This window comes from Anomaloglossus baeobatrachus, chromosome 4 (assembly GCF_048569485.1).
Source record: "Anomaloglossus baeobatrachus isolate aAnoBae1 chromosome 4, aAnoBae1.hap1, whole genome shotgun sequence".
Taxonomy (NCBI): Eukaryota; Metazoa; Chordata; class Amphibia; order Anura; family Aromobatidae; genus Anomaloglossus; species Anomaloglossus baeobatrachus.
In genome coordinates, this window is record NC_134356.1 from 282836716 (window position 1) to 282908804 (window position 72089).

The window sequence follows — 72089 nt, forward strand, 5'->3', positions numbered from 1 at the left end:
TGTAGTCGGAGGATGTCCCTTCCAATCAGAATCAGTATTTTTGCACTATGATCAAGAGGTGGGATCTTGCTGGCGATAGTTCTCAGGTGAGGGTGGTGAAGAGCTGCCTCAGGTGTCAGAATCTCTTCCTGGTTAGCTGGTATCTGATTGCACTCGACGAGTGTCGGTAGAGGTATCTCTACGGTATTTTCAAGAGATGTTACCACGAGACCACTGGCTCTTCTTCCGCAAGCTTCTGAGATGCCGCTGCAAGTACCTAGTGTGTAAGGGTAGGCATTTCCTTTTAAGCCGAACAAGTCGAAGAGTTCAGACCTGGCGAGTGACCTCTTGCTCTGGTCATCCAGGATGCTGTACACCTTCACGGCCCTTTCTGGGTGACCTTTGGGATATACCCTTACTAGGCATATTTTTGCACAAGACTTGTCCCAGAGATCTTCTCCGCAGACTTCAGTGCACGAGGAGGATACTGTGAGGTGGTTTGCAGCTTGGCCTGTACTCTCCCCACCATGACTTGTGGTAGGAGAGGGTGTAGGTGCAGGATCAGGCTGAGATGGGTGCAGCGCTTGTACGTGATCTGTGCCGTCATACTCCATGCACTTAATTGTAACCTTACAGTCCTTGGCAAGGTGTTCTGTAGAGGCACAACACCTGAAACATACCCCAAACCTTTTCAAGAGTTCCTTTCGTTCTTGAAGGGGTTTCTTTCTGAAGCCAATGCACTTCTTCAGGGGGTGTGGCAGTTTGTGAATAGGACATTGGCGGTTCAGATTTTTCATCTTCCCACCTTCATTGCCCTTGTCTGGTGCTGACGTTGGTGTAGGTGGTAGAACATCGGTCTTTTTGACTGATACTGGGCCCCTACATTTTCTGTCATTTTGATTAATGCTCTCATACCTGGGAGCTGGTGAAGTGGAGTCGGTGGGTTCTCCACAGGTGAAGCTGGGGTCTGCCTTACGTTCCGCGCTGCCGTTGATGAACTCGCAGAAGTAGGAGAATGGAGGGAAGGACACTTGGTGCTCCTTTTTATAGTTTGTTCCTACCGTGGTCCACCTTTCCTGCACGTTGTAAGGTAACTTGGCGACTATGGGTTTCACCCCACGAGCGGTGTCCAGGTAGCTGAGGCCAGGTAGGTGTGTGTCTGTTTTAGCCAGCTGGAGCTCGGACAGCAGGTCGCTGAGCTCCTGGTACTTTGAAGCATCCTTGCCAGATATTTTGGGAAGGTCGTATAGTTGTTTCAGCAATGCATCTTCAATTGCTTCAGGACTGCCGAAGCCTTTCTCTAGTCTGTCCCATGCGGTTGCGAGACCAGTTGTTGGGTCGCTGATGTAGACGGATCTGAGTCTGTTGATTCTCTCAGTAGACTGTGGCCCTAGCCACCTGATTAGCAAGTCCAGCTCTTCAGCAGCTGTAATGCCAGGGTGTGGCTGTGCATTGGAATATGAAGCTGGTTCAGGCTTGAAAGTCTGAGGTGCATTGGACTGACCTGGAAGGCTGGAAGCTGTAGGTGGATCAGTGTCTTGAGGCTCTGGAGAAGTGTTAGCACTGATGGGAATTTTGATGGTAGTTGGCACCTCGTCGGCTTGGCTCAGCACATAATCTCTTGTACGCTTAAGTGAGTCTTCCGTGTCGAGATCACACAAACTGGCGCTGCCTTCTTGGCTCCCACCCAGAGCTTGCTCAAAGACTTTTAGCCTTGCCATGGCCGCCACGTGTTCACATTCCTTCTGTAGGGCTTCAATTTCTGCTTCCTTGCGTGCAGATTCTGCTTTAATCTCTTCTTCTCTCTGGGCGAAGATGGCTTGTACTTTCGTTGTTTCTGCTTCGGCGCACGCCTTTATGAGCTGGTCGCTGAGGGTTGAGTACCTTGATGAGCCTGATTTGAGTGAGTGCCTTGAGCTCTTAATGGACCTGGGTTTGTAAGATGCCGCTCCTGACATTTGCGCCATTTTTACTTCAGTCTCGCTCACAATGTCGCGCACGGTGCGGCCTCGTTCAGCATTAAGCTGTTGAAAGTCCTGTAGTTCTTTTTGAGACTCAGACGTATTTGATCTCAGCAGGGTAGAGGAATATTTTTTACAAATCTCTTTGTAGGACTGGTATGCTGAGTAGAGTTGTTCAAGGACTCCCTCTGGTGGTAGCTCATGAGCACCGGGCGCAGATAAAACAGTCACTTGTTTTTGCACTCTTTGCCACAATAATGCTGTCTGGGTAAACAGTTCACGTCTGGCTGTTTCTAGGTTCTCTTTAACCTTCCATGTTGGTTTGATCGACCGCTTAGATCTTTCACTGTAATGTAAGTGTGAGTCCCTGTCTTCCTCTTGTTGCTTTAAAGCAGGTAGTGAGAGAGTTCTCTTTGACTCCATCAGGAAGGGTGAATGCTGCTCTGCACTGGTTGTCAGGGAAACAATACAATGTTGCAATCTCTGCAGCCAGCAGTCTGTGTTTGCAGAATGTATTTGCAGAGTCTCTGGCTGCAATTTACAATTAGCTTATGGGTGATTCTAGGTTTATAGCTGCACACAGTTCTGATAACAGGTTAATACTTTACAGGGCACTTTGTCAGAAGCTGCTATAAAGTTTTATGCTGTGGCTTGTTATCAGCCCCTTGGGGTAATCCTTTCTCTGGATTGTATGCACTATAGCACTCCTGGAAACAGGTTCTTTACTGATTTATGTATACTAATCCCGGTCACAGCTAGTCCTTTTCACTATTCTGTCTCTTCCTGGTAGCAATGAATCCAACCGCTCTAATTATCAGTCCCTTAGATAACTGTATGATTTTACTCACTCTACCGGCTTCCACAGATAGTGTTAACTCAGCCCAAACGATGACTTGTAGGAAGACAAGGAGAAACTCTGTAGTTTTCTTCCAGAATCTTGTATTAAGTACAAAGTAAAGGCAGGTGAAAAGGAATAATCTGTACAGGGTTGCAGACATGTCTCTTCAGTAATGGTTCCTCTAGACTAAACTGAAGGAGAAGGGAGGAGCGTGCTATACAGAAGCCAACTAAGGGAGGTACATAGGGACAAACTTCATACAGTCTAATCTACCTAGTAACAATAAAGGAATTTCCTGATAGGAGGAAAAATATGCAATGCAAGAATTATATACAACACGTTGTTCCCATTCATGGGACACAACAGTGTCTCTATATATAGCAATGGTGACTGCATGCTGTGACTGCTATGGGTTTTGTCATGAGGAAGGGGCCAGATTGCCTTGAAACTCATAGACAAATAAACCATTTTCAATTCAATTCATTTGAAGTCCTTCTCTTTCATTGAGGCAGCGCAGAGGAACCGTAATTTATCCTGATCGTCTCCTATTTTGGTATGCATCACCCCCAGATCTGCAGCAGCTTGAAACACATGCATCAGTAGTTGTGTCACACACAACTATCCCAAGTGAAGAGACAAGAATCTCATCTCTACCCCTATTATAGCCAGTTAAGAAGACCCTATGGCCCTTTTTCTCTGTCTTTTTGCCTAAATAGGTCTTGGTACTTTTCAGTGCCTGCTCCAAATTACGCAGTGAACCAAATTTCTAGGTATTGTTAATTAGTAATGCCTGCTCTAAATTTGTTAGTGAACTACTTAAATAGATCTTGGCACTTTTCAGTGCCTGCTACAAATTAGGCATTGAAACGCATTTGTATGTATTGTTACTTAGTATTGCCTGCTCTAAATTTGATAGTGAACTAGCTAAATAAGTCTTGGCACTTTTCAGTGCCTGCTTCAAATTGCACAGTGAACCACATTTTTAGTTATTGGTACTTTTCAATGCCTTCACAATATTGCTATGTCAGGCAGGAAATAAAGAATTTATATTTTGTGACAGGTGTCTGACAGGTGTGGGTGTAGGTTTGTGAAACATCTGTTTGAAATGGGAAGGGTACATCAACCATGAGTGGTAAATCATGACGAGATTGTGGTGGAAGGGTGAATAGACAGGGTGTTCGAGGTGTATGTGTGGGACATTCTAATGTTAGTCAAAACTCTACTGGGCAAACACCTGCTCATCCTATCCCAAGAGAAATGAGAACAACTTCTGTTACTGGATAGCCTACTACACAAGATTTCTTTAGCAGCCACACATCACTTCCACTTTGAAATGAGAGTGATAAACAGCATGTGTTAAAGAGGATGTCAAGCGCTACATCAAGTGGCTTCTCCTTTTCCTGCACCTCTACATCCTACACAGTTCATTCCTTAGAGGTGCCACTCCATTTACACTTGTTTCTCCCCACGTCACAAATCTCGAACCGGCAAACTGACTATGGGGAACCATACATGGGAGAGTCTACAGAGCTGTTCACAAATTTTATTTCATGGGCATCAAACGTCTGCTCCAAAGATTCCCAGACATATGAGGAGGAAAGCATCTGTACCAATGCCCAAAATCTGTGTCAGTTGGATCCTTGCCCGGACAAAGTAGGGTCCGAGCAGGATCGCGACCCTCGTAAACTGACGGTAACCCCTGGGGGGGAGGTGATGATGATGAGACTCAGATACCTGAGGTGCACATGTACTGTTCTGTAATGTCAGGTCAGGAAGAGAAAGAGTGGGACAATTTAGAGCCTGATGATGAAATTATACATAAAACTTGGTGTGACCCCAGAGGCACACAGCTAAGTAGCGCAGTAGATGAGGAGGAGGAAGATAAGGTTACATTGCCAATTTCCCCACAAACATCTACTGATGCAACCATGAGAAGCACTGCACCCTCGGCAACGACTTTGGCTGAGGTCAGCAACGGTTGCGGGTCTGTAGTTTGTAGGAAGGGTTGTCAAGCCTGGGCTTTTTTTGACACCGCAAAGGATAGCCCAACTTTTGTTATCTGCCAATGTTGTAAACAACAACTCAGTAGAGGCAAAATTTTAAATAATTTGACTACTACATGCATTAATCGGCACATGTGCAATCAACATGCATTACTGTGGGAAGCTTACTGCGCTAAAATGCGGACGACCAGGCCTACCCAACCACTGGCTGACAAATCAATCACATCTGCTGCTTCTTCTTCCTCCTGCTTCACTGTCAAAACTATTCTCACACAGGTCTCCAACAGCAGAACCTCCACTTGCTTACCCTCTACAGTCGGGGTGAGTGAGAGCCTGTCATGTTACAGAAGTGACCATGCCTGGTGTTTTGGACCCATGTGAGACATCGTGCACAACCCATGGTTCTCAATCCAGTATTACATCTCCACCTACACCTCCCTCAGAGTCCAGCGGTTGGTCATGTACAGCTTACTCCAACCTCTCTTAGCACAGCAGCCAGCTCTCAATCTCGAAGTTTTGGTCACATAAAAGATAATTTCCTCCCACACATGCCATAGCAAAGAGCTTGAACTTAACCATATCTAAACTGTTGGCCACAGAAATACTGCCTTTCCGCCTGGTGGCTTCCGGGACAAACCTCTGGATCTATCTCTTCCTCCTCTGCTTCTGCTTCCGCCACCTCTTCAACAGCCTCCACCTGTGCGCACAACTTCTCCCTTAGTGTAACACGCGTTCCAAGAGTGAAGAGAGAATCCTCCTTACCTCCACACAGCTCAGCCAGGGCTCAATGCAATCAAGCAGTGCTGAAGTTAATATGCATTGGAGAACTCATTCTCACAGCAGAAGAGTTGTGGACTGCTATCCAGGCCGTCTTTCATCAATGGCTGTCTCCACTGAACCTGGAGCCAAGTAATGCCGTGTACGATAATGCGGCAAACCTGGTGGCGGATCTACACCTGGCGAACATCACACATGTGCCTTGTATGGCTTATGTCCTCGTGCTGGTTGAAGAACAATTTCTAGCAGACTATCCTGGCCTGTATGCACTGCTGCAGAAAGCATTGTCGCTGTGTACTTACTTCTGCCGTTCACATCCTGTGGCTAATCGACATGCAATGCTACAAAGGTATTTTGTCCTAGCGGTTAACTAGTTGATATGCAATGTGCCGACAGAGCAAAATTCCACTCTGCACATGTTGCAGCAAGTGTGACAGCACAAGCAAGCCCTGGTGCACTATGCCATGAGGCATAGCCTGTGACAATGCAGTCCAGATGTGGGGCAAATTACGATTACGGGGTGGGCACAGATAAAAGACATCTGCCCCCTTCAACACAGTTTTGAGATGGTTAGTGATGACGATGACATCATCAGCATCACTATTCCGCTCATCTACATGTTGGAGCACAATTTCAATAGTCTGTGGAGATACCATTTCTTGTAAGGTCCATACAGTCATCAAACAGGCGGATGTCACAGGAGGGAGTCCATCGATCGAGGTGGACTCATGGTAACAGACAAACTGGTAGTGGAGGTGCAGGAGCCAAAGCGCAAATGGAGGAGGAAGAGGTGATGGGTACAGAAAACTCTGGAGATGAAGAAGATATTGATCTCATCTGTGTTTTCTGTGGTTGGTGAGAGGGGATAGAGGAGGCAAGCTTAAGCGTTACCCCGCCACCAAGACAACATGAACTTTGACCTCATGGAAGCTTCTGACACACAAACGTCTTCTTGCAACATGATGAACATATTGCTAGGATTAGAAATAGTGCTGACTACTGGGTTGCCACTCTGTTATATCCATGGTACAAGAGTAAATTTAGCAAGATGATTTCCAGCCCGGAAAGTGACACGCAGATGCTGGAGTAATGAAACAAGCTTGTAGACAATTTTAACAGTAGTTATTCACAGCAGTGATGCACACATCTTGCCAGTCACGCCTTGGACGTTTTGGCCTGCCCAGCAATAAGCGTTCTCTCAGAATATGTCTTTAGCGCTGCTGGCAGTGTATTGATAGATAAGCATATTCGGCTGTCCCCTGAAAGTGTAGACCACCTAACTTTCATAAAGATGAACAAGTCATGAATGGCCAATGATTTTGCCACCCCATCCCGCACTGTGCAAACTAGGTGATGGTGTAGTGCCAGGGGCCTAGAAGCACCAGCCCTACACCTGTCTGTTATCTTGCTGGCTCTGATGAAGGGAGAAATGCTGCTTCTGCCTTGTTTAGGGGCCGGTTCAACGCATCCAATTTGTGGCATTCAACTATTTAAAAAAAACATAAAAACTATTTGTAGTCTGTGCCAATTGTTGCCACTTTTCCTGTTGTCTGACATTAATTTTTGAAAATGTGGAGACTCCAAGTAGGGTCTCAAAATTGTGTCTTCTCTATGGTGGCAGGGGTGTGGGAGCAAAACACCTAATCTTGTCACTCATTCCCTTTTGATTTTTAAAACTGAAATGCCAGGCCACATCCTGTGTGTTAAGTGTACCATATCTCCCTTCTATGCAAAGACACTATGGGAAAATGGGGGGGGGGAGCAATTGATGCCATTGTCCTACTGTCTGCCTGCTATGTATTTAAAAATCATGACTTCAAGATGGGTCTCCAAGTTGTGGCTTGTCTCTACTGGAAAATACCTCTCTGCTATGCAAAGATATTATGGGGAAATGGGGGTAAGGGGGCAATTGATGCCTCTGTGTCTGCCTGAAATCTTTTAAAATATCAAGACTCCAAGATGGGTCTCCTAGTTGTGTCTTGTCTGTACTGGCAGGGGTATGGGAGCACCAGCCCTACACATGTCTCTCATTCACCTCTATATTTCTTATGTCAATAGTCTAGGAAGCTAATGGCTATGCAAAACAGTGGTGCTGCTCTGTAAAATGTATTTTTGCTGTTTTTTAAAGCTTTTTAACCCCCTTAAAGGTTTTTTTCTCTGCCTTACATTTGGCCTTCCATTGAATCTGGCAAACGAATTATTTGTTCGGTAAGGCTCGATGAACTGGACATTGAAAGGTTCGCTCATCTCTAGTTTTGAATGATGTCAGATTCATTTCTTCTCCTCTAGCCACTTGGAAAAGGGTGTCTTTAAACTTTACTCGGTAGTCAAGTGTTACAAAGTGTAACTGCTTACTTATGGGCTCTCGGAGACCTCAGGCAAAGGATTGTACCCAAGTTTGTACATGGGTCTGTTCTCTACTGCTGAATCCTAGATCCACAAACATTTGGTTGAGTCGGTGATAGAACATTTCCACTGACTTTCCTTTTTCCTGGACCATGTCCTGCAGTGAGACAAACTGGTGTGTTTGTTGCTCCTTTGCACTCTCATATAGTCACCCACAGAACTGCACCTCTTACTCACAGGTTCACAAATACTCCCTGGTTGCCTCGTTCGGTAGTTGCAAACCTGGTTCCATTACAGGCCAGAAGGAATCTCCTGCTTTAATCTGTGAGAGCCTGTACAAATACTCATAAGTGGTAGAATGCGTTTTCTGTATTTGACACATTTTACTTTAAAAAGACATGGGCTGCAGGTCTGGTAAGCTATTCACCAGAACCGCAGCCTCTTGTGGCTTCCATGTAACATGTTTGGGAGGGCCTTGTTCGGGGTGCTCAGGAGTATCAAGTAGATCAGAGCTACGAATGGCCAGGTGATGTAGAGTGGGAGGAGAGAGCCTGGGATTGTACCATGGGATCGTCTGAGGGGATCTGACTGGGATGTCTATAGGGATTGTTGCTATTTTCTGTGTGGACGCTACTTCATTTGTCGTTCCCCCTGCAACAACATCCTCCTCAGATGTACCATCTCCGGCATTGAAAAGGCCAGCTGAAGGGGCTACAATGGCTGCGAAAAGGGAAGTAGCAACATAGGGAGTGTCATCTAAATTCAGGATTGGGAATAGGAGTGTTGGTTTACATGGGTGCAGGGCTCCACAGACAGTACAAGTCTCATGCCAAGCTGCATTTTGTGTCACACATACTACACAAGTGCAACCCTTAGAGACAGGTTATAAGGTGGCGGTGATGCTTGCGTTTGGGTCTTAGAGTGGCAACTTCTACCAGAACCATTTTCTCAGACGGCGAACTATACATATATTCATCAGATGCAGAATCACATTCCTCATTCCATCTTAATCTTTTAACTACCTTTGATATTTGATACAATACCTCAGAGTCTTGAAGGACATTTGTGTCCCACAGAAGTCCCTCATGCTCAATATCACATATTTTGATTCCTTCCCAGGATTGTGTACCCTGTTAGTGTGCAGGTCCAAATTAATTGGCCCCTCAAAGTGGTGCTAGGATGAGACGTCCAGATGACAGCAACTGTGACATCGCATCCTTTTCCCAAACAGACCCCACGAGAGAGGAGATTGCGCAATTCTATCAAAAGAGTTAAGAAAATATCACTCGCTCGCGGCCATCTTGCACCTGTGCTAGTGTTGTGGACATGATTATATGAAGAAACTCAAAATACAGGAGAAGGTGGTACTTGCACCCATATTTGCATTTGTCGCGGGCGGAGGAGGGGACGCTGCGCTCTCCCACTGCTCGGGTCCGGCCGCTGCTGCTGCGGCTGCCGCTGCTCGGTGGTGGCTCGAGCGGTGGGCCGGATCCCGGGGACTCGAGCGGCGCTCCTCGCCCGTGAGTGAAAAGGGTGGGGATTTGATTGTGGGGGATTTGAGTATTGTCCGTGATGCCACCCACGGTTGTGGTGATATTGGTGACACCACCGCTGCTCTAGACGGGGATCCCGGGAGCGGTGACAGGGAGCAGCTTTGTTGTTAGTTCTCCCCTCCGTGGGTAGGGGGTTGGTTGTCCCGGGGCCCGGTGATGGGGTAGGGATGGATGGCAGGCAGGTTACGGGGCCTGGTGAGGTGCAGGATCGCGGGGGCAGCGCTGTGCCGCACGGCACGGTGGTACTAACTCAGCCAATGATGAGGACACAGTTCTCGGTAAAACACACGGCTGGATGGACGGGTCCCACAGACGGCTGCGGTGTTGTTTCTCCCGGCAGGTTGATGGTGACTGCCTTTCCCTGCACCTATGTACGGTAAACGGTTCCAATGGGTTCCCACCGGTAACCCGCTCCCCAGCTTGGATATGGGCCGGAGGAGCCCCTTTTGCCCGCAGGCTCTGGCCCTGGGAACGGTAGCCTTGGCGGTGGCTGTGTTTCCCTCTCACGGTTGGATTGTTGCCTTCTGTCGGGACTTGGCTGCTGGGAAACCCAGAAGGTTCCCTTCGCTGACGGATTTGGCAAATTCACGGCGACTCCTAGCCTTGCCGGGGTCCGTAAGCCCCTGCCAGATGGTGCTGACTTCTCTTTGTGTACCAGTCCGGTACCGCCGGGCCACCGCCCGTCCACGGCCCTTACGGTAGACTCCGATAGGCCACTCCCGCAGACGGTCACCACCGTCTGCCAACCTTGCTGTACTGCCCGGGCCACACACCCAGACGCTGTCAGATAGTTGCTCCACTACCACTTTCCTTCCTTCCACTTTCACCTCCAAAACTAATCTGTCTGCTTTTCCCACCCCCAGAACTGTGAACTCCTCGGTGGGTGGGACCAACCGCCTGGCCCACCCCCTGGTGTGAACATCAGCCCCTGGAGGAAGGCAACAAGGGTTTTGTGTCTGACTTCGGTGTGCCTGACCGGGAGTGTGGGGTGTGTGGGTGTTGTTCTCTGTGGCCCCTGGCTTGTCTAGGGCGCCACATTCCCCCTTAGTAAAATGCAGACCGTCCGCGGGCTGCCCGTCTATCTCCCGGTTTTATTTTCACAACTGAAAAAGATAGAAAAACGGTAAAACAGGGATTACAATTAAAATAACATCTTCCCACATCGGGAGGTACTCTTACTTAAAACATTGCGTAACGGTTATGGCTTCCGCTCTCTCCCACCCAAGCAACCTGGCCCTGATGCTGCCCCTAAGCAAACAGGCAGCACCCCTTGACCCCAGTCCAGCACAAGTTGCCCGAGCGGGTTCTGTCCTTTTCAGGGGACCCACGTCCATGGGGAACCCCTGAACCCCCAGAGGATCGCCACCGGTTCCGGTGGTGGCTTGGCCCCAGCCTGCTCCACTGCGGGCCCTTCCTCCAATCTGCCTCTCCGGAGGCGGTAACGGTGAAAGCCTTAAAACATTTTTATTTACCTGCTAGTTCTCGGGCCTGTTCGTAGTAGTTTCTACGCATAATTTGAAAAGGGGGTCCCAACGAGGACCAGTTGCCGGCAACGACCGGTTCAAATCCAGCTGCAAATCAAGGCTTCAATCAGGTGACTCTCAGTTAATTATTTTTATCATTCTCTTAAACGGTACTCTGGTGGTCCCAACGGGGACAACTGCAACGGGACTCCGCTGCCATTATTCCGATTCTTCGGTGTCGGCTGGGGGAGGGGACGCGGTGGACACCCGGGTCTCCTGGCTGCCCCTCAGCTTGGCATCCAGCGCAAACCACCCCCTCTCCCCACAGGGCCGGGTTTCCAGAACTAGGTCGCCCGGCATCAGGTTGCGGCCTGGGTGCTCCTCCGGCAGGTGGGCATTAACATCCCGCCGGGCTATGAAGACTTCGGCCTCCAGGCCCGGTTCGTATATAAAGCCATAGCCCCGGCGGACATCAAACCGTCTCACCTGCCCTTCATACAGGGGGCCCCGAACACGGAAGGTCGCTTGGCGGAGGCTCTCCTTGATCGTACGGGCCACCAACTCTGTCCTCTTCCTTTCCGCGATCTCCGGGCCCAGCGGTGTCGGCTCCCTGTCCCAATATGGTGCTGCTGCGAGCTCCGGCGCACGGGTCGGGCCCCGCAAGACCTTCTGGACACTGCCCACCACTGGCAATCTGGGTGGAAGGTCCCGCGGTGACTTGGCCTGGGGTGCTGCTTTGCAGCGGCAACCCGGCGCAACCTCAGCCGAGGTGTGGGGGACGGGCACAGGGGTTTTCCTCCGCTGGGCCTTCTGCACGGAGCGGCCTGTCGGCTCCGGCTCGGGGGGAGTCTCTGTAAATGCCTCCGGCTCGGGCTTCTGTACTTTCCAGGGCAGCACTTCCGGTCGGTCACGGGCTCCGGCTACAGGTCGATCCGCCTGGGCAGACATGCAGGGTACCGCTACCGGTTGCGGGGGTAGCGGGCCTAGTGGCGGGGTCACGGCAGCCGATACGGGTAGCGAGGGAGGTAGCAGGGCGAGAGGGTTCAGACCGAGTCCCGCAGCCGCAATGAATGGCCCACTAGGGGTACCGGGGCGTGTGTCACTCACCCTCCCTTCCGAAGCTCCCTCCTCTTCGCGTCTCCGTATGGTCGCTATAACCTCCGCCATGTAAGCCTCCCACCCCTCCAAGAGGAGCTGCATCTTGACCTGCAGCCGTTGTTGGAGCCGCGCGGTCCGGATCTCCACCCACGCCGCGGTTCCAGGCGCGGAGGCTACGGTGCTATGGGACGGCATATACATCTTGCTGGCGGCCTCTCCCAGGAACAAGATGGCCGCAGGGTCCTGGCGTCCCTGCTTTTATAGCCGCGGGCTACATGCGGCCAGACGTCATCAGTCCCCCTTAGTCTCTTTCCGGCTCCTCCTCTACAGGGGCGGGGTTTTGGCCTTCGCGCCTCCACTTCTTGAGGAGACGCTCGAACGGGAATTCTTCGCGCCCAAGATGGCGGCTTCACAAATTTTCTGGCCGGACACCTCTGGCGGTCACACAAGGCGCACTTCCACCAATTGGTAGAACGGTAGGATCCTGTTCGTGACGCCAAGTTGTCGCGGGCGGAGGAGGGGATGCTGCGCTCTCCCACTGCTCGGGTCCGGCCACTGTGGCTGCCGATGCTCGGTGTTGGCTCGAGCGGTGGGCCAGATCCCGGGGACTCGAGCGGCACTCCTCGTCCGTGAGTGAAAAGGGTGGGGATTTGATTGTGGGGGATTTGAGTATTGTCCGTGACGCCACCCATGGTTGTGGTGATATTGGTGACACCACCGCTGCTCTAGACGGGGATCCCGGGAGCAGTGACAGGGAGCAGCTTTGTTGTTAGTTCTCCCTTCCGTGGGTAGGGGTTGGTTGTCCCGGGGCCCGGTGATGGGATAGGGATGGATGGCAGGCGGGTTACGGGGCCTAGTGAGGTGCAGGGTCGCGGGGGCAGCGCTGTGCCGCACGGCACGGTGGTACTAACTCAGCCAATGATGAGGACACAGTTCTCGGTAAAACACACGGCTGGATGGACGGGTCCCACAGACGGCTGCGGTGTTGTTTCTCCCGGCACCTATGTACGGTAAACGGTTCCAATGGGTTCCCACCGGTTACCCGCTCCCCAGCTTCAATATGGGCTGGAGGAGGCCCTTTTGCCCGCAGGCTCTGGCCCTGGGAACGGTAGCTGTGGCGGTGGCTGTGTTTCCCTCTCACGGTTGGACTGTTGCCTTCTGTCGGGACTTGGCTGCTGGGAAACCCAGAAGGTTCCCTTCGCTGACGGATTTGGCAAATTCACGGCGACTCCTAGCTTTGCCGGGGTCCGTAAGCCCCTGCCAGATGGTGCTGACTAGAGTTGAGCGCGGTTCGCGGTTCGAGGTTCTCCAGTTCTAGGCTCAAGTGATTTTGGGGCCTGTTCTAGATCGAGCTAGAACTTGAGCTTTTTGCAAAAGCTCGATAGTTCTAGAAACGTTCGAGAATGGTTCTAGCAGCAAAAAAACAGCTAATTCCTAGCTTGGTTTCCGCTGTAATAGTGTAAGTCACTCTGTGAATCAAACTGTTATGACATTTCAGTGTATAGTGTGCGGGAACAGCGCCTTCAGATCACTGCTGTTTCTATAATGGCGATCGAAACGTGGCTATTGGACTTTTGTGTAGTCAAACTAGTGGAAAGATATTTGCCGCACGTCTGCCTGCATTGCACACTCAAACTTTTTTTAACTAAGCCATTATACTAGCAAACAGTCAGTGTACCTAGTGGCATCCTAAACGTGGCTATTGGACTTTTGTGTAGTCAAACTAGTGCAAAGATATTTGCAGCACCTCTGACTGCATTGCACACTCGAACTTTTTTTAACTAAGCCATTATACTAGCAAACAGTCAGTGTACCTAGTGGCATCCTAAACGTGGCTATTGTACTTTTGTCTAGTCACACTATTGCAAAGATATTTGCAGCACCTCGGCCTGCATTGCACACTCCAACTCTTTTTAACTAAGCCATTATACTAGCAAACAGTCAGTGTACCTAGTGGCATCCTAAACGTGGCTATTGTACTTTTGTCTAGTCACACTTTTGCAAAGATATTTGCAGCACCTCTGCCTGCATTGCACACTCCAACTCTTTTTAACTAAGTCATTATACTAGCAAACAGTCAGTGTACCTAGTGGCATCCTAAACGTGGCTCTGGACTTTTGTGTAGTCAAACTAGTGGAAAGATATTTGCAGCACGTCTGCCTGCATTGCACACTCCAACTTTTTTTAACTAAGCCATTATACTAGCAAACAGTCAGTGTACCTAGTGGCATCCTAAACGTGGCTATTGTACTTTTGTGTAGTCACACTAGTGGAAAGATATTTGCAGCACCTCTACCTGCATTGCACACTCAAACTCTTTTTAACTAAGCCATTATACTAGCAAACAGTCAGTGTACCTAGTGGCATCCTAAACGTGGCTATTGTACTTTTGTCTAGTCACACTAGTGCAAAGATATTTGCAGCACCTCTGCCTGCATTGCACACTCCAACTCTTTTTAACTAAGCCATTATACTAGCAAACAGTCAGTGTACCTAGTGGCATCCTAAACGTGGCTATTGTACTTTTGTGTAGTCACACTAGTGGAAAGATATTTGCAGCACCTCTGCCTGCATTGCACACTCAAACTCTTTTTAACTAAGCCATTATACTAGCAAACAGTCAGTGTACCTAGTGGCATCCTAAACGTGGCTATTGTACTTTTGTCTAGTCACACTATTGCAAAGATATTTGCAGCACCTCTGCCTGCAATTGCACACTCAAACTCTTTTTAACTAAGCCATTATACTAGCAAACAGTCAGTGTACCTAGTGGCATCCTAAACGTGGCTATTGTACTTTTGTGTAGTCACACTAGTGGAAAGATATTTGCAGCACCTCTGCCTGCATTGCACACTCAAACTCTTTTTAACTAAGCCATTATACTAGCAAACAGTCAGTGTACCTAGTGGCATCCTAAACGTGGCTATTGGACTTTTGTGTAGTCACACTAGTGGAAGATATTTGCAGCACCTCTGCCTGCATTGCACATTCAAACTCTTTTTAACTAAGCCATTATACTAGCAAACAGTCAGTGTACCTAGTGGCATCCTAAACGTGGCTATTGGACTTTTGTGTAGTCACACTAGTGGAAAGATATTTGCAGCACGTCTGCCTACATTGCACACTCCAACTTTTTTTTTTTTTTTAAACTTTGAATTTTTATTGAGATTTTCAATTTACGTTTTTCATACATAAAATAAAACATAAAATTCACAATTCTTATCGAACCTAGACAAACAATGACAGGACAGGTGAGGAGGGTTAGGAGGGGAGAGGAGAAATAGGAGGGAAGAGGGAAGGGTTTCAAGAGTCCATGCTCCTTCCATAGGACCCATAGGCCTCAGTCTCACAGATCCTCCTGTCCCGCAAAGTAGTCCCATGGTGCCCACACGGCCTGGAAGCGGTCAACTGTGTCATGCAATAGTGCCGTGAGATGTTCCATGCGTCTAACGTCCAGTAATCTATACTTGAGGCTCTGGAGTGAGGGTGTCCCTGGCTGCCTCCAATTCTTTGTGTGGCGCCCCTGACCTGGTCAGGCACCACTGAGTACTGCACCCATGCTGGGGACAGTACAATACAGGTAATCCAGAAGGCTGACCGAGGTGTGACTACACAGGCGCATAGTGATCAGGTCTCACACATGTACCTATGAGAGGACCCCTGGGGATCCCAGGAGGGGGAAAAGCCTTCACCTCCACTGGAATAGTGGAGGGGGCCAAAAGCCTCCATCTCCTCTCAAGGGGTGTGGTAAGAGAATCTGGTTGCTAGGTGGCGTAGGCAGGCACAAAAGGGAAAAGAGAAGGAGGAGTAAACAGTCTGCAGCAGAGTGTGGAGGAGTGAGGAGCAGGAAAGTGAAGCTCTGACAGGAGCAGGAGTGAAGGTCCCAGATGTGAGCCGGTTCAGAGCAGAGTCCAGGGAGCTCCGAGGAGAGCTGACTCCTTCCCCTGGGCTGCTGTAGTCTGACAGCGTCCGCGCAGTGGCTACCGACGGGGGAGAACGGTCACCTAGGAGGGCTACCCGAAACCCATCACCAGCTAGAGAGAGAGCACAGAGTGGGAAGTAAGGAGACTGCTAGGGAGAACCAGGCCCAAACGGGCGGCAGATCCCGGAGCGGGGTTAGATCCACCTTTCCTCGCTAAACCTGCCGGTGTGGGGCCCTCAAAGCCCACACCACAACACCACAAAAGCCGCAGCCACGTAGCCACAGTTAGGGCCCATAGTTCACAGGAGGCAAGCAGCTGGAGTGAGCTGGTCCAGGCCACAAGCAAACGGCAAACGAAGGGGAGTGAGGCTTCAGCAACTTCCCTGGGTGACCCCCATAGGGACTAAAAGTCGGGGTCACCCCAAACCACCAAGGGCTAAGGAAGGCGAGTTGGTAGTCACCATCAGAAGTCAGCCTGAAGGATACCTGGTTCCCGCCTGGTTCATCCCAGCTACGCCCGGGTTACTCACCCTGCCACCTGAAGTGAGTAAAAACCCTGAAAGACATTCTGCCTGTGTGGAGTTATTCTGCGCCTTGTGGTTCTACGCACCTACACAGGGCCCTGGGGCTTGCCTCACTCTCAGGAGGCTATTCCAACTAACTGCACTCACCATCAGCCCCAGGCGTCCCTCAACCTGCAGTGGCGGTCCCTACTGGCCGCAATACTGAGAGTGGCGTCACGACAAGAAGAAGATCTCCTACCTGTGACAGGATCCAGCCGAGTGGAGTCCCTGAAGGTAATGCACCGACACTACACCTGTGGGGCTTCACATTTGCAATTAAGCATCTGGCCGCCGTAAGGATGTGGGACAAAAGCTTAGAGGCCGTTTTTCCCAATCCCCCATTCCCAAGACCCAGAACATAGATCAGGGGATCAAGATCAACCTCTATATATAGTACTTTATGGATCAACCCTCTAACCCGCTCCCAGAAGGGGACTATCCCTGGACAGGACCAGAATATGTGCAGAATGGTGCCCCTGCCTCCCCCGCATCTCCAGCAACAAGCCGGTATGGAGGGGTCTATGCCATGAAGGAAATCTGGAGTGTGGTACCAAAATAGCAAAATTTTATAGATATTTTCCTTATATAGTGTGCATATTGACGTCTTGGCGGCGTTTCCCCAGATTGCTGCCCATTCCTGAGGAAGTATCCGCCTTCCCAATAGAGACTCCCATTTCCGCATGTATGGAAAAGACCCCTCGGGCCCCTCCCGTGAATCAGAAAGCAAAATGTAAATTTCCGAAATCAGCCCCTTAGTATCAGTGCCCCTTCTGCAAATTTTCTCAAAATCTGTGGGAATCGAGGCCCCTGCCCTGCCAAACAAGGAGCCAGCCAAGTCTCTGATCTGCAGATATTGGAAAAACTCTCGATTAGAGAGAGAGAATTTATCTCTAAGGTACTCAAAGGAATGGATCTGCATTGTACTTCCATCTATAATGTCTGCAAATCTGAATAGACCTGCCTTGAGCCAGGGGTGCACCATGTCCGACTCCAGACTGCTTGGGAGCAAGGGTTGGTATATGAAGGACACCAGAGGGGAGCAGGGGGATGCCAAAGGAAATCTTCTAATGCAAAATGCCCAGAGGTCCCTAGTGAACTGCATCGGTCCAAGAAGAGGGGGGGGCGAATCACACTGGGCCGGGGGCCACAGGAGCGCGTTTGGATGTATAGGCGCCAGCCAAAGTTTTTCAATCTCAGTCCACCTGTTGTATGCCCAAAGGGACACCCAACAGGGGATCCTCCTAAGATGGGCCGCCCAATAGTATTTTAGGATGTCCGGGACAGAAAGCCCCCCCCCTGTTTCTCCGAGCCATCAACACCTCCCTGGCCACCCTATGACGTTTGTTACACCAAATAAATCTAAGGATAGCCGCCTGAAGGGACTTCAGCTCCTTTATTGGTACCTTAACTGGGAGGGTTTCAAAGAAATATAATAATTTTGGGAGCAAGCTCATTTTAACCGCCGCAATGCGCCCCATCCACGAAAGAGGGAGGGGCAACCACTTGCTCAAAAGAGTTCTCAGCTCTCGGAAAAGGGGGGGGAAGTTAAGGTTATAGAGGGAATCATAAGTAGATGTGAGGTTAACCCCCAGGTACTTGACCGCATCTGTCTTCCAACGAAACTTAAAATTCAAACGCAGGTAATCCAGGGCCACCGGGTCGAGATTCAAGGGCATTGCCTCCGTTTTGCTAGAGTTGATCTTATACCCCGAAAGGCTCCCGTACCTACCCAAGGTGCACATTAAAATTGGAAGGGACACATGGATGTTAGTAAGTGTAATGAGCACATCGTCGGCAAAAAGTGAGATTTTAAACGGTTTATTCCTGACCAGGACCCCCGAGATGTCTGGGTTGCTCCTGACCGAGGCCGCGAGGGGCTCTATGCATAGTACAAAAAGGAGGGGGGACAGGGGGCACCCCTGCCTGGTGCCATTGGAGATGAGAAAAGGCTTAGAGATGTGGAGGGGGAGTTTGATAGAGGCCGTAGGAGCGCTATACAGGGACTTCAAGGCCCGCATAAAGCCACCCGAGATCCCAAAGACCTCCATTGTCTTGAAGAGAAAAGGCCACGCAAGGCGGTCAAAAGCCTTCTCTGCATCTAGACTCAACACCAACGCCTGTTGCTTCGTCCGATTTGCCACATCCACCAGGTCTATGACCTTCCTGGTGTTGTCCCCCCCCTGACGGCAAGGGACAAAACCCACCTGGTCTTTATACACGAGTTGGGGCAACCATCGATTAAGCCTGGCCGCCAAGAGCTTGGTGAACATCTTCAAATCGGAGTTCAAAAGGGCTATTGGTCTATAATTAGCACAGTCCAATGGGTCCCTGGGTGGCTTGGGCAGGAGGATTAAATGGGAGTGTAGCATGGATGGAGGGATAGGGTCACCCTGAAGGAAAGAGTTAAACAAGGCGGCCATGTGTGGGAGGAGCTCCGCCGCAAACACCTTGTAATAAAAATAAGTAAAGCCGTCCGGGCCCGGTGACTTCCCGCCAGGCAGGGCTTCCAGAACTTGCTCCAGTTCCTCTGTAGTAATCTCTTCATTCAAAGCCGCGGCTGCTCCGCAAGGCAGTGAAGGGAGCTCAAGGGCCGAAAAATAGTCCCCAAGTGCCCCAGCCCCGCGCGAAGCCATGCCCGGGGGAACCGGAAGGTTATAAAGCTTGTTGTAGTAATTGAAAAAAATGTCCGCTATTGAAGCGGGGTGATAGTGGATAGTGCCCTTTTCGTCGCGCAGAGCCTGAGGGCATGAGGATGTAGCGCGCTCCTTAAGCTGCCTGGCGAGTAAGGTATGAGCCTTATTACTCCTTTCATAGTATCTTTGTTTGGAAAAGGTTAGCAATTTTTCTGCTCTGCCAATTGCCAAGTCTCTCAACTTTTCCCTAAGGCTGATGACTCTCCTAAGAATAGTCAGTGATGGGGCAGCCGCCAGTCTCCCCTCCTGTAGCTTAAGATGGGCCGTTATAGAGTCCCGCTGGCTTGTGGCATTCTTTTTAGCCCTGGCGCCCTCTCTAATGCATAGTCCCCTCATCACTGCCTTGTGAGCTTCCCAGAGTGTTGCCGGCGACGTGACCGTGCCCGTGTTCAACTGAAAGAATTCGACCAGTTGCTTATTTAAAAAGGCCCTAGTGTCGGGATTTTTGATCAGAGATTCATTAAGGCGCCAATGCTGAGGCCTAGGTCGAGGACCATCTTTCTTGAAGTCCATTATGAGTGGGGAATGGTCTGACCACGTAATGGATCCCATTTCCACCCTCTCAAAACGCCCCAGCAGCTGTGAGTCAATGAAAAAATAGTCTATTCTGGTGTGCGTCTGATGCGGATGCGAGTAGAAGGAAAAGGCCTTCTCTCCCGGGTGGTCCACCCTCCAAGCGTCGTATAAAGCCCCTGATCTAATGAGCCTACGAAAGTCCCGGGACAAATTTTTCAAAGCACCCGATGGAGGGTGTCCACCCACAGAGAGTCTGTCGGCCACCTCAGAAAAAGGGATGTTAAAGTCTCCCCCCAACACCGTAGAGGCCGGTGCCAGTCCGCCTATCAGATCGAGTATTTTCTTAAGAAAGCGTATCTGCCCTTCATTAGGTGCATAAATGTTGGCCATTATGTGCGGGGATCCCCCCAGTTGGCCCTCCAGAATCACATATCTACCCTCTGGATCGCAGTGAGAACCCGTAATTTGTAGAGGACAACTGGAGGATATTAAAATAGCAACTCCCCCCCTCTTGGAGCCCGAGTAAGCCGAGTAATGGATGGGAAAGCGGTGGGACGCAAATTTGAAAGTGTTTGATTCCACAAAATGTGTTTCTTGGATAAAGGCTATGTCTGCACCTGATGTTTTCAGTTCCTGTAGCAGCAATTTCCTCTTACGGGGTGAATTCAGACCTTTTACGTTAAGAGAGATAATGCGGGTCATATCTAAAACTTAGAAGTAAGAAAAAGCTAATGGCACACCTATACCATCGGGGGCATGACTTCCCCTGTGAAGCCGGCCAGAGGAGATGGTCCATACGACAAAGGGCCGCAGCTCCCAGGGACTCTAGAAGGGGTGGTACCTGAAAGGACACATAAGGAAAAAACATCGGGGAGGGGGGAAGACAAGGACAAACATAGAAATGAACATGAATTAAGAACATTAACCAAAATGCATAAACCTTAGGCATAGATTCCCGGGGGGTCAACCCGGAAGGGAGAGACCTAGAAGGAGGTTCCCCAACCCGTCTGAGCTAAGAGAGCCACCCACCTCACTCCCCAGTAGCCCTCCCACGGGGGTCAGTCCAGTGGGCACGGGCCCGTGCCAAAAGGAAACAAGGAAAAAAAAAACAAAACAAAAAACCTCAACCACTAACTCCAAGTAAGGAGACCGGGCTCCCGCCAACCCCCCTACCACCCACGGCATCATTGTGGCTACAGCCCCCCCCCTTATGCAGCTCAACAGACCCAGAGGGCCGCAGATGACACAATGGACAGTCAGAGGCTTGCTGTAGAGAGAGTCACAGTATCACAAAGCATGCTCAGCCACTGGAACTCAGAGGGTATAAGAAATAGGCACCAACCAGGTTAAGAAGTGTCCTCAACGGTGAGCCGGGGAGGGGGGCGACCCGCGGCCCCTACCTCCTCTCCCCCCCAAAGCCCCACGCCCTCCACCCCTCACCTTGGACCACACGGGAGGGGGCGGCCCTTCCAACCTTTGCAAGTCCCAATCTGGGATACAGACCGCTGGAATGTCCAGTGCTTCACAGAACAGAGTGGTATCTGCTGGAGTGCGAAGGGTCGCCGATTTACCCCCTCTGCGCGCTGTTAGTGCAAACGGGTAACCCCAGCGGTATGGAACCTGGTGCTCCTTCAGGCTCGTGAGGAGGGGTTTGAGGTGCCGCCTTTTCTGGAGTGTGATGCGAGAAAGATCCGGGAAAAGCTGGATTTCCTTGCCATTGAACACAGGTGCCGTGCACCTCATTCTAGCCTTAGCCATGATCAGTTCTTTGGTGGAGAAGTCGTGAATGCAACAAATGATGTCCCGGGGTTGGGTGGATAAATTCTTCGGCTGTAAAGCCCTGTGTGCCCTGTCCAGCTTGATGATGTTAGAAGGGGGAGCGTCCAACACTTCATTAAAGATGGATTGTAGTATGGAGTTTGTGTCCTCGGGCCCATCTGACTCTGGGACCCCCCTCACACGGACATTGCAACGGCGTCCTCTGTTGTCGAGATCCTCTATGTGAGACTGCATATCCTCCATTATTTTTTGTTGCGATGTTGCCAGTTTGTGTAATTCTGATACATGGGATCTGGTGATGTCATGCTCTTCCTCCAGGGATTCAATTCTGCTAGACAATTGCTGCAAATCTCTCCTCAGTTCAGCTATTTCTGACCTGCAAGTTGCTTTAACCTCACGTATGAGGCATTGAAAGTCCTCTTTAGAAGGAAGTTTACTTATGAAATCATGCATGTCCTTATAGAAGGTGTCTGGCCCTTTAAGGTGAGCACCTGCAGTAATAGACACTGGAGTTTTAGTCTGGTGCTGGGGAAGCTGGGAAGGTTGATCTCCACACCGAGGCCCAGAGGGGGGAAGCAGGCTGCTCTGTTCCCTGATATTACCAGCTGTGGCTGCAGTCCCTTCTCCCGGCAGTGGGGAGGGCTGCCCCCCGACCTCCACCTTATCTCCCACAGCCACTATGTGCTCCTGGGCCTGCTGCTGCTGTGCCTGAGGATCCGATGCAGTGCAGGGCTGCTGAGCCAAGGCATTCCCTGTTGGAACTGCTGCAGAGATTCCTCCACTTTCCCCTGTGTCCCCGCTCACCCACTCCTCCTTCTCTTGCTGCTTAGCAGGCCGGGCCAGTGCCTCCATTTCCCCTCCATGCTCCTGGAAAGATGGCGTCCGGGCCTCCCCTGGACCCTGTTCCAGGCCCAAGAAAGTATCCAGCGCCGTGGTGTGCAGCGGGGGGGCCACCGATGCCTGCTGCGATGGTTTAATCCTCCGTGGTCCCATCCTGAGAGCCGGTGAGTAGGTTTGTGCTTATGATAAGTGCTGATTTAGCTGAGGGTCAACAGGAGCTCCTCTTCCCCACGTCCACTCAGCTCAGCATCCTGGACACGCCCCCACTCCACTCCAACTTTTTTTAACTAAGCCATTATACTAGCAAACAGTCAGTGTACCTAGTGGCATCCTAAACGTGGCTATTGTACTTTTGTGTAGTCACACTAGTGGAAAGATATTCGCAGCACCTCTGCCTGCATTGCACACTCAAACTCTTTTTAACTAAGCCATTATACTAGCAAACAGTCAGTGTACCTAGTGGCATCCTAAACGTGGCTATTGTACTTTTGTGTAGTCAAACTAGTGGAAAGATATTTGCAGCACGTCTGCCTGCATTGCACACTCCAACTTTTTTTAACTAAGCCATTATACTAGCAAACAGTCAGTGTACCTAGTGGCATCCTAAACGTGGCTATTGTACTTTTGTGTAGTCACACTAGTGGAAAGATATTTGCAGCACCTCTGCCTGCATTGCACACTCAAACTCTTTTTAACTAAGCCATTATACTAGCAAACAGTCAGTGTACCTAGTGGCTTCCTAAACGTGGCTATTGTACTTTTGTGTAGTCAAACTAGTGGAAAGATATTTGCAGCACGTGTGCCTGCATTGCACACTCCAACTTTTTTTAACTAAGCCATTATACTAGCAAACAGTCAGTGTACCTAGTGGCATCCTAAACGTGGCTATTGGACTTTTGTGTAGTCACACTAGTGGAAAGATATTTGCAGCACCTCTGCCTGCATTGCACACTCAAACTCTTTTTAACTAAGCCATTATACTAGCAAACAGTCAGTGTACCTAGTGGCATCCTAAACGTGGCTATTGTACTTTTGTGTAGTCACACTAGTGGAAAGATATTTGCAGCACCTCTGCCTGCATTGCACACTCAAACTCTTTTTAACTAAGCCATTATACTAGCAAACAGTCAGTGTACCTAGTGGCATCCTAAACGTGGCTATTGGACTTTTGTGTAGTCACACTAGTGGAAAGATATTTGCAGCACCTCTGCCTGCATTGCACACTCAAACTCTTTTTAACTAAGCCATTATATTAGCAAACAGTCAGTGTACCTAGTGGCATCCTAAACGTGGCTATTGGACTTTTGTGTAGTCAAACTAGTGGAAAGATATTTGCAGCACGTCTGCCTGCATTGCACACTCCAACTTTTTTTAACTAAGCCATTATACTAGCAAACAGTCAGTGTACCTAGTGGCATCCTAAACGTGGCTATTGTACTTTTGTGTAGTCACACTAGTGGAAAGATATTTGCAGCACCTCTGCCTGCATTGCACACTCAAACTCTTTTTAACTAAGCCATTATACTAGCAAACAGTCAGTGTACCTAGTGGCATCCTAAACGTGGCTATTGTACTTTTGTGTAGTCACACTAGTGGAAAGATATTTGCAGCACCTCTGCCTGCATTGCACACTCAAACTCTTTTTAACTAAGCCATTATACTAGCAAACACTCAGTGTACCTAGTGGCATACAAGAAGTGGCTGTTGTACTTCATTAGTGCCCCACTGGTGCAAATCTATGTGCAGCACCTCTGCATGACACCCTCCTGCTCTGTTTTTAATGAGCTATAATGATAGCAAAAAATACTGCCATTTAGTGGCATCATAGAACTGGCTGTTGTATTCCATTAGTGCCCCACTGGTGCCAAGCTATTTCTATCACCTCTGCATGACACCCTCCTGCTCTGTTTTTAATAAGCTATAATGATAGCAAAAAATACTGCCATTTAGTGGCATCATAGAACTGGCTGTTGTATTCCATTAGTGCCCCACTGGTGCCAAGCTATTTATAGCACCTCTACATGACACCCTCATGCACATTTTGCTACGCTAATGTTATAGCAAACTCAGGGAATTCATTGCTTGCAAAGTCTCCTTAAGGAGAATAGTGTTCCCCCGTGGAATTTTAGGGGCATTGCAGCTATAAGTCCCCTTACCTGGCAGCCAGACTGGCTTGCAAAGTCTCCTTAAGGAGAATAGTGTTCCCCCGTGGTCCCCACATAGCTTTCTCATGAGCCAGATCAGACACCCCCATACTTTGCACTGACGAGGGGCAAGCACCCCGAAACACCGTGTCTGCAAATTGGGATTCTGATCTGGCTTATATATCCTGAGTCATATTGCAAAGGATTGTCAAAAATCCACTTGTGACTTTTAGGATCGCTACTTCCAATAGGTGGCGCTGTGCTAGAGTTTGTCTCCTTTACTGGAGAGACAATTTGAATATTTCCCAGAGGGGCATTGCAGCTATAAGTCCCCTTACCTGGCAGCCAGACTGGCTTGCAAAGTCTCCTTAAGGAGAATAGTGTTCCCCCGTGGAATTTTAGGGGCATTGCAGCTATAAGTCCCCTTACCTGGCAGCCAGACTGGCTTGCAAAGTCTCCTTAAGGAGAATAGTGTTCCCCCGTGGTCCCCACATAGCTTTCTCATGAGCCAGATCAGACACCCCCATACTTTGCACTGACGAGGGGCAAGCACCCCGAAACACCGTGTCTGCAAATTGGGATTCTGATCTGGCTTATATATCCTGAGTCATATTGCAAAGGATTGTCAAAAATCCACTTGTGACTTTTAGGATCGCTACTTCCAATAGGTGGCGCTGTGCTAGAGTTTGTCTCCTTTACTGGAGAGACAATTTGAATATTTCCCAGAGGGGCATTGCAGCTATAAGTCCCCTTACCTGGCAGCCAGACTGGCTTGCAAAGTCTCCTTAAGGAGAATAGTGTTCCCCCGTGGAATTTTAGGGGCATTGCAGCTATAAGTCCCCTTACCTGGCAGCCAGACTGGCTTGCAAAGTCTCCTTAAGGAGAATAGTGTTCCCCCGTGGTCCCCACATAGCTTTCTCATGAGCCAGATCAGACACCCCCATACTTTGCACTGACGAGGGGCAAGCACCCCGAAACACCGTGTCTGCAAATTGGGATTCTGATCTGGCTTATATATCCTGAGTCATATTGCAAAGGATTGTCAAAAATCCACTTGTGACTTTTAGGATCGCTACTTCCAATAGGTGGCGCTGTGCTAGAGTTTGTCTCCTTTACTGGAGAGACAATTTGAATATTTCCCAGAGGGGCATTGCAGCTATAAGTCCCCTTACCTGGCAGCCAGACTGGCTTGCAAAGTCTCCTTAAGGAGAATAGTGTTCCCCCGTGGAATTTTAGGGGCATTGCAGCTATAAGTCCCCTTACCTGGCAGCCAGACTGGCTTGCAAAGTCTCCTTAAGGAGAATAGTGTTCCCCCGTGGTCCCCACATAGCTTTCTCATGAGCCAGATCAGACACCCCCATACTTTGCACTGACGAGGGGCAAGCACCCCGAAACACCGTGTCTGCAAATTGGGATTCTGATCTGGCTTATATATCCTGAGTCATATTGCAAAGGATTGTCAAAAATCCACTTGTGACTTTTAGGATCGCTACTTCCAATAGGTGGCGCTGTGCTAGAGTTTGTCTCCTTTACTGGAGAGACAATTTGAATATTTCCCAGAGGGGCATTGCAGCTATAAGTCCCCTTACCTGGCAGCCAGACTGGCTTGCAAAGTCTCCTTAAGGAGAATAGTGTTCCCCCGTGGAATTTTAGGGGCATTGCAGCTATAAGTCCCCTTACCTGGCAGCCAGACTGGCTTGCAAAGTCTCCTTAAGGAGAATAGTGTTCCCCCGTGGTCCCCACATAGCTTTCTCATGAGCCAGATCAGACACCCCCATACTTTGCACTGACGAGGGGCAAGCACCCCGAAACACCGTGTCTGCAAATTGGGATTCTGATCTGGCTTATATATCCTGAGTCATATTGCAAAGGATTGTCAAAAATCCACTTGTGACTTTTAGGATCGCTACTTCCAATAGGTGGCGCTGTGCTAGAGTTTGTCTCCTTTACTGGAGAGACAATTTGAATATTTCCCAGAGGGGCATTGCAGCTATAAGTCCCCTTACCTGGCAGCCAGACTGGCTTGCAAAGTCTCCTTAAGGAGAATAGTGTTCCCCCGTGGAATTTTAGGGGCATTGCAGCTATAAGTCCCCTTACCTGGCAGCCAGACTGGCTTGCAAAGTCTCCTTAAGGAGAATAGTGTTCCCCCGTGGTCCCCACATAGCTTTCTCATGAGCCAGATCAGACACCCCCATACTTTGCACTGACGAGGGGCAAGCACCCCGAAACACCGTGTCTGCAAATTGGGATTCTGATCTGGCTTATATATCCTGAGTCATATTGCAAAGGATTGTCAAAAATCCACTTGTGACTTTTAGGATCGCTACTTCCAATAGGTGGCGCTGTGCTAGAGTTTGTCTCCTTTACTGGAGAGACAATTTGAATATTTCCCAGAGGGGCATTGCAGCTATAAGTCCCCTTACCTGGCAGCCAGACTGGCTTGCAAAGTCTCCTTAAGGAGAATAGTGTTCCCCCGTGGAATTTTAGGGGCATTGCAGCTATAAGTCCCCTTACCTGGCAGCCAGACTGGCTTGCAAAGTCTCCTTAAGGAGAATAGTGTTCCCCCGTGGTCCCCACATAGCTTTCTCATGAGCCAGATCAGACACCCCCATACTTTGCACTGACGAGGGGCAAGCACCCCGAAACACCGTGTCTGCAAATTGGGATTCTGATCTGGCTTATATATCCTGAGTCATATTGCAAAGGATTGTCAAAAATCCACTTGTGACTTTTAGGATCGCTACTTCCAATAGGTGGCGCTGTGCTAGAGTTTGTCTCCTTTACTGGAGAGACAATTTGAATATTTCCCAGTGGGGCATTGCAGCTATAAGTCCCCTTACCTGGCAGCCAGACTGGCTTGCAAAGTCTCCTTAAGGAGAATAGTGTTCCCCCGTGGAATTTTAGGGGCATTGCAGCTATAAGTCCCCTTACCTGGCAGCCAGACTGGCTTGCAAAGTCTCCTTAAGGAGAATAGTGTTCCCCCGTGGTCCCCACATAGCTTTCTCATGAGCCAGATCAGACACCCCCATACTTTGCACTGACGAGGGGCAAGCACCCCGAAACACCGTGTCTGCAAATTGGGATTCTGATCTGGCTTATATATCCTGAGTCATATTGCAAAGGATTGTCAAAAATCCACTTGTGACTTTTAGGATCGCTACTTCCAATAGGTGGCGCTGTGCTAGAGTTTGTCTCCTTTACTGGAGAGACAATTTGAATATTTCCCAGAGGGGCATTGCAGCTATAAGTCCCCTTACCTGGCAGCCAGACTGGCTTGCAAAGTCTCCTTAAGGAGAATAGTGTTCCCCCGTGGAATTTTAGGGGCATTGCAGCTATAAGTCCCCTTACCTGGCAGCCAGACTGGCTTGCAAAGTCTCCTTAAGGAGAATAGTGTTCCCCCGTGGTCCCCACATAGCTTTCTCATGAGCCAGATCAGACACCCCCATACTTTGCACTGACGAGGGGCAAGCACCCCGAAACACCGTGTCTGCAAATTGGGATTCTGATCTGGCTTATATATCCTGAGTCATATTGCAAAGGATTGTCAAAAATCCACTTGTGACTTTTAGGATCGCTACTTCCAATAGGTGGCGCTGTGCTAGAGTTTGTCTCCTTTACTGGAGAGACAATTTGAATATTTCCCAGAGGGGCATTGCAGCTATAAGTCCCCTTACCTGGCAGCCAGACTGGCTTGCAAAGTCTCCTTAAGGAGAATAGTGTTCCCCCGTGGAATTTTAGGGGCATTGCAGCTATAAGTCCCCTTACCTGGCAGCCAGACTGGCTTGCAAAGTCTCCTTAAGGAGAATAGTGTTCCCCCGTGGTCCCCACATAGCTTTCTCATGAGCCAGATCAGACACCCCCATACTTTGCACTGACGAGGGGCAAGCACCCCGAAACACCGTGTCTGCAAATTGGGATTCTGATCTGGCTTATATATCCTGAGTCATATTGCAAAGGATTGTCAAAAATCCACTTGTGACTTTTAGGATCGCTACTTCCAATAGGTGGCGCTGTGCTAGAGTTTGTCTCCTTTACTGGAGAGACAATTTGAATATTTCCCAGAGGGGCATTGCAGCTATAAGTCCCCTTACCTGGCAGCCAGACTGGCTTGCAAAGTCTCCTTAAGGAGAATAGTGTTCCCCCGTGGAATTTTAGGGGCATTGCAGCTATAAGTCCCCTTACCTGGCAGCCAGACTGGCTTGCAAAGTCTCCTTAAGGAGAATAGTGTTCCCCCGTGGTCCCCACATAGCTTTCTCATGAGCCAGATCAGACACCCCCATACTTTGCACTGACGAGGGGCAAGCACCCCGAAACACCGTGTCTGCAAATTGGGATTCTGATCTGGCTTATATATCCTGAGTCATATTGCAAAGGATTGTCAAAAATCCACTTGTGACTTTTAGGATCGCTACTTCCAATAGGTGGCGCTGTGCTAGAGTTTGTCTCCTTTACTGGAGAGACAATTTGAATATTTCCCAGAGGGGCATTGCAGCTATAAGTCCCCTTACCTGGCAGCCAGACTGGCTTGCAAAGTCTCCTTAAGGAGAATAGTGTTCCCCCGTGGAATTTTAGGGGCATTGCAGCTATAAGTCCCCTTACCTGGCAGCCAGACTGGCTTGCAAAGTCTCCTTAAGGAGAATAGTGTTCCCCCGTGGTCCCCACATAGCTTTCTCATGAGCCAGATCAGACACCCCCATACTTTGCACTGACGAGGGGCAAGCACCCCGAAACACCGTGTCTGCAAATTGGGATTCTGATCTGGCTTATATATCCTGAGTCATATTGCAAAGGATTGTCAAAAATCCACTTGTGACTTTTAGGATCGCTACTTCCAATAGGTGGCGCTGTGCTAGAGTTTGTCTCCTTTACTGGAGAGACAATTTGAATATTTCCCAGAGGGGCATTGCAGCTATAAGTCCCCTTACCTGGCAGCCAGACTGGCTTGCAAAGTCTCCTTAAGGAGAATAGTGTTCCCCCGTGGAATTTTAGGGGCATTGCAGCTATAAGTCCCCTTACCTGGCAGCCAGACTGGCTTGCAAAGTCTCCTTAAGGAGAATAGTGTTCCCCCGTGGTCCCCACATAGCTTTCTCATGAGCCAGATCAGACACCCCCATACTTTGCACTGACGAGGGGCAAGCACCCCGAAACACCGTGTCTGCAAATTGGGATTCTGATCTGGCTTATATATCCTGAGTCATATTGCAAAGGATTGTCAAAAATCCACTTGTGACTTTTAGGATCGCTACTTCCAATAGGTGGCGCTGTGCTAGAGTTTGTCTCCTTTACTGGAGAGACAATTTGAATATTTCCCAGAGGGGCATTGCAGCTATAAGTCCCCTTACCTGGCAGCCAGACTGGCTTGCAAAGTCTCCTTAAGGAGAATAGTGTTCCCCCGTGGAATTTTAGGGGCATTGCAGCTATAAGTCCCCTTACCTGGCAGCCAGACTGGCTTGCAAAGTCTCCTTAAGGAGAATAGTGTTCCCCCGTGGTCCCCACATAGCTTTCTCATGAGCCAGATCAGACACCCCCATACTTTGCACTGACGAGGGGCAAGCACCCCGAAACACCGTGTCTGCAAATTGGGATTCTGATCTGGCTTATATATCCTGAGTCATATTGCAAAGGATTGTCAAAAATCCACTTGTGACTTTTAGGATCGCTACTTCCAATAGGTGGCGCTGTGCTAGAGTTTGTCTCCTTTACTGGAGAGACAATTTGAATATTTCCCAGAGGGGCATTGCAGCTATAAGTCCCCTTACCTGGCAGCCAGACTGGCTTGCAAAGTCTCCTTAAGGAGAATAGTGTTCCCCCGTGGAATTTTAGGGGCATTGCAGCTATAAGTCCCCTTACCTGGCAGCCAGACTGGCTTGCAAAGTCTCCTTAAGGAGAATAGTGTTCCCCCGTGGTCCCCACATAGCTTTCTCATGAGCCAGATCAGACACCCCCATACTTTGCACTGACGAGGGGCAAGCACCCCGAAACACCGTGTCTGCAAATTGGGATTCTGATCTGGCTTATATATCCTGAGTCATATTGCAAAGGATTGTCAAAAATCCACTTGTGACTTTTAGGATCGCTACTTCCAATAGGTGGCGCTGTGCTAGAGTTTGTCTCCTTTACTGGAGAGACAATTTGAATATTTCCCAGAGGGGCATTGCAGCTATAAGTCCCCTTACCTGGCAGCCAGACTGGCTTGCAAAGTCTCCTTAAGGAGAATAGTGTTCCCCCGTGGAATTTTAGGGGCATTGCAGCTATAAGTCCCCTTACCTGGCAGCCAGACTGGCTTGCAAAGTCTCCTTAAGGAGAATAGTGTTCCCCCGTGGTCCCCACATAGCTTTCTCATGAGCCAGATCAGACACCCCCATACTTTGCACTGACGAGGGGCAAGCACCCCGAAACACCGTGTCTGCAAATTGGGATTCTGATCTGGCTTATATATCCTGAGTCATATTGCAAAGGATTGTCAAAAATCCACTTGTGACTTTTAGGATCGCTACTTCCAATAGGTGGCGCTGTGCTAGAGTTTGTCTCCTTTACTGGAGAGACAATTTGAATATTTCCCAGAGGGGCATTGCAGCTATAAGTCCCCTTACCTGGCAGCCAGACTGGCTTGCAAAGTCTCCTTAAGGAGAATAGTGTTCCCCCGTGGAATTTTAGGGGCATTGCAGCTATAAGTCCCCTTACCTGGCAGCCAGACTGGCTTGCAAAGTCTCCTTAAGGAGAATAGTGTTCCCCCGTGGTCCCCACATAGCTTTCTCATGAGCCAGATCAGACACCCCCATACTTTGCACTGACGAGGGGCAAGCACCCCGAAACACCGTGTCTGCAAATTGGGATTCTGATCTGGCTTATATATCCTGAGTCATATTGCAAAGGATTGTCAAAAATCCACTTGTGACTTTTAGGATCGCTACTTCCAATAGGTGGCGCTGTGCTAGAGTTTGTCTCCTTTACTGGAGAGACAATTTGAATATTTCCCAGAGGGGCATTGCAGCTATAAGTCCCCTTACCTGGCAGCCAGACTGGCTTGCAAAGTCTCCTTAAGGAGAATAGTGTTCCCCCGTGGAATTTTAGGGGCATTGCAGCTATAAGTCCCCTTACCTGGCAGCCAGACTGGCTTGCAAAGTCTCCTTAAGGAGAATAGTGTTCCCCCGTGGTCCCCACATAGCTTTCTCATGAGCCAGATCAGACACCCCCATACTTTGCACTGACGAGGGGCAAGCACCCCGAAACACCGTGTCTGCAAATTGGGATTCTGATCTGGCTTATATATCCTGAGTCATATTGCAAAGGATTGTCAAAAATCCACTTGTGACTTTTAGGATCGCTACTTCCAATAGGTGGCGCTGTGCTAGAGTTTGTCTCCTTTACTGGAGAGACAATTTGAATATTTCCCAGAGGGGCATTGCAGCTATAAGTCCCCTTACCTGGCAGCCAGACTGGCTTGCAAAGTCTCCTTAAGGAGAATAGTGTTCCCCCGTGGAATTTTAGGGGCATTGCAGCTATAAGTCCCCTTACCTGGCAGCCAGACTGGCTTGCAAAGTCTCCTTAAGGAGAATAGTGTTCCCCCGTGGTCCCCACATAGCTTTCTCATGAGCCAGATCAGACACCCCCATACTTTGCACTGACGAGGGGCAAGCACCCCGAAACACCGTGTCTGCAAATTGGGATTCTGATCTGGCTTATATATCCTGAGTCATATTGCAAAGGATTGTCAAAAATCCACTTGTGACTTTTAGGATCGCTACTTCCAATAGGTGGCGCTGTGCTAGAGTTTGTCTCCTTTACTGGAGAGACAATTTGAATATTTCCCAGAGGGGCATTGCAGCTATAAGTCCCCTTACCTGGCAGCCAGACTGGCTTGCAAAGTCTCCTTAAGGAGAATAGTGTTCCCCCGTGGAATTTTAGGGGCATTGCAGCTATAAGTCCCCTTACCTGGCAGCCAGACTGGCTTGCAAAGTCTCCTTAAGGAGAATAGTGTTCCCCCGTGGTCCCCACATAGCTTTCTCATGAGCCAGATCAGACACCCCCATACTTTGCACTGACGAGGGGCAAGCACCCCGAAACACCGTGTCTGCAAATTGGGATTCTGATCTGGCTTATATATCCTGAGTCATATTGCAAAGGATTGTCAAAAATCCACTTGTGACTTTTAGGATCGCTACTTCCAATAGGTGGCGCTGTGCTAGAGTTTGTCTCCTTTACTGGAGAGACAATTTGCTGCATTTGATAATTCGGAGGGATAGAAAGTCAGGCTTCCTTTAGCTTTTCCTTCTGTTTATAGACAGCATCTCCAAGAGCAATTTCTCCTCCACGTCTAAGTGTGGAGAGGCAGCTAGTGCGCATGCGTGTGCCGATTTACCCCAGCTGCAGCCTAATTACAGTGTTTCGCCTAGTGAGTATGCTCAGCCTGACTGTGCCATTCCTGACGCTAAGTCTTCATTTCGGGATACAGCGCATGCTCCCACACTAAGTGTGAAAAGCCTCTTTGCACAGGTGCTTGCATTCCGTGCCGGGTCTAAGTCCTGTTTTGTGCCTAGACACCATGCTAAAGCTGATAGTCTTTTTTCAGAGACTGTATTTCATGCTACTGAGCATGCTCAGGCACTTACTGCATCAGAGACTAGGTCCGGTAATGAACTCTTTGGCCCTGCCCCTGATGTGGGGGTCCCATATAGACCACAGGGCATCAGGTGTCCTCCCAAATGGCTTGCAGAGGCCCACCCCTATGACTTGTCACCGCATTATTGATGGTCAGACGATGACTGGTGAGGTGTTTGGGTCATGGCAGCCATGAGGTCATCATTGAAGTTGCGGTTCCAAATAGGACGCTAGTTATGCCACTCATGACGTGTCACTCTACTTTTGTCTCCAGGAGGTGCATTGTGGTTCACCCTGGTTTGGGGCGGACCCAGGTTATAAAAGGGGCTGGAGCCAACAAGGAGGTGCGCAGTCTTCTATTATGCTCCGAAAGAGCACACCTCCATGTGTTGAACCCATTGCGGCTTTAGGCCAGAGGTAGGCAGGGATAGGGTGTCGATGCAGGCCACCACCACAGTTGGTAACGCAGAACGGTTAAGACCAGCTCCTGTCCTACCAGTCCTGCTTGTGCAGCCCAGTGGCATTAACAGGCCTGCTGCTGATGATGCGCCTGCTGTCCACAGGTGTGCCCCTACGCACACGGTCAGCGTACTCAATGGCCCCTGTGTTGTTAACAGGGAGTTCCTGGGCTGGGTGGGCATGTGGACCCTGTGACGCTAACAGGGCTCCCAGTCTCCAGATCCGAATGGCGTCTAACTCGGTTCAGGCTACTATTAGTTTCATAGCCACACAGCTCTGTATCCTCCACCAAACCTTCCAGTTGCCAACCTCTCCTTTTCCATCTGGGAGCACGGTGCACACTGACTGCTGATGGGGATATATACCTTTCTCTTTCTTTTCTTATTAATTTTCGTTATATAGAGGTAACATAGTATATACCACTTTATTCAAATCTGCCAGTCCCACTGTAACAGATGGTGTTTCTTCAGCAAATGTTACTGTTGCTTAACCACCAAATCCACGGACCAAAACTTTTTTCCCCTTTCCAACACACCTGTTCCCCTTTCCACCAGCATCTGTCCTTTTTCAACTCATTTTGGTATATGACCAAAAGTGCAACTCTGCAGGGACACCGTACTCAACGCCATCTCAGCACAGCAGCCAGCCCTCGGTCCCTCAGATGTGGACAAGTAAAAGACCATTTCCTCCTATCCATGACAAAGCGTTGAGATTCACTCTGTGCAGCACTGGTGTTTAGTGGAAAAGCAGATCTAAGATTGCGTACCACATTCTGCAGATACTCCTGTATACGTGCGTCCATCTCTATGGCAGGAATTATTTCGCCAAATTTTGTCTTGTACCGGGGATCTAACAGTGTGGCAACCCAGTATTCTGGATTACTTTGAATTCGTACAATCCGAGGGTCATGTTGTAGGTAGTGCAGCAAGAAGGCGCTCATGTGTCTTGTGCATCCAGGAGGACCAAGTCCTTGGTGTGTTGGTGGCAGAGAGGTGAGAATCGTGCCTCCTTCCTCTGCCCTCTCCCCACAACCTCGCACAACCGAAATGTGAGCAAGCTCTCACTCATCTGCTGAGTCTTCCATGCCCATCGCCAGTTCGCCCTCCATTTCTTCATGGGCTCCTGCACTTTCCTCAACACTTTTTGCTGATACTATGCGCCCTTGTTAATCCCTCTCCCTCACCATGACTACCGCATAGGTGCCGCTGACCATCTGGACCTCGTAGATCTTGTTATCCCTTCCGCATATGACTCCTCCTGTACTTCCTCCCCTTCCTCTTGTCCCAACACCTGACTCAGAATAATAATTACAGTGTGCTCCATCATGTAGATGACCAGAATTGTCACGCTGAGAATGACATTGCCAGTGCTAAACATCTTCGTCGACATTTGTAAACTGTGTAGCAGGGTGCATAGGTCCTTGATCTGACACCACTCCAGCAGCGTGATCTGCACCACCTCTGGATCAAGTTATCCCAGGCTATATGTCATAACGTATTGCAGCAGGGTTCGGCGGTGCTGCCACAAACGCTGCAACATGTGCAGATTCAAATTCCTGCGTGTGGGCACATTGCATTTTAGGCGTTTAACCACCAGACCTAAAGACTTCTGTAGCGACGAAAGTTGTTGAGCTGCTGTGTGCGCACGATGGAAGTGAGCACATAGCGAGCGTGCCCGCTGCACAAGGCCATGTAGGCCGTGATGGTGTTTTAAAAATTGCTGGAGAATTAGGTTCAACACGTGAGCCATACAAGGCACGTGTGTCACATTGCCCTGACGATGGCCCGCAGCCAGGTTTGCATCATTGCCGCACACGGCTGTTAAGTCACCAACGGAGTCCGCTCCGTCAATTTGTACTCCGGTCGCCAGGTGACAACGTGTTCCTTTCATGCATAGTGCTGATGATGGGAGAGGAGTCGATGCCAGCGGCGCAGGTGGACGCAGGTTATGCTCACCCACTGGGCTGCATTACCTTGACAGATGCAGAATCTCTGGCTGAATGTAGCTGGTGGGTATCTCACAGATGAAATACCATCATTCAGCTACAACCAATGGGAAGACACCACACCCTTTTTTATGCCCATCCTGTCTGCAGACCACTGCCAGACATAGCTCTGCTTTTACCCCCAGTTCAGTTTTATGATTTTGTGTGCTTGTTACCTAACTACTTTTCCTGCTTGCTGTTTATGTACCTTGTTGGCCGATCCGCATTTCACCTCTGCTTGTTTTCTGATTAAGTCCTGGCCGTCCCATTCTGTTCCTGTTCCTCAATTAATGTTTTGACCCTGCCTGACTACTATTCTCTGGAACTGCAGCCTTCCACAGGTATTAATCACCTTGGGCCCTGTGCAATTCCTAATCCCTGTATAGGGGTTAAAGGGTTTCAGGGTTCTAGGGGTCCTGCTTGGTGAGTGGCTTCCCTCTAGCCTATCATTAACAGCCCATCTGAGTGTGTGGATCAAGGAAGGCGTTACACCGTGCTCTCTGCAGAAGGCCATGTGGGCCAGGATAGTGCTTTAAAAATTGCTGGACAACCAGGTTCAACACGTGAACCACACAAGGCACGTGTGTCACATTGTCACAGCGAAGGGCCGCACCCATGTTTGCATCATTGTCGCACCCGGCCTTCCCTGGCTGCTGGTTGAGTGGAGACAACCATTGATGAAACTCTGTCTCCAGAGCTAACCGTCCACAACTTCTCAGCGGTGTGACTCACATTTCCCATACATTTCAAAGTAAACCTTTGACCGCCTGATGGCATTGAGCTCTGCTGCCAGCATAGTAAGGAGGTGTGTGGTAGTCCTTGTGCGCAGTTACAAGGAAGGGTGGCCTGACCACACAGGGTTTGCTCCAAGGTGGAGGACCCACACGAGGTCGAAGAGGCAGAAGTAGTGTATTAACTTCTACATACAGAAGAAGGATTGAAACAACTCGTGGGGACGGCAAGACTTGTACAGCAGACCCTTCTCCATCTCTCCCCACAGTAACCCATTGCCCAGTCAGCGACATGTAACGCCCCTGTCCATGCTTACTGGGCCAATTATCTGTGGTGAAATGAACCCTGTCACACAGAGTTTCTCAAGGAATCAGTGATGTTTAGTGCGACATGCTGGTGTAGCGCGTGCACGCCTTTGTTGGAGAAGGAGTGGCGCCTGGGCATCGGCTCTTGGGGCACTGCGATGGGCATAAGGTCTCGAAAATCCTCGGTTAAAAAGGTTGGAAAGGCAGCATTTTGGTAGCCAACAGTTTCCAGATGCTGAAAGTCAACCTCTAAGCCATGTCATGCCCTTCTAAAAGCATGTAAAACACAGTAAGGGGACTCCAACCACAGTCTCCCTCGTTTCCACTAACTGGGCCACACACACCCCACTTGACTGGCATCGGTTGAGCCCCCTTTTGAAAAAGAAAAAGATGCTTTGCATGAAGCACTCTCAAAAATACGCGTGCCTTTCCCGTCCCCTGGCTGACCCAGGGGAAGAAAAGTCCTCTGAGAGCCATGACTTGTTCATCTTGGTTCTTTTAGAAACACAGCGAGGGGACTCCAACCACAGTCTCCCTCGTTTCCACTAACTGGGCCACACACACCCCACTTGACTGGCATCGGTTGAGCCCCCTTTTGAAAAAGAAAAAGATGCTTTGCATGAAGCACTCTCAAAAATACGCGTGCCTTTCCCGTCCCCTGGCTGACCCAGGGGAAGAAAAGTCCTCTGAGAGCCATGACTTGTTCATCTTGGTTCTTTTAGAAACACAGCGAGGGGACTCCAACCACAGTCTCCCTCGTTTCCACTAACTGGCCCAAACACACCCCACTTGACTGGCATCGGTTGAGCCCCCTTTTGAAAAAGAAAAAGATGCTTTGCATGAAGCACTCTCAAAAATACGCGTGCCTTTCCCGTCCCCTGGCTGACCCAGGTGAAGAAAAGTCCTCTGAGAGCCATGACTTGTTCATCTTGGTTCTTTTAGAAACACAGCGAGGGGACTCCAACCACAGTCTCCCTCGTTTCCACTAACTGGCCCACACACACCCCACTTGACTGGCATCGGTTGAGCCCCCTTTTGAAAAAGAAAAAGATGCTTTGCATGAAGCACTCTCAAAAATACGCGTGCCTTTCCCGTCCCCTGGCTGACCCAGGGGAAGAAAAGTCCTCTGAGAGCCATGACTTGTTCATCTTGGTTCTTTTAGAAACACAGCGAGGGGACTCCAACCACAGTCTCCCTCGTTTCCACTAACTGGCCCACACACACCCCACTTGACTGGCATCGGTTGAGCCCCCTTTTGAAAAAGAAAAAGATGCTTTGCATGAAGCACTCTCAAAAATACGCGTGCCTTTCCCGTCCCCTGGCTGACCCAGGGGAAGAAAAGTCCTCTGAGAGCCATGACTTGTTCATCTTGGTTCATTTAGAAACACAGCGAGGGGACTCCAACCACAGTCTCCCTCGTTTCCACTAACTGGGCCACACACACCCCACTTGACTGGCATCGGTTGAGCCCCCTTTTGAAAAAGAAAAAGATGCTTTGCATGAAGCACTCTCAAAAATACGCGTGCCTTTCCCGTCCCCTGGCTGACCCAGGTGAAGAAAAGTCCTCTGAGAGCCATGACTTGTTCATCTTGGTTCTTTTAGAAACACAGCGAGGGGACTCCAACCACAGTCTCCCTCGTTTCCACTAACTGGCCCACACACACTCCACTTGACTGGCATCGGTTGAGCCCCCTTTTGAAAAAGAAAAAGATGCTTTGCATGAAGCACTCTCAAAAATACGCTTGCCTTTCCCGTCCCCTGGCTGACCCAGGGGAAGAAAAGTCCTCTGAGAGCCATGACTTGTTCATCTTGGTTCTTTTAGAAACACAACGAGGGGACTCCAACCACAGTCTCCCTCGTTTCCACTAACTGGCCCACACACACCCCACTTGACTGGCATCGGTTGAGCCCCCTTTTGAAAAAGAAAAAGATGCTTTGCATGAAGCACTCTCAAAAATACGCGTGCCTTTCCCGTCCCCTGGCTGACCCAGGGGAAGAAAAGTCCTCTTAGAGCCATGACTTGTTCATCTTGGTTCTTTTAGAAACACAGCGAGGGGACTCCAACCACAGTCTCCCTCGTTGCCACTAATTGGGCCACACACACCCCACTTGACTGGCATCAGTTGACCCCCATTTTCAAAATGAAAAAGATGCTTTAAATGAAGCACTCTCACAAATACGCGTGCCTTTCACCTCCCCTGGCTCACCCAGGGGAAGAAAAGTCCTCTGAGAGCCATGTCCACATTGTCAGTGGACAGACACGTGTGCTTATCTGCCAGCAGACCCCCAGCAGCACTGAAGACAGGTTCCGAGAGAACGCTGGCTGCAGGACACGACAAGATCACCAAGGCGTACGTGGCGAGCTCAGGCAATTTATCAAGATCGGAAGCCTAAAATGAGCAGGGCTCAAGTTGCACAATAATGGAATCGATGTTTCCTTTGCTTATACTCATATATCTGTGTGTCCTCCTCTTTTTCCTTGTCCAGCTGTTTTGTTTTCGCATGGGTATATGTCCTTGTCACTTTCCCATGTGTTTGTGTTGTGTTGTGAGTTGTTTGTCACCTTTTGGACACCTTTGAGGGTGTTTTCTAGGTGTTTTTCTGTGTTTGTGATTGCCTGCCATTGTTTCCTATGCAGTTCGAGTTCGGTTCGTCGAACGTTCGACGAGCCGAACTCGAACGGGACCTCCGTTCGGCGAACCGACCTCGAGCCGAACCGGGACCGGTTCGCTCATCTCTAATGCTGACTTCTCTTTGTGTACCAGTCTGGTACCGCCGGGCCACCGCCCGTCCACGGCCCTTTTGGTAGACTCCGAGAGGCCACTCCTGCAGACGGTCACCACCGTCTGCCAACCTTGCTGTACTGCCCGGGCCACACACCCGGACGCTGTCAGATAGTTGCTCCACTACCACTTTCCTTCCTTCCACTTTCACCTCCAAAACTAATCTGTCTGCTTTTCCCGACCCCCAGAACTGTGAACTCCTCGGTGGGCGGGGCCAACTGCATGGCCCACCCCCTGGTGTGAACATCAGCCCCTGGAGGAAGGCAACAAGGGTTTTGTGTCTGACTTCGGTGTGCCTGACCGGGAGTGTGGGGTGTGTGGGTGTTGTTCTCTGTGGCCCCTGGCTTGTCCAGGGCGCCAGACATTCAGAGACATTCAGAGACACTTAAAGACTGTCTGGATCTTTTCCTGTCAAGTAAGCTTTGAAATCACTGAATGAAGAAACATGTATCTTACTTCTCCTTTAAATGTATTAGAAAAAGTACTGTGTTAAGAACCCTGTTAAGAAATGTTAGGAAATATGTAGCTCCTAATATCTTACTTATTTTTTTTTAAAGCTTAGAACTGCTTGAAACTTATGGTATGATAAAGAATTGCGCCCTATGGAAGGATTCCAAATCTTTCCCAAGAGACCATTATAAAAGCATCTTACTTTCTTAAAATGAAGTCAGTAAGTAGTAAGTGTGCCATCATGTGGGGAAAATGTTGCATGTGCTATGTTTCCTTCTACAGATGCTGAGCAAAAACAAGTGCCTGATCAGGGTGATTTACCTTAGAGTGTGACACTGCAGGAGGGAGCATCCTCATTGGCTCCTCCCGGCAAAATTGTTTGTGAAGGCCCTGGTGCCCCTGGGATGGGTGATCCCGTGTCTGGCCCCAGAAAGTCAACTCAGGCTATGGGGAATACTGCCACAGTGCTATGCACAAGATGTTTTTGAGTGGGAGGTGTGTCGAGGACGCCAACCTCTAGTGGGGTGGCATGTAACAGTATGCGAAGTTAGGAGAGTACTGACATGTCTCCTCTTCCTGTGTGTAATTCTATGTGTGTGAAGAGGACTGTGAGAGCCCTAGGACCCAGATGCTTCCTCCCTGCAGGTGGTAAGAGCCAAGAAGTGAGAGAGGAGAGTGGCTGGTGTTCCAGTAGAGAAGCCCGGGAAAAGAGAAAGAAGGACTTCAGGCAGACTTGTGAGGAGCTTAGAGCTTTATGGAGATTGGTGACTGAAGCTGCAGAGATCAGATGCTAACTGGGCCAAGCAGATGGGATCCAGGAAGAATCAAGTGGATTGCTGCCTGAGAAGAAGGAACTTGGAACAGATCATTTGGGTAAGGACATCCTGAGCAGTGCTTTTGAATCCTGCAGAACTGTGAGTGTACTTTGACTTGAAATCTGCAGGGCCTTGCTGCAGGCAGGAATACGGACTCTTTTTGTGTGATTATTGTTTTTCTTTGTGTTTATTGGCACTGAAGATCACAGGAAATGGCTTCAGCCAGAACTTTTCACGGGCCTGTGGTGGACACTGACTGAAACACGGTGCTGTTAATGATATCCAGGTATCCAATCAATAAATGCACTTGTATGTTGTGTTTGCATTTGTGAAGTATAGGATTGTTAAATTGTAAGCCAGTGTGTTATTCCAGAGATCTTCACTAGATTGCACTAATTGGATTTATACCCCATCTGCTGCTGAGTTGGTGAACTACTGTCTCTTATGTGAGTTTGAAAGTAAATTTGTTCCTGCAATTTGAAAAACACATTGGAAGGATCTCTGGAGATAATACCCTGACCCCAGCGTATAGCCTGTGTATAATAGGAATAGTAGTTACTGTACTAGGGAGTAATTGAAAACTGCATTTTATTTTGAGCCCATTCCCCATCTCTTTCAGTAAACAGAGTATTGTGACATTTCTCACGGCCATCGGATTTGTGATTCGCTGGATCTCATTTGAACCTCTGGTCATTACATATTAAATTGTGTGAGATGCCAGGGAGAAAAGCTCATCATTTTACAATCACTATAGGAATTCATCAATGACATTGAGATTTGAAGTTAATTAGCACTATACACGGTATTTATAGTTTAGTTCTATGCTGCAGTACATAACAACCTTTCTACCATGTTTAGGTATGTGAAATATGCATTGGCCATGTTTACCACTGAAGTCAAATGACAGTTCTCACTTTGATTTAGGCCACAGGGTAGATCAAAGCCACCAGGGAAAGATGTGTCTTAGAACTTGTACATAGTGAATGACTGGTATCAGCCAGAAATGAGTATTGTTCCAAAGCTTTGGCATTCCATTTAATAGGGGGATTTACCCTATCTAATGAAAGCTGCCGAATGACTTCAAGCATCCAGTTTAACATCAGAAGAGCAGCCAGAAAATAGCTTTCCATCAGCTGTGATATTACACAATCCTAGCACAGCTCTGGTTAAAAATAAGTGAATTTTAAAAACCCTCTACTCATTTGAATCTCCAATGGCTATTACTTGGATAAACCTAGATAATTGATCCTACTACCTTTACTACCTTTTTAGGTGATCAAATCTTTAAATATAGTCTTCTTCATTGAGTCTCCAAAATACAGGTCCCCATTACAAATAATAATAATCTGTATGATTGTCACCATAAAAGTAGCAATAATTTATAAAAAAAAACAAGACTACAATGGTAAAATATACAGTGGGTACGGAAAGTGTTCAGACCCCTTTACATTTTTCACTCTTTGTTTTGATTGCAGACATTTGGTAAATTCCAAAAAGTTCATTTTGACAGATAAAAACCCAGAAATGTAGACATTTTTGCAAATGTATTAAACAGGAAAAACTGAAATATCTCATGGTCATAAGTATTCAGACCCCTTTGCTCAGTATTGAGTAGAAGCAAACTTTTGAGCTAGTACAGCCATGAGTCTTCTTGGGAATGATGCAACAAGTTGTTCAAACCTGGATTTGGGGATCCTTGGCCATTCTTCCTTGTAGATCTTCTCCAGTTCCATCAGGTTGGATGGTGAACGTTGGTGGACAGGCATTTCCAGGTTTCTCCAGAGATGCTCACTTGAGTTTAGGTGAGGGCTCTGGCTGGGCCAGTCAAGAATGGTCACAGAGTTGTTCTGAAACCACTCCTTTGTTATTTTAGCTGTGTACTTAGGGTCATTGTCTTGTTGGAAGGTGAATTTTCGGCCAAGTCTGAGGTCCAGAGCACTCTGGAAGAGGTTTTCTTCCAGGAGATCTCTGTTCTTGGCCACATTCATTTTTCCTTCAATTGCAACCAGTCGTCCTGTCCCTGCAGCTTAAAAACACCCCCATAGCATGATGCTGCCACAACCATGTTTCACTGTTGGGATTTTATAGGGCAGGTGATGAGCAGTGCCTGGTGTTCTACACACATACCGCTTAGAATTATCACCAAAAAGTTCTATCTTTGCCTCATCAGACCAGAGAATCTTATTTCTCATAATCTGGGAGTCGTTCATGTGGTTTTTTTTGCAAACTCTATGCGCTCTTTCATATGTCTTGCACTGAGGAGGGGCTTCCTTCAGTCCACTCTGCCATAAAGGTGCGACTGGTGGAGGATGATTCTCATTTTCATTCTCATTTCGTCTGACATGCACTGTGAGCTGTGAGGTCTTATATAGACAGGTATGTGCCTTTCCAAATCAAGTCCTATCAGTTTAATTAAACACAGCTGCACTCCAACAAAGGGGTAGACCCATCTCAAGGAGGATCACAAGGAAATGGACAGCATGTGATTTAAATATGAGTGTCTGACAAAGGATCGGAATACTTATGACCATGTGATATTTCAGTTTTTCTTGTTTAATAAATTTGCAAAAATTTGACATTTCTGTTTTTTTCTGTCAAGATGAGGTACAGTATACATTAATGAGAAAAAATGAACTTTTTTGAATTTACCAAATGGCTGTGTGTCGCCCTGGGCAAGCCAGGGGACACAGATAACAACACCACTACACCCCACACTCCAGGTAGGCACACCTGCTAACCAGAAATCCTTGTTGCCTCCCTCCAGGAGTCTGTGATGCACACCAGGGGGTGGGCCAGGCGGTTGGCTCCGCCCACCAAGGAGCTCACAACTCTGGAGGCAGGAAGTAACCAGGCAGAACTGTCAGGGACATGAAGGAGTGAACAGCAGTTAGCCCCGGGCAGGGGAAGAGTGAAGTCCAGTGAAGGGCTAGAGGAAACAACCAGAAGTGAAAGTGAAGGAAAGGAAAGTGTAAAAGGAGGAAAGCAAGAAGTGGTGACAGAGCAGAGAGAAGGAGAAGCCTGAGAGCCCAGCTGTGTGTAGGGCTAGAACAGCAAGGTCAGCGACAGCGGTGACTGTCCGGAGTAGGACAGTTCGGAAGTTCCTGGAAGGACCCCGTTGGCTGTGTGCCCGGTGGTCTGGAGCAGTGTTCCGAAGGACAGTCAGCACCAGGGCAGGGGCCTCTCGGACCCCGGCAAGGCTAGGAGTCGCCCAATTTGCCGAATCCGTCAGTGATGGGGACGCAGATCCCCCAACAACAAAGTCCCGATTGACGGCAACAGCCCGACCATTAACGGGGAGACACCGCCACCGCCAAGGCACCAGTTTCCCCAGGGCCAGCGCCTGCGGGCAAAGTGTAGAGCTCCTCCGGCCCAGATTGCAGTCGGGGAGCGGGTAACCGGAGGGAATCCACCGGTACCACCAGACCACACAGGTGCAAGGAAGAGAGAAGTCACCGTCACCTACCGGGAGGGCAGGTGCAGCCGTCTGTGGGACCGTCCTACCAGCCGTTGGTTTACCGTACAAACTGTGTCCGTGTCAGGCTGAGTGAGTACCATAGTGCCGCAAGGCACAGCGCTGCCCCCGCGTCCCTGCGCCCTCCAGGCCCTACACCTTGCATCTCTTCACCGGGCCCCGGGATCACCAACCCCTACCCACGGAGGGGCAACACAACACCTGGCTGCTCCCATCACCATCCCCGGGACCCCCACACTGAGCAGCGGTGGTGCCATCACCACAACCGTGGGTGGCGTCACGAACTATAATCCCAACAAACACCCCCTTTTCACTCACGGGCGAGGAGTGTCGCTCGAGACACCCCGGGATCCGGCCCGCAGCTCGAGCCACCAGGAGCAACTGCCGGACCCGAGCAGAAGGGGTGAGCGCGGTGTGCTGACACCCTCCTCCCCGCCCGCGACAACTTGGCGTCACGAACAGGATCTTACCGCTCTGCCGTCAGGTAGAGGTGCGCCTTGTGACCGCCGGAGATATCCGGCAGAAAAATTTCAGAAGCCGCCATCTTTGGCGCGAAAAGTTCCCGCTCGAGCGTCTTCTCGAGCAGTAGAAGCGCGAAGGCCAAAACCCCGCCCCGAGAGAGGAGGGGCCGGAAAGAGCTAAGGGGGACGGAAACAAGATGTCTGCGCCCGACGGAGCCGCTGGAGGAGCGGTGGTCGCAGCCGCAGCGGCACCCGCGGATGGGAATGGGCCTGCCCAGGTCCCGGCCGTACTGGCGGGAGGTGCCGCGGCCCCCGCGCTTGCTCAGGTCATGCCGTTTTCCTTGCCCTATGCGCCCGGAGCTGCCTGGCTACCGCAGTATGACGGGAAACCGGATGCCCTACAGGCCTTCCGGAAAAAGCTTAACCCGTTGCTAGAGCTGTACCCCCTAACTGATAAGCAACGTGCAGCGATAGTGCTAGGCCAGTTAACCGGTGCGGCGGAGCAGGAAGCGGAGACCTGGGCCGAGTGGGACCGGCTCTCTGTAGCCACCATCTTCGAGAAGCTACAGACTGCCTTCGAGACCCGGACAGAAGCTGAGCTGAGGATGCAGTTTTACCAGTGCCGGCAGCGAGCTGGGGATAGCATTCGGGACTATGCTCTACGTCTGCAGACCGCCCTCCGCACGCTGAAGCGGGTGAACTCTATTAATGAGGCGGATAGCAACAAGATGTTAGTGGAGCAATTTGCGCAGGGGATGAGGTCCCCTGAGGATCGTAAACAACTCCGGTTGTGGGCCCTGGAACACCCTGATGTGGACTTTGCCGTGTTAAAGGAGCGGGCTATCAAAGCACTACAGCCCCCAGCTGCTGAAATTCTGGAACCCGTCCCGTGGCCCGTCGAAACAGCTCCCGTTGTGGCGGCCCCAGCCAAACCAACCTCCTTACTACCTGCAGCCTCGAGCAGTACAGTGGAAGAACTGGCAGCCCAGGTCCGTCGCCTGGACGGAGACCTTGCCAAAATCCTTGCTGCACTACAACCTCTGACCAGGCCTCAACCCCCAGCACAGATACAGCTTGCTGACAGTCCCGAGGATGTTCCCTGGATGCAGCGGAAAAGCACTACCAACCCGCGGAGCAGACTTCCAATCTGCTACAAGTGCCGTAAGCCGGGCCATGTTTACTGACAGTGCCCGTTAAACGAGCAACCCCTGGGGCCCCGGGCCAATCCTCAGGAGTAGAACACCGTGGCCCCCCGGACTGGCGAGACCGATATGTCGGGGCCCGCCCTATCATCCCTGTGGCTGTGGACGGCATACCCGTGATGGCTCTCCTGGACACTGGATCACAGGTAACTACCATACCGTATATTTTGTACCAGCAGTATTGGGCCACAGACGAGCTGGCGCCTCCAGACCCTAGTATAAATTTGATTGCCGCTAATGGACTTCCATTGACCCAGGTGGGGTATAAAGAAGTGGCTATGACAGTGGGGCAAGCCGAACTGCAACACCAGGGCATGATTGTGATCATGAATGAACCCAGTGATCATAACCCGAAAATAGTGCTGGGAACCAATGTGATGGAACACTGCATGGCTGATGTGTTGAACCTTTTGCAACGGCTAGCCGCCACGGCGGCGGGGAGCCGGCAGAGGGCTGTGCAGCGTGAGATCCGCGCCCTGATGTACCGCCAGCATGTAAGCTCAACCGGAGGGGAGATTGGTGGAGTGCGAGTGATGGATGTTGCTCCATTGACTGTGCCCCCTAGGAGTGAGATGATGATCTGGTGTAGGGCAGCAGTAGGGCCTCAGGGGCGTGACTACCCTGCGATGATGGAACCCATGCCTTCCGAGCACTGGCCCACTGTAGTGGCCGCCCGAGGGGTGGTAGATGTGAAGAAAGGGAGAGTGCCTGTGAGAGTGTTGAACTGTGGGGAGGAAGAAGTCAGGCTCCCCCGGTATGCCACCATTGCCAAACTGCTCACCCTAGACCCTCACACTATCCAGGAAGCCCGTCCATCCACACTCCCACCTACCACCAGCACTTCCCCACCCCAGGGGGACACCAAGGAGTGGCACCAACAGCTACATGTGGGCACTGATGATACCCCTACACATCACAGGGCAGGGGTACACAGGGTAGTGCAGGAGTACGAACAAGTTTTCAGTAAGCACCCCCTAGACTTTGGGCAGATTAAGGGGGTCCAACACCACATTCCCACGGGTGAACATCCCCCTATCAAAGAGAGGTATAGACCTATTCCCCCTGCACATTACCAGTGTGCCAAAGATATGTTGAAGAATATGAAGGAGGCAGGGGTTATTCGGGACAGTTGTAGTCCCTGGGCCGCTCCGTTGGTACTGGTCAAGAAAAAAGATGGTACCATGCGGATGTGTGTGGACTACCGGAAGATCAACCAGATAACCCATAAAGATGCCTATCCCTTGCCTCGTATCGAAGAATCTTTGGCTGCACTGAGAACTGCAAACTACTTCTCGACCCTTGACCTCACCAGCGGGTACTGGCAAGTGGCCGTGGCCCCCGAGGACCGGGAGAAGACCGCCTTCACCACCCCGATGGGGCTCTGCGAATTCAATAGCATGCCGTTTGGGCTGTGCAATGCCCCCGGGACCTTCCAACGGCTGATGGAGTGCTGTTTGGGACATTTAAACTTCGAGACCGTCCTGCTGTATTTGGATGATGTGATTGTTTATTCCCAGACGTATGAAGCCCATCTGGAGCACCTGGCCGAGGTGTTCGCGTCCCTTGCCAAGTTCGGGATGAAGTTGAAGCCCTCGAAGTGCCATCTGCTGAAACCCAGGGTACAGTATCTAGGACATGTGGTGAGTGCGGATGGTGTTGCCCCCGACCCTGAGAAGATCACTGCCATCCAGAGCTGGCCGAGACCAACCACAGTGAGGGAAGTAAGGCAGTTCCTGGGCCTGGTGGGGTACTATCGGCGTTTTATAAAGGGGTACACGAAGATGGCTGCCCCCATGCAAGATCTCCTCGTGGGACAGACCAAAGGTGGTAGACCCATTGTAGCCCCACTGTTGTGGGAGGACCAGCATGAAGAGTCCTTTGGCCAATTGAAAGCGGCCTTGACCGGAGAAGAGGTCTTGGCGTACCCCGACTATGGGCGCCCGTTCATTCTCCACACGGACGCCAGTAACGTGGGGCTAGGAGCGGTCTTGTCCCAGCTCCAGGATGGAAAGGAGAAGGTGATTGCCTACGCCAGCCGGAAACTCCGGCCGACCGAAAGGAACCCTGAGAACTATAGCTCCTTCAAGCTCGAGCTATTGGCGTTGGTGTGGGCTATCACCGAGCGGTTTCGCCACTACCTGGCGGCAGCAAAATTCACCGCGTTTACGGACAACAATCCGTTAACTCACCTGAACACGGCCAAGTTGGGCGCGCTGGAGCAGCGGTGGGTAGCTCGGTTAGCCAACTATGATTTCACCATAAAGTACCGAGCTGGTCGTGTCAACATCAATGCAGATGCACTCTCCCGGATGCCCCATTTGTCAGAAGAGGGGTGTGAGGACGACGACCTCGAGGAGATTGAGTTACCTGCGTTTCACCAGCCGCCTACTGAGAGGATACAGGTATGTCAGCAAAGGGTGGATCTGGACCCGCGGCCCAGTCAAGAGTGGCAGGACGCCCAGGACCAAGCGCCGGCTGTCCGCCTTGTCAAGACTCTGGTGGAACAAGGCGCCATGGGAATGGACCCCAGCGCTCCAGCCGAAGCCCAACGCTTGTGGAAAGAATGGAAACGGCTTTACCTACACCAAGGGAGGCTGTACCGTGAGCTGATCAACCCGAAGACCCATGAGAAAATATGCCAGTTAATCGTTCCTCAGGCTGAGGTCGCTACTGTACTGCGGGCATACCATGATGGTGCTGGCCACTTCGGGTGGAAGAAGCTGGAGATGCTGTTGAGGGAGCGGTTCTATTGGAGTGGGATGCGTGAATCGGTGGAAGCCTGGTGTCGAGAGTGCGGTCCTTGTACGCTGAGGAGAAAGGACGAGACTAGCCAGAGGGCGCCGTTACATCCCATCGTCACCCATCAGCCGCTGGAACTGGTCGCCCTAGACCATGTTAAACTCACCCCTAGCCGAAGTGGGTACACCTACGCATTGACCATGGTAGACCACTACTCAAGGTTTATGGTGGTAGTCCCCGTCAAGGACCTGACTGGTCGAACTGCTGCTCGTGCGTTCCAGGCTTATTTCTGCCGACCTCATGGGTACCCCGAGAAGGTGCTGACTGACCAGGGCCCGGCTTTTGAAGCAAAGGTGTTTCACGAATTCTGCCAGTTGTACGGCTGCAAGAAGATCCGGACCACTCCGTACCACGCCCAAACCAACGGCATGTGCGAGAAAATGAATCACTTGGTCCTGGGGCTCCTCAAGACGCTACCGCTGGAAGAACGGAACATGTGGCCGGAAAAGTTACCCGACTTGGTCGACATGTACAATAACATCCCAACCAGCTCGACGAAGTGTACCCCAGCGTATCTGATGAGGGCTCGGCCTGGCCGCCTGCCGGTGGATCTGGAGATGGGGTTGGAAGCCCCGGAAGCACTCCCTTCAACAGCAGAGTGGGAAAGTCAGAGGGGGGCCCAGTACCGGCAAATCCAGGAGTATGTGGAGAAAAACCTCAGTCGAAGTCGAGAACAGCAAGAGCACCGGTTCAACCAGAAGGCGCCTGCAGGTCCTTTCCAGCCAGGAGATGTGGTGCTGAAACGGAAGAGAAAAGCCCACAAACTGGATGACCAGTGGGAGCAAGTCCCTTACGTCATACAACCCACTGAGTGGGACAATGGGAAGACCTACCTGATCAGTCGTGACCAAGGGGACACCCTGGCCACAGTTTCTCGGGACCATCTAAAGAAATGCCCCCCAGCGCTGAAGGCAGAGGCCGAAGTACCGGTTCCTCCACCAGTGGAAAAGGCAGCAGAGGTAATCCACACTGTAATGGGTGACTTCCCAGCAAACTGGCCTACACAGAACGGCGCGGTGATACTTCCAGTGATACTGTTCCCACAACCCGTGGATGAAGAAGTAGTGGAAGCGGTCAACCGTGAGCCAGAACTAGTGCCAGTGCCCAGGGATGAACCTGTACCCAGCTCCCCTGCACCTCCGCCTGCCCCACACTGTAGCAGGGAGGAGGAACCGATTGTTCCCTCTACCCCACTGTCTAGTACCACTGACACCGGGCCCCGAAGGTCCACCCGTTCCAACCTAGGTAGACCCCCACTTAGGTACAGGGAGACCGTTCTATGAATGAAAAGGGTCCGCGAATGTAAAAGAGTGTTGTTTGAAAAAAAGTTTGAAAGTTTTTGAAAATTCTGCAATGATGAAAAATGATTTACCGAAGTTTACCTGATTGTCTGCAGTGATTAGCAACCGGCAGGAGCCGGCACCGTTGTCCCCGTGGGGACCGTTTAAAATGCATGGGAACTATCCATGGACAAGCCCGTGAACTCTGCAGGGCAACCACAAACGTTAGTGGCTTGTAAATATGTTGGGTACCGTTACCGTTTCCGCAATGCCGCCTCCGGAGAGGCAGGTTGGAGGGAGGGCCCTGAGCAGAGCAGGCCAGGGCCCAGCCACCAAAGGGACCGGTGGCTACCCTCTGGAGGGAAGGACAGATCCCGCTCGGGTGACTTGTGCTGGACTGTGGGTCAAGGGGTGCTGCCTGGGTTTTAGGGGCAGCATCAGGGCCAGGTTGCTTGGGTGGGAGAGAGCGGAAACCGTGACCGTACACCATTGCAACGTTAAAAGTAAAATGTGCCTCCCGTCTTGGGAAGAGTTGATTGAAAATGCTTATGTTATGTTTAACCCTGTTATCCCCTTTTTACAGAAAAATAAAACCGGTGTAGGACGGCAGCCCGCGGACGGTCTGCATTTTGCTAAGGGGGAATGTGTCGCCCTGGGCAAGCCAGGGGACACAGATAACAACACCACTACACCCCACACTCCAGGTAGGCACACCTGCTAACCAGAAATCCTTGTTGCCTCCCTCCAGGAGTCTGTGATGCACACCAGGGGGTGGGCCAGGCGGTTGGCTCCGCCCACCAAGGAGCTCACAACTCTGGAGGCAGGAAGTAACCAGGCAGAACTGTCAGGGACATGAAGGAGTGAACAGCAGTTAGCCCCGGGCAGGGGAAGAGTGAAGTCCAGTGAAGGGCTAGAGGAAACAACCAGAAGTGAAAGTGAAGGAAAGGAAAGTGGAAAAGGAGGAAAGCAAGAAGTGGTGACAGAGCAGAGAGAAGGAGAAGCCTGAGAGCCCAGCTGTGTGTAGGGCTAGAACAGCAAGGTCAGCGACGGCGGTGACTGTCCGGAGTGGGACAGTTCGGAAGTTCCTGGAAGGACCCCGTTGGCTGTGTGCCCGGTGGTCTGGAGCAGTCTTCCGAAGGACAGTCAGCACCAGGGCAGGGGCCTCTCGGACCCCGGCAAGGCTAGGAGTCGCCCAATTTGCCGAATCCGTCAGTGACGGGGACGCAGATCCCCCAACAACAAAGTCCCGATTGACGGCAACAGCCCGACCATTAACGGGGAGACACCGCCACCGCCAAGGCACCAGTTTCCCCAGGGCCAGCGCCTGCGGGCAAAGTGTAGAGCTCCTCCGGCCCAGATTGCAGTCGGGGAGCGGGTAACCGGAGGGAATCCACCGGTACCACCAGACCACACAGGTGCAAGGAAGAGAGAAGTCACCGTCACCTACCGGGAGGGCAGGTGCAGCCGTCTGTGGGACCGTCCTACCAGCCGTTGGTTTACCGTACAAACTGTCCGTGTCAGGCTGAGTGAGTACCATAGTGCCGCAAGGCACAGCGCTGCCCCCGCGTCCCTGCGCCCTCCAGGCCCTACACCTTGCATCTCTTCACCGGGCCCCGGGATCACCAACCCCTACCCACGGAGGGGCAACACAACACCTGGCTGCTCCCATCACCATCCCCGGGACCCCCACACTGAGCAGCGGTGGTGCCATCACCACAACCGTGGGTGGCGTCATGAACTATAATCCCAACAAACACCCCCTTTTCACTCACGGGCGAGGAGTGTCGCTCGAGACACCCCGGGATCCGGCCCGCAGCTCGAGCCACCAGGAGCAAATGCCGGACCCGAGCAGAAGGGGTGAGCGCGGTGTGCTGACACCCTCCTCCCCGCCCGCGACAGCTGCAATGAAACAAAGAGTGAAAAATGTAAAGGGGTCTGAATAGTTTCCATACCCACTGTATACCTAACCACTTCAAGACCAGGCAATTTTCAATTTTTATGCTTCCTTTTTTTCATACACTTCTTCCAAGAGGCATGACTTTTAGATTTTTGGGTCCACATTCAGTCATGTCTGAAAGCATCAGCATCCTTTAAACTGTTCCATAAAATGAAGTATTTCTCCCAGAAAATTATTGCAATTACACATGTTTTGTTATGTTTATTTCATTCGTGTGCATTGGAACAACACAAAAAAGAAACCAGAAAAAATGGCAAATTGGACACAACGTCATACAAAACCTTAAAAATGGTCTGGAAAAATGTTTTGGCACCGTCAACTTAATATTTGGTCGCACACCCTTTGGAATATATAACTGCAATCAATCGCTTCCTATGACCAACAAGTTTCTACACCTCTCAACTAGAATTCTGGGCCACTCTACTTGGCAATATGCTCCAGGTCTCTTATATTTGAAGGGTGCTTTCTCCCTATAGCAATAATCTCTCCACAGGTGTTCATTGGGATTTAGAGCTGGACGCATGGCTGGCCACTTCAGAAATCTCCAGTGCTTTGTTTCCATCCAATTCTGATTGCTGTTTGAGGAATGGTGTCCTAGGCTGGAAGACCCGTGACCTAGGATCAAAGCCCAACTTCATGACACTGGGCACTACATTGAGACACAAAACACTTTTTGTGTCTCAATGTAGTGATTGTGCAGTTCACTTCAGTTGCTGCTTGGTGCTCACAGGAGCGGGAGTGTTCTATGGCCGCTCCTGTCAGCTTCATGTAGCAGAGCTGGATGTGTTGTGGGACCTTGTGAGAATTATGTTGGACCTGGAGGGGTATTTGGGGATTTTAATAAAGTGGTGAAAGAGGGTGGGTTTTTTTTGTCTTTTATTCCAAATAAAGGATTTTTTCGGGTGTATGTGTTTATTTACTTTCACTTACAGGTTAATCATTGGGATGTCTCATAGATGCCTGCCATGATTAACCTAGGACTTAGTGGCAGCTATGGGCTGCTGCTATTAACTCCTTATTACCCCGATTGCCACCGCACTAGGGCAATTCGGGATGAGCCGGGTAGAGTCCTGGAATTGTTGCATCGAATGGATGCGACAATTCCGGGCAGCTGCTGGCTGATATTTTTAGAGTGGGGGGCTCCCCTTAACATGGGGCTACCCATCCTGAGAATACCAGCCTTCAGCCGTGTGGCTGGTATCAAAATTTGGGGGGACCGCATGCCGTTTTTTTATTATTTATTTAGTTTACTGCACAACATAGATCCACCCACCGGCAGCTGTGATTGGTTGCAGTGAGACAGCTGTCACTCAGCGTGGGGGCGCGTCTGACTGTAACCAATCATAGGCGCCAGTGGGAGGGTGAAGCAGGGAATAGAAGATGGAATAATGAGCGGCCGGCATTATCAAAAGCTGGAGAAGCCACCGGAGCAGTGTGAAGCCATGCAGCGCCATCCAGTGATCAGTCAGTGATCGGTGAGTATAAGAGGGGAGGGAGAGGGAAAGACAGACAGAGAGAGAGAGGGACCAAAAGACCTGCCTTCTGTTTGTCAAAAAAGTGATTTATGGAGCTGCTAGCTGCTACTGGACACTGTGTTCAGCTCTAACCAATATCTCATATATATTTGATATATATATATATATATATATATACATATATATATATATATATATATATTTTTGCACATTTTTATACAGGATGCAGCCAGGCCTCTTAATACAGGCCATGCATAATGGAGTCTCTGTCCCTGTGTGCTGCATTTGAGTAGTGTCTGGGTAACCCGCCTAATCTAATAGTAAGGGTGTGGTAATAGGTTGCTGGCTGGACACCATGCGCATACAAGTGTGAACAGCGCCCTATGCGCGCCACTAGTGTGCAATTTACCTTGCACCTGTGAAGCGACCATCATATTGAGGGGTTTGTCTGCATTCTGTTGGTACATTAGATGTGTTGGCCTGGGCAGACTGGACTAGTTGCCCTCTTTTCTGCTGTGAGTACACTGTGGACAAAGGAACACTTTGTAAAAAAAATAATTTTGGTCTCTGTCCCCATTTTCTGAGAACGTTTTCATTTTTCTGATTTAGACTGTTTTTTTTTTGTTTGACAGACTGCTGTTTTATTGATAACATTTTGTAATATAATGTTTTGTTTACTTTTTATTGCATTCTTTGGGAGGGGAAAATTCTGGCATTTTGACTTTTATTATTTATAGCACTTAATATACTATTGAAATACTTTCATATTTCGTTAGATTATACTTTTATGGACTTGGCATGACCAAATATGTTTTTTTTATTTTCTTTATCTTTCAACTGGGAAAAGTCCATTTGAGTTCAGCTTTTAGATATCTTCATTTATTTATTTATTTCCCTTTGTTATTCTAACATTAATTTGTTGTCCCCTTATTGAATTTGAAAATTAAATAAGAATTGCAGTATATAGTAAAACTGACATTCTCCCATAAAGTCCAGGCACAGACTGGGCTTCATAACAGTAGCAAACTAGCAACCATGCTAAATTATCAGCACCCTGCAATTACACTGTGGGGGCTGACGAGTCCAGTGCCCATGTGCTTTGGAATCCTCATCATTGAAATTACAATGTCAGGGTTCCTGAGACTGCTCCATTCAACTCTTGTGCCCCTATGAGGTATATTTGCCCTATACAGTTGCAAAGTAGTAAATTTGGATCTTATTGGTAAAAATAATTTTTACAAAATGCAGCAGTACAAATAATAAGGAGATAGCATCTTATTTGAACTGGGTTACTTAAAGAAAACCTGACAGCCGGTTGTAGCACTATAAAATAATGCCATGGCCATAATGTCACTGTGATGCTGATTAAATGGATGCATGCAGTGAAGGAATCCGATTTGTGGTTGTTGAATAATCTTCTTGATCTTTTTTGAATTGATAGTTAGATATATGATGATAGATAGATAGATAGATAGATAGATACTGTATCCCTATGTAGCTGAAGGAAAAAGTCAGATTATTTTGTTCCCATAAAACTACTACAAAGAAATGAGAAAAAATACAAATATATATACAGAAAAAAAGTTTCTTTATTTCCACTCGCCCCAGAATCAAACTAGCAACTTTTAAACATGCGATTGAGCCACAAGCACTGATGATGTCAGAGGAAGGATTTGATATAGACAGACAGACAGACAGACAATAGATGATAAGCAGATAGATAGGATAGATACATTGATTAATAGATAGATAGATAGGTAGATAATAGATGATATAGGTAGATAGATAGATATGATAGGTAGATAAATAGATGGATAGATACATCAATAGATAGATAATAGATAAATAGATAGATAATGTTCAAGAAACATATGTCTTCCATTTTCTTTTAAGACTGTGTTTTGTAACTAAGTCAGAATGCTGAATTCTATGATAACAAAGAAAGACATGGCCAAAATCATTTCAAAGGATCCAAATCACTCAATCATGTCTTTCAATCCCAGGAGCAACATTAAAAATAAAATGAAACTAAAGGAATCTTTATAATAGCAGCCTCCATGAATTACAATTCACATATCAAAGCATACGTCTGCTTCATACCTGTAACATATTTATCTCTGGGATTTATTTCGATTGCCCAGTTCTGCAATAAAGCACATTTGGCAAACAACAAACACATAAGAAGAAACATAAATTGTTATAAAACAGACAATGTTATGGGATTCGGTCATGGTTTTTCTGAATTTTCTGAATTTAGACAACTCTTTGTGTGCCTAGACTTGAAGGAAAGGGAACAGATGGTGGCATAAATCAAATCCCAAGTTACAGAGACTACACACAGAATTTATGCTGTGGAATCTATTGAGGATTAGATTTACCAGTAGCAAACTTTAAAAGAAAATAAGACAGACGAGATTTAGTAGATGATACTTCACATTACTAGGTCATTCTCCGTACCTTTTATACAGTATCATTGTCACCTATGTCTTCTTACACTTTATACAGCATGTTATTGTCACCTATGTCTTCTCCTTACACTTTATACAGCATGTTATTGTCACCTATGTCTATTGAGGGACAGACAGATGACATAAAGTAGGATGATTACAATTCATATGTTCCGTTCCGTATTAATCACTTCATCTTTGTCGTGGAGTGATAAAAAATGCTGAATTACTTTAAACTTCCCATGGATTTGCATTTACATCAATACAAACATTAAACAAACATAGACATTCAATATTCTCCAGATTATTCTGCAGATAATGTTTTGGGCGCTTTTTAAAACACCATTTGTATAATGTGTTACGTCTGTGGTCAGATCTCGTAAATATTTGCATGTAAAAAGCTATGAATAGTGGGATGCATAAGTCCTTGTACTATATAATCAGTAGCATTTTTCCCAGTAAAAACCATATGTACTGATACATGATGAGTGCCATACAAAGGAGCAAAAATGTGTCCTAACTAGAGATGAGCGAACTTGTTCAAAAAGGTTTGCGAATCTCAAATTCGACACGAGCCTTGCCCATTCAGAATCGTGTTTAGAAACCCGGGCACTTTTCTCAAAAACAGCAATGTTCACCTTTGTTCGGTAACTGTTCACAGTTGCACTAATGCTTTTCTTCTTCGTTTTTATGACTTTGGCTAGAATAGTGGTGTGGTATGATCAGTGGGGGGTGGTTGTTTGATGAGGGAATTAGTTATCAATCTCCGCGCGTGCGGCTGTCACACTGCTTCCGGGTCTGCTAGTTACTAGAGTTGAGCGCGGTTCGTGGATCGTGGTTCTCCAGTTTGCGGTTCGAGTGATTTTGGGGGCTGTTCTAGATCGAACTAGAACTTTAGCTTCTTGCTAAAAGCTCGATAGTTCTAGTTACGTTCGAGAACGGTTCTAGCAGCAAAAAGCCAAACTAATTACTAGCTGGCTTTCCGCTGTAATAGTGTGAGTCACTCTGTGACTCACACTATTATGAAATTTCAGCGTATAGTGTGAGGGAACAGCGCGTTCAGATCACTGCTGCTGGGATAATGGCCATTTTTTTTTTTCTATTCTTCCTTCCCTCCCTAAGCGCGCGTGTAGTGGGGCGGGCCAGCATGTCAGCCAATCCCAGACACACACACACACAGCTAAGTGGACTTTTAGCCACAGAAGCAACGGCATGTGTGATAGGATGTCCATGTCACATGTCCCTGCATTATAAGAACGGACATTTTCTTCCAGCACGGCATTATCTACCTTCTGCGTCTGGGTGTCAGTCACCTCTCACGCAGCTCCTGTCGCCAATACTGCTGTGTACGCTCTACACACAGCGCTATACAGAATAGGGATAGAAGTTTCTTTCAGCCCTTGTAAGGGCTAATTACAGCAGGCTCAGAGCCATAGGTGACAGTCAGGTCCGTGGAAACCGTTGTTTAACAGCTACAGATAAGAGTGTCTGTGTAGCTAAGGTCAGAGAGTTCCTTGCTGCATTTCACCATTAGGAGGGATAGAAAGTGAGGCTTCCTTTCCTCTACACTGACCCACAACCCGGCCACTGTACCCTCCTGCCCTTTGCACCCTCAAGCTCATTGTTACTAAGCCATTATAAAGACCAAGGTGGGGCGGAAACAAGATGTCCGCGCCCGACGAGGTCGCTGGAGAAGCGGCGGTTGCAGCCGTAGCGGCGCCCGCGAATGAGAATGGGCCAGGCCGTGCTCCGGCCGCACGAGCAGGGGAGGCCGCGGCCCCCGCCATTGCCCAGGTGATGCCGGTCTCCTTGCCCTATGTGCCTGGAGCTACCTGGCTGCCGCAGTACGACGGGAAACCTGATGCTTTGCAGGTCTTCCGGAAGAAGCTTAACCCGGTCCTAGAACTGTATCCCCTGACCGATAAGCAACGTGCAGCGGTAGTGCTGGGGCAGCTAACCGGCGCGGCTGAGCAGGAGACAAGACCTGGACCAAGGGGGACCGGTCCTCCGTGGCCACCATCTTTGAAAAGCTACAGATTGCCTTCGAGACCCGTACCGAAGCCAAGCTGCGGATGCAGTTTTACCAATGCCGACAGCGACCTGCACATAGTATTAGAGACTATGACTTGCACCTGCAAACTTCCCTCCGCACACTGAAGCAGGTGGATGCCATTAATGATGCAGACAGCAACAAAATGTTGGTCAAGCAGTTCGTGCAGGGGATGGGATCCCCAGAGGATCGCAAGCAGCTCCGGCTGTGGGCCCTAGAACACCCTAATGTGGACTTTGCCATGTTGAAAGAATGGGCCATCAAAGCTCTGCAACCCCCAGCATCCGACATCCCAGAGGCGGCCCCATGGCCAGCTGAGACGGCTCCCATCATGGTAGCCCCTTCTCTCCCAGCTCCCTCGGCACCTGCAGCCCCTGGAGGAATGATAGAGGAGCTGGCTGCCCAGGTCTGTCGCATGGATGGAGAGCTCGCCAAGATCCTCGCCACACTCCAGCCTCCGACGAGACCCAAGCCCCCGGGGAGGATGCAGCTCACCGACAACCCGGAGGACGTCCCCTGGATGCAGCGGAGAAGGGCCAATGACTCATGGTAGACCTCCAATTTGTTACAGGTGCAGCAAGCCCGGCCATTACTCCCGACGGTGTCCGTTAAACAAACAACCCCTGGGGCCAAGGGCAATCCTCAGGAGTAGAACCCCGTGGCCCCCCCGACTGGCGGGCCCGGTACATTGGAGCCCGGCCCATCATCTCTCTGGCAGTGGACGGCATCCCGCTGATGGCACTCCTGGACACTGGATCCCAGGTAACCACGATACCTTACACACTGTATCAGCGGTATTGGGGAAATGATGAACTTGCCCCTCCAGACAGTAGCATGACACTGATCGAAGCTGATGGACTCCCATTGACCCAAGTGGGATATAAACAAGTGGCCATGACCATGGGATGGGCTGAACTGCAGCACCAGGGAATGATTGTGATAATGAATGAACCCAGCGACCATAACCCGAAGGTAGTGCTAGGAACTAATGTGATGGAGCATAGCATGAGTGATGTGCTGACCCTACTGCAGCAGCTGGCGGCCACCGCAGCAGGAAGCCGACAGAGGGCTGTGCAGTGTGAGATCCGGGCCTTGATGTATCGGCAGCAAGTGAACTCAACAGGAGGGGAGATTGGGGGAGTGAGAGTGATGGATGCGGCCCCTTTGATTGTGCCTCCCCGGAGTTAGATGATGATTTGGTGCAGGGCAGCGGTAGGTCCCCAGGGGTGGGATTACCCAGCCATGGTAGAGCCCATGCCCTCCGAACACTGGCCCACAGTAATGGCCGCCCGAGGGGTGGTAGACGTCAAGAAAGGGAGATTGCCCGTAAGGGTGTTAAACTGCGGAGAGGAGGAGGTCAGGCTTCCCCGATACGCTACCCTCGCCAAGCTGCTTACTCTAGACCCTCACACCATCCAGGAGGCCGTTCCCCCGACCTCACCGCCTCCTGCCAGCCATCACCCATCCCAGGAGCGGTTAGATGAGTGGTGTCAAGAGTTACATGTAGGCACTGATGACACCCCCACACATCACAAGGAAGGGGTATACAGGGTGGTACAGGAGTACGAGCAGGTCTTTAGCAAAAATTCCCTAGATTTTGGGCGGATTAAAGGGGTCTAACACCACATCCCCACCTGTGAGCATCCCCCCATTAAAGAGAGATACAGACCTATTCCCCCTGCACACTACCAATGCGCCAAGGACATGTTGAGGAACATGAAGGAGGCTGGGGTTATTAGGGATAGCTGCAGTCCCTGGGCCGCCCCACTGGTGCTGGTAAAGAAGAAGGATGGCACCATGAGGATATGTGCGGACTACCGAAAGATTAACCAGATAACGCATAAGGATGCCTATCCTCTGCCCCGTATTGAAGAGTCCCTGGCCGCGCTAAGAACCGCTAACTACTTCTCTATCCATGACCTCACCAGTGGGTACTGGCAGGTGGCTGTGGCGCCTGAAGACCGTGAGAAGACCGCCTTCGCAACCCCCATGGGACTCTGTGAATTCAACAGCATGCCGTTCGGGCTATGCAACACCCCTGGAACCTTCCAACGGCTGATGGAATGCTGTCTGGGACATCTGAATTTTGAGACCGTCTTGTTGTACCTGGACGATGTAATTGTAAACTCACAGATGTATGAAGCCCACCTGGAGCACCTAGCTGAGGTGTTCGCGTCCCTTGCCAAGTACGGGATGAAATTGAAGCCCTCCAAGTGCCATCTATTGAAGCCCAGAGTGCAGTACCTCGGACATGAGAGAGGTGAGGCAGTTCCTGGGTTTGGTGGGCTATTACCGCCGCTTCATTAAAGGATACACGAAGATGGCTGCCCCCATGCAAGACCTTCTCGTGGGACAGACCAAGGGTGGCAGGTCCCCTGGAACCCCGTTGGCATGGGAAGAAAAGCATGAAGAGTCCTTCCGTCAGCTGAAGACGGCCTTGACCGGGGAAGAAATCCTGGCGTACCCCGACTACGGTCTTCCGTTCGTCCTTTACACCGATGCCAGTAACGTAGGATTGGGAGCAGTCTTATCCCAGGTCCAGGACGGAAGGGAGAAGGTGATCGCCTATGCTAGCCAGAAACTCCGACCTACAGAAAGGAACCCCGAGAACTACAGCTCTTTCAAGCTTGAGCTCTTGGCACTGGTGTGGGCCATCACCGAGCGGTTCCGCCATTATCTGGCGGCAGCCAAGTTCACCGCTTATACATACAACAACCCGCTCACCCATCTGGATACGGCTAAGTTGGGTGCATTTGAGCAGCGGTGGGTAGCCCGGTTGGCTAACTATGACTTCACCATCAAGTACCGGGCCGGCCGTAAAAATGCCAACGCAGACGCACTCTCCCGGATGCCTCACCTGCTAGGAGAGGGGCTGGACGAGGATGACCTCGAAGAAATCGAGTTGCCCGCGTTCCACCGGCCGCCAGCTGAGAAGTTACATGTCCATCAACAACAGGTGAACTTAGACCCGCTGCCCAGCCAAGGGTGGCAAGAAGCCCAGGAACAGGCACCTGCTGTCCGCTTGGTCAAGACCCTGGTGGAACAAGGCTCCACTGGTTTAGACCCTGCCGCCCCCGCCGAGGCCCAACGACTGTGGAAGGAACGAACCCGGCTGTATCTGCACCAGGGGAAGCTGTATCGGGAATTGATTAACCCGAAGACCCACGAGAAGGTCCGCCAGCTGGTGATCCCCCAGGCTAACGTGCCCACTGTCCTACGGGCATACCATGACGGTGCCGGGCACTTTGGGTGGAAGAAGCTGGAGATGCTGTTGAGGGAGCGATTCTATTGGAGCAGGATGCGGGAGTCTGTGGAGGCCTGGTGCCGAGAATGTGGCCCTTGTGCCTTGAGAAGGAGGGACGAAGCCAGCCAGAAGGCCCCATTACACCCAATCATTACGCATCAGCCACTGGAACTGGTCGCCCTGGACCACATGAAGCTCACCCCTAGCCGAAGTGGGTACACCTACGCTCTGACCATTGTAGACCACTATTCAAGATTCATGGTGGTTGTCCCAGTCAAGAACCTGACCGGCCGTATTGCCACTAGGGCGTTCCAAGCCTATTTATGTCGACCACACGGATATCCGGAGAGGGTGCTTACCGACCGGGGCCCGGCGTTTGAAGTGGAGGTGTTTCAGGAGTTCTGCCAGTTGTACGGCTGCAACAAAATTTGGACCACGCCTTACCATGCCCAGACCAATGGCATGTGCGAGAAGATGAACCATCTGGTCCTGGGTCTCCTCAAGACATTACCGCTGGACGAGCGGAACCTATGGCCAGAAAAGCTACCCGACCTAGTCGATATGTACAATAACATCCCTTCCAGCTCTACCAAATGTACACCGGCGTACCTGATAAGAGCCTGGCCCGGTCGGCTGCCAGTAGACCTGGACATGGGTTTGGAAGCCCCAGAAGCCCTCCCTTCAACTGCTGGATGGGACACTCGGCGAAGGGCGCAGTACCGACAGGTTCAAGAATACGTAGAAAAGAACTTGTGCCGGAGTCGGGGACAGCAGGAACAATGCCTCAATAGGATGGCCCCTGCGGGTCCCTTTCAGCCTGGTGATGTAGTACTGAAGCGAAAAAGAAGAACCCATAAGCTGGATGACCAATGGGAGAAGACCCCGTATGTCATACAACCCACTGAATGGGAGAATGGGAAGGCCTACCAGATTAGTCGTGATCAGGGGAAGACTCTGGCCACGGTTTCCAGGGACCACCTGAAGAGGTGCCCACCACCGTTAAGGGTGGCAACTGAAATCCCGGTTCCCAGACCGTCGGGGGAGAAGAAAAAAGAGGTAATCCACACCATGATGGGCGATTTCCCGGCAGATTGGCCTACGCAGAACGGCGCCGTGCTTCTTCCAGTGATACTGTTCCCACAACCCGTGGAGGAAAAAGAGATGGAAGTAGCCGCCAATGAACCAGTGGCCAGGGATGCACCTGTACCCAGCTCCCCTATGTCTCCACCTGCCCCACACAATGTATGGGAAGAGGAACCGGTTGTCTCCTCTGTCCCCTCGCTCGTTACCACTGACACTGGGCCCCGTAGGTCCACACGTTCCAACCTAGGCAGGCCCCCGCTTAGGTACAGGGAAACCAACATTTAGGGGTGCAGTCCATTGATTGTGTAACTGAGTAAATGAATGATAAAAGTAATCAACCGAAGATGTTACCTGATTGTCGATTATGATTGACCCAGCCGTTGCCGGCAAGTAGTTCCCGTAGGGACCCTTTGTACCATGCATAAGGAACTACTTATGGACAAGCCTGAGAACTAGCAGGGCAACCACAAACTTGTGGGAATGTAAATATGTTGGCATGAATCTGTTACCGCCTCCGGAGAGGCTGATTTGGAGGATGGGCCTGGAGGAAAGCGATGGCCCAGGCCTGCCACTACTGTAACCGGTGGCGATCCTCCGGGGGTCAGGGGTCCACCATGGACGTGGGGTCCCCTGAAGTGACGAAACACCGTACTCGTTCCCGCTCGGGCAGCCTGGATCTGGACTGGGGTCAAGGGGTGCTGCCCACTTCTTAGGGGCAGCATCAGGGCCAGGTTGTTTGGGTGGGAGAGCGGAAGCCGTCTGTTTGAATAAAAAGTGACTACCGTTAGTAACGTTAAAAGTACTGTGCCTCCCGTTAAGGGAAGATTCATAAACATGCTTGTTGAATGTTTTATATGTTTTACCCTTTTCAGTTGTGAAAATAAAACCGGTGATGGACGGGCAGCCCGTGGACGGTCTGCATTTAACCAAGGGGGAATGTGGTGCCCTGGACTAGCCAGGTCGTCACAGGTACTGCAACAACACACCCCACACCCCGAGATAGGCACATCAGTCAGACACAAATTCTTGTTGCCTCCCTCCAAGGGGCTGATGTCCACACCAGGTGGGGTGGAGCCAGGCAGTTGGCCCCACCCACTGAGGAGTTCACAGTCCTGGAGGCGGGAAAGGAAGTGAGTGGAGAACAGTTAGAGAGGTGAAAGAGAGAGGAGTGAAGTGGTAGTAGAGGAGCAGACTGACCGTGTCCGGGTAACCTTAGAGGCATCCTAAAAGTGGCTGTTGGACTTCATAAGTGTCCCACTAGTGCAAAGATATTTGCAGCACCTCTGCATTGCACACTCAAGCTCATTGTTACAAAGCCATTATAATGCCAAACACTGAGGAAACTTAGTGGCATCCTAAAAGTGGCTGTTGGACTTCATTAGTGTCCCACTAGTGCAAAGATATTTAGAGAGGTGAAAGAGAGAGGAGTGAAGTGGTAGTAGAGGAGCAGACTGACTGTGTCTGGGTACGTGGCCCGGGCACCAAGAGCAAGGTTGGCAGACGGTGGTGGCCGTCTGCAGGAGAGGCAGATCGACGCAGAACCGTAGGACCGGGGACGGGCGGTGGCCCGCCGGTACCGAATCAGGGAGCGAAGTGAAGCCAGCACAAACCGGCAGGGCCTGCGGACCCCGACCAAGCTTGGAGTCACCGTTAAACAGGTCAAATCCGTTAGTGACCGGAACCCCAGGGGTTTCCAAACAGCCAAGTCCCGGTTGAAGGCAACCGTCCAAACAGCACAAGAGAAATACAGCTACCACCACAGCTAGAATTCCCAGGGCCAGAGCCTGAGGGCAAAAGGGCTCCTCCGGCATATATCCACGCTGGGGAGCAGGTTACCGGTGGGAAGCCATCGGGACCGAAGTTACACAAAAGGTGCAGGGAAAGGCAGCCACCACCAACCGTACGGAATAAACCACAGCAGCCGGCTGCGGGACCCGTCCATCCAGCCGTTTGTTTTACCGTAGACTCTGCATCTGTTCTTGGCTGAGTGAGTACCACCGTGCCATCCGGCACCGCGCTGCCCCCGCGACCCTTCACCTCACCAACCGTACCTCCCCGTCACATCTTACCAGGCCCCGGGACAACCAACCCCTACCCACGGAGGGGGAAACAACATCCCAGATGCTCCCTGCCATCGCTCCCGGGATCCCCGTCACCAGCAGCGGTGGTGCCCCAACCTCACCACAAACCGTGGGTGGCGTCATGGACCAAATCCCCAAACCAAACTACCCACTTTTCACTCACGGGCGAGGAGAGCCGCTTGAGTCCCCGGATCCGGCCCACCGCTCGAGCCACCGAGCAGCAGCAGCAGCGCCGGACCCGAGCGCCAGCGAGAGCGCAGCAGCGACGGCTCCCTCCCCGCCCGCGACAGCAGCACCTCTGCATTGCACACTCAAGCTCATTGTTACAAAGCAATTATAATACCAAACACTGAGGAAACTTAGTGGCATCCTAAAAGTGGCTGTTGGACTTCATTAGTGTCCCACTAGTGCAAAGATATTTCCAGCACCTCTGCATTGCACAGTCAAGCTCATTGTTACAAAGCCATTATAATACAAAATACTGAGGAAACTTAGTGGCATCCTAAAAGTAGCTGTTGGACTTCATTAGTGTCCCACTAGTGCAAAGATATTTGCAGCACCTCTGCATTGCACACTCAAGCTCATTGTTACAAAGCCATTATAATACCAAACACTGAGGAAACTTAGTGGCATCCTAAAAGTGGCTGTTAGACTTCATTAGTGTCCCACTAGTGCAAAGATATTTGCAGCACCTCTGCATTGCACACTCAAGCTCATTGTTACAAAGCCATTATAATACCAAACACTGAGGAAACTTAGTGGCATCCTAAAAGTGGCTGTTGGACTTCATTAGTGTCCCACTAGTGCAAAGATATTTGCAGCACCTCTGCATTGCACACTCAAGCTCATTGTTACAAAGCCATTATACTAGCAAACTGTGCTGCCATTTTAAGGGCAATAGTTTCATTGTCCGGGATAGTTATTGTTGTTGATTCTGCGCTGCAATCTACACCACCTCTCAATTTTTACTACCACATTTTAAGTGGACAATCTTGTCGCTAGCAAAATGAGTGGCAAAATGACAGATGCTGGTGGAAAGGGGAACAGGCGTGTTGGAAAAGGAAAAAAAATTGTGTCCGTGGGGAAGGTGGCAAAGCTCCATTAACATCTGCTGAAGATAGGCCATCTTCCAGCAAAAGTAAGATGTCTCCTACTTTACGTGGACAATCGGATGTGCTCCCTTTTTTACGAACACGAACAACTGGAACAAAGGTAGATGTTGCCCAAAAAAAGAAAATGCTTGAATGGATCTCAAGTGGTCCAACAAGTGCCCTCTCCTCCACCTCAACTACCGCATCCAAAAAACACCAGTTCTCTGAGTTGTCATCCCAATCACACTTGCTTTCTCCCAGCTCTCAAGTCTCCATCCGCCTTGCACAGTATGGTGGAACAGAGATGGCTGAGTCTGCAGAGCTGTTCAGTCACACTATAGCCTGGGAATCAGAGGTCTGCTCCCAAGCTACAGTGAGTACAGACCAGGAAATGGTCTGCAGTGAGGCCCAGAACCTTTGTGACTCAGATTCAGGCTGTGATGACCACGTTTCTGAGCATAATGTTGACCCTTATTCACAAACTGAACCACCTGTTGTAATAGACAATGAGGAACATACTGATGACGATGAGACGCAGATACCAGATTGGGATGACAACTTAAATATTCGTTCAGAGCAGGAAGAGGCTCGGTCTGAGGGGGAGGGGAGTGCAAACACAATGCTTGATGAGGAACTTCTAGATCCCACCTACTGTCAACCCACAGTCAGGCACTCGAGGAGGTCAACAGAGGCGGTGGAGGAGGATGCTACTGACGACGAAGTTACCTTGCGCCTTCCTGGACAGAGGAGGAGTACTGGTAGCACGTCTACAACTGCATCCTCAGCCACCACTCTGCCTCTGAGCACTAGTCGGGGTGGTTCAGCAGATCGCATGCCCTCTAAGCCTTGCCTAGCCTGGTCCTTTTTTGACATAGCAAAAGATCGCCCAAATCATGTGATATGTAAAATTTGTCGTGATTCTGTTAGTAGAGGGCAAAACCTCAGCAGTTTGACAACTTCTTCCATGAATCGTCACATGAATAAATATCATATGTCCCAGTGGGAAGCTCACCGTGCTGCAATGCGGCCTAGCGGAGCATAGCATCCACCGCCTGCCCCTTCCAGTGCATCCGCGCGCTCTTCATCTTCTAGGACTGTGGGGAAAGTTGTCACACCTGGTTTTCCACGCACAACTTCCACCACTGTAACCGCAACAGGCAGTTTGCTTGGTAGGCCATCAGTTGGTTTGGAAGGGGAAACAAGTGCGTGTGTACAGCTCTCTCAGACATCGATAGCACCAACGTTGGATGAAGGCAACATCATGTCTACGCCTGCACTTTCCTCACAAACCTGCATTTTTCCAGGAACACCCTATTCACCACCGTCTACACACAGCAGCCAGATCTCTGTCCCTCAGATGTGGACAAATAAAAGGCCATTTCCTGCAACCCATGACAAAGCTAAGAGGTTGACTTTATCCCTCTGTAAGCTCTTGGCTACCGAAATGCTGCCTTTCTGCCTGGTGGACACACAGGATTTTAGAGACCTTATGTCTGTCGCTGTGCCCCAGTACCAGATGCCCAGTCGCCACTACTTCTCTAAGAAAGGTGTGCCTGCGCTACACCAGCATATCGCACACAACATCACCGCTTCCTTGAGAAACTCTGTGTGTGAACGGGTGCATTTCACCACCGATACTTGGACAAGTAAGCATGGACAGGCACGTTACATGTCGCTGACTGGGCACTGGGTAACTATGGTGATAGATGGTGAAGGGTCTGCTGCACAAGTCTTGCTGTCCCCACGACTTGTGTGTCAATCCTCTGTCTGTCCAAGTTCCTCCACTGCTTCTGCCTCCTCAACCTCGTCTGGGTCCTCCACCTCCACGCCAAGCCTGCCTGGTCAGGCCACCAGCGTTCTCACTGCGCAGAAGGAATCACGCACCCCTCATTACTATGCTGGCAGCAGAGTGCAACGGCATCAGGCGGTCTTTGTCTTGAAATGTCTTGGAACTAAGAGTCTCACAACGGCTGAGTTGTGGGCAGCTCTGGAGACTGAGTTTGGTAAATGGTTGTCTCCACTCAACCTGCAGCCTGGTAAGGCCGTGTGCGACAATGCTGCAAACCTGGGTGCGGCCCTTCGCCTGGGCAAGGTGACACACGTGCCTTGTGTGGCTCACGTGTTGAACCTTGTTGTCCAACAATTTTTAACACACTATCCCGGCCTAGATGGCCTTCTGAACAGGGCACGAAAACTGTCTGCTCACTTCCGCCGTTCAACCGCTGCAGCTGAGCGACTTGCATCGCTCCAGAAGTCTTTCGGCCTGCCGGTTCATCGCCTGAAATGCGATGTGCCGACACGCTGGAATTCGACTCTCCACATGTTACAGCGACTGTGGCAGCACCGCCGAGCCCTGGTGCAATACGTCATGACGTATAGCCTGGGCCAACAAGATGCAGAGGTGGGGCAGATCACCCTGATGGAGTGGTCTCAGATCAAGGACCTATGCATCCTTCTGCACAGTTTCGACATGGCGACGAATATGTTTAGCGCTGACAATGCCATTATCAGCATGACAATTCCAGTCATTTACATGCTGGAGCACACCCTAAACACTATTCGGAGTCAGGGGGTGGGACAACAGGAAGGGGAGGAACTACAGGAGGATTCATATGCGCAAGAGACAACAACATCACCAAGGTCCAGACCTTCATCATCACCATGGCGGCAGGCATGGGACCATGGGGGACAGGGATCAACAAGGGCGCATGGTAGCAGGCGAAATGTTGAGGAAGGTGCAGGAGAACATGAAGAAATGGAGGACGAGCTGTCCATGGACATAGAAGACTCAGCGGATGAGGGAGACCTTGGTCAAATTTCAGTTGAAAGAGGTTTGGGGGAGATGTCAGAGGAAGAAAGAACAGTTAGCACCTCTATGCCACAAACACAGCGTGGACTTGGTCCGCATGGCTGCGCCAGACACATGAGTGCCTTCTTGCTGCACTACCTCCAACATGACCCTCGTATTGTCAAAGTTAGAAGTGATGATGAGTACTGGCTTGCCACACTATTAGATCCCCGGTACAAGCCCAAATTTTGTGACATAATTCTAGCCATAGAAAGGGACCCACGTATGCAGGAGTATCAGCAAAAGTTGTTACTCGATCTTAACTCGGCTTTTCCACCAAACACCTGTGGTGCACGGAGTGAATCTGCCAGTTGTAACTCGACAAACATGGGACGGTCTCGTCATCTTCAACAGTCTAAGCGTACCAGCAGCACCGTATCTGGTGCTGGTAACAGCAATTTTATTGAATCTTTTCATAATTTTTTAAGACCATCCTTTGCAAGGCCACCAGAGACAACAAGTCTGACACATAGTCAACGGCTGGAGTCTTTGCAACTGGAGCCTTGCTCATTTTGGGCTTCAAATTTTGAAAAATGGCCAGAGCTCTCCACTAACGCCTTGGAGATTTTGTCGTGTCCAGCTGCCAGCGTTGTCTCTGAACGTGTCTTCAGTGCTGCTGGGTGGGTGCTGACAGATAAGCGCACGCGTCTGTCCAGTGACAATGTGGACAGACTAACGTTCATCAAAATGAACAAGTCATGGATCCACAAGGAATTTACTACCCCTGTGTCATCCTGGGGAGAGTAAATGCTTGTGTATTTTGAATGTGCTTGATGCAAATCTACCTGTGAAGTGTACAACTGGGGCACAAGTGCTGCCACTGAAGGGGTGGGTGTCTGTGTGGCCCAAATTTTGGAAAAAAGAGAGACTCTGCTTGGAGTAATCCTTGCTTGCTGTGTTTTTAAAAAGGAGACAAGATAAACAAGTCATGTTTCAGCAAAGACTTTGCTACCTACCCCAGTGCCATCCTGGGGACGGTTAAGGATGTCGTATTTTTGAATGTGCTTGATGCAAATCTACCTGTGAAGTGTACAACTGGGGCACAAGTGCTGCCACTGAAGGGGTGGGTGTCTGTGTGGCCCAATTTTTGGAAAAAAGGGAAACTCTGCTTGGAGTAACCCTTGCTTGCTGTGTTTTTAAAAAGGAGCCAAGATGAACAAATCTGGGATCAGTAAAGACTTTGCTACCTACCCCGGTGTCATCCTGGGGACAGTTAAGGATGGCGTATTTTTGAATGTGCTTGATGCAAATCTACCTGTTAAGTGTACAACTGGGGCACAAGTGCTGCCACTGAAGGGGTGGGTGTCTGTGTGGCCCAATTTTTTGAAAAAAGGGAGACTCTGCTTGGAGTAACCCTTGCTTGCTGTGTTTCTAAAAAGGATCCAAGATGAACAGATCTGGGATCAGTAAATACTTTGCTACCTACCCCGGTGTCATCCTGGGGACAGTTAAGGATGGCGTATTTTTGAATGTGCTTGATGCAAATCTATCTGTGAAGTGTACAACTGGGGCACAAGTGCTGCCACTGAAGGGGTGGGTGTCTGTGTGGCCCAATTTTTGGAAAAAAGGGAGACTCTGCTTGGAGTAACCGTTGCTTGCTGTGTTTTTAAAAAGGAGCGAAGATGAATAAGTCATGTTTCAGCAAAGACTTTGCTACCTACCCCGGTGTCATCCTGGGGACAGTTAAGGATGGCGTATTTTTGAATGTGCTTGATGCAAATCTACCTGTGAAGTGTACAACTGGGGCACAAGTGCTGCCACTGAAGGGGTGGGTGTCTGTGTGGCCCAATTTTTGGAAAAAAGGGAGACTCTGCTTGGAGTAACCCTTGCTTGCTGTGTTTTTAAAAAGGAGCCAAGATGAACAAGTCATGTTTCAGCAAAGACTTTGCTACCTACCCCGGTGTCATCCTGGGGACAGTTAAGGATGGCGTATTTTTGAATGTGCTCGATGCAAATCTACCTGTGAAGTGTACAACTGGGGCACAAGTGCTGCCACTGAAGGGGTGGGTGTCTGTGTGGCCCAATTTTTGGAAAAAAGGGAGACTCTGCTTGGAGTAACCCTTGCTTGCTGTGTTTCTAAAAATGGTCCAAGATGAACAGATCTGGGATCAGTAAATGCTTTGCTACCTACCCCGGTGTCATCCTGGGGACAGTTAAGGATGGCGTATTTTTGAATGTGCTTGATGCAAATCTACCTGTGAAGCGTACAACTGGGGCACAAGTGCTGCCACTGAAGGGGTGGGTGTCTGTGTGGCCCAATTTTTTTAAAAAAGGGAGACTCTGCTTGGAGTAACCCTTGCTTGTTGTGTTTCTAAAAATGATCCAAGATGAACAGATCTGGGATCAGTAAATACTTTGCTACCTACCCTGGTGACATCCTGGGGACAGTTAAGGATGGCGTATTTTTGAATGTGCTCGATGCAAATCTACCTGTGAAGTGTACAACTGGGGCACAAGTGCTGCCACTGAAGGGGTGGGTGTCTGTGTGGCCCAATTTTTGGAAAAAAAGGAGACTCCGCTTGGAGTAACCCCTGCTTGCTGTGTTTCTCAAAATGATCCAAGATGAACAGATCTGGGATCAGTAAAGACTTTGCTACCTACCCCGGTGTCATCCTGGGGACAGTTAAATATGGCATATTTTTGAATGTGCTTGATGCAAATCTACCTGTGAAGTGTACAACTGGGGCACAAGTGCTGCCACTGAAGGGGTGGGTGTCTGTGTGGCCCAATTTTTGGAAAAAAGGGAAACTCTGCTTGGAGTAACCCTTGCTTGCTGTGTTTTTAAAAAGGAGCCAAGATGAACAAGTCATGTTTCAGCAAAGACTTTGCTACCTACCCCGGTGTCATCCTGGGGACAGTTAAGGATGGCGTATTTTTGAATGTGCTCGATGCAAATCTACCTGTGAAGTGTACAACTGGGGCACAAGTGCTGCCACTGAAGGGGTGGGTGTCTGTGTGGCCCAATTTTTGGAAAAAAGGGAGACTCTGCTTGGAGTAACCCTTGCTTGCTGTGTTTCTAAAAATGATCCAAGATGAACAGATCTGGGATCAGTAAATGCTTTGCTACCTACCCCGGTGTCATCCTGGGGACAGTTAAGGATGGCGTATTTTTGAATGTGCTTGATGCAAATCTACCTGTGAAGTGTACAACTGGGGCACAAGTGCTGCCACTGAAGGGGTGGGTGTCTGTGTGGCCCAATTTTTTTAAAAAAGGGAGACTCTGCTTGGAGTAACCCTTGCTTGCTGTGTTTCTAAAAATGATCCAAGATGAACAGATCTGGGATCAGTAAATACTTTGCTACCTACCCCGGTGTCATCCTGGGGACAGTTAAGGATGGCGTATTTTTGAATGTGCTCGATGCAAATCTACCTGTGAAGTGTACAACTGGGGCACAAGTGCTGCCACTGAAGGGGTGGGTGTCTGTGTGGCCCAATTTTTGGAAAAAAGGGAGACTCCACTTGAAGTAACCCTTGCTTGCTGTGTTTCTCAAAATGATCCAAGATGAACAGATCTGGGATCAGTAAAGACTTTGCTACCTACCCCGGTGTCATCCTGGGGAAAGTTAAGGATGGCATATTTTTGAATGTGCTTGATGCAAATCTACCTGTGAAGTGTACAACTGGGGCACAAGTGCTGCCACTGAAGGGGTGGGTGTCTGTGTGGCCCAATTTTTGGAAAAAAGAGAGACTCTGCTTGGAGTAATCCTTACTTGCTGTGTTTTTAAAAAGGAGACAAGATGAACAAGTCATGTTTCAGCAAAGACTTTGCTACCTACCCCGGTGTCATCCTGGGGACAGTTAAGGATGGCGTATTTTTGAATGTGCTCAATGCAAATCTACCTGTGAAGTGTACAACTGGGGCACAAGTGCTGCCACTGAAGGGGTGGGTGTCTGTGTGGCCCAATTTTTGGAAAAAAGGGAGACTCTGCTTGGAGTAACCCTTGCTTGCTGTGTTTCTAAAAATGATCCAAGATGAACAGATCTGGGATCAGTAA